Below are 72,089 nucleotides of genomic sequence, written 5' to 3'. Positions count from 1 at the left end.
TCAGCCGTTGAATCTTGGTAAAAAGTCATGATTTTGTAGATTTCGTGCTCTTCTTTGCAAATTCATGCCAGAAAACAACGAAAATCGCCGAGAAATCGTCGTTTTGCATCGAAATATGCGGTTTTCTGTAAGAATTTTGATGATTTCGTGCAGAATTCTGCTGTTATCTTGCAATTCAGCCGTTGAATCTTGGTAAAAAGTCATGATTTAGTAGATTTCGTGCTCTTCTTTGCGAATTCAAGCCAGAAAACAACGAAAATCGGCGAGAAATAATCGTTTTGCATCGAAATATGCGGTTTTCTGTAAGAATTTTCATGATTTCGTGCAGAATTCTGCTGTTTTCTTGCAATTCAGCCGTTGAATCTTGGTAAAAAGTGATGATTTTGTAGATTTCGTGCTCTTCTTTGCGAATTCTAGCCAGAAAACAACGAAAATCGGCGAGAAATCGTCGTTTTGCATCGAAATATGCGGTTTTCTCTAAGAATTTTGATGATTTCGTGCAGAATTCTGCTGTTTTCTTGCAATTCAGCAGTTGAATCTTGGTAAAAAGTCATGATTTTGTAGATTTCGTGCTCTTCTTTGCGAATTCAAGCCAGAAAACAACGAAAATCGCCGAGAAATCGTCGTTTTGCATCGAAATATGCGGTTTTCTGTAAGAATTTTGATGATTTCGTGCAGAATTCTGCTGTTTTCTTGCAATTCAGCCGTTGAATCTTGGTAAAAAGTCATGATTTTGTAGATTTCGTGCTCTTCTTGGCGAATTCAAGATAGAAAACAACGAAAATCGGCGAGAAATCGTTGTTTTGCATCGAAATATGCAGTTTTCTCTAAGAATTTTGATGATTTCGTGCAGAATCCTGCTGTTTTCTTGCAATTCAGCCGTTGAATCTTGGTAAAAAGTCATGATTTTGTAGATTTCGTGCTCTTCTTTGCGAATTCAAGCCAGAAAACAACGAAAATCGGCGAGAAATCGTCGTTTTGCATCGAAATATGCGGTTTTCTGTAAGAATTTTGATGATTTCGTGCAGAATTCTGCTGTTTTCTTGCAATTCAGCCGTAGAATCTTGGTAAAAAGTGATGATTTTGTAGATTTCGTGCTCTTCTTTGCGAATTCAAGCCAGAAAACAACGAAAATCAGCGAGAAATCGTTGTTTTGCATCGAAATATGCGGTTTTCTGTAAGAATTTTGATGATTTCGTGCAGAATTCAGCTGTTTTCTTGCAATTCAGCCGTAGAATCTTGGTAAAAAGTGATGATTTTGTAGATTTCGTGCTCTTCTTTGCGAATTCAAGCCAGAAAACAACGAAAATCGGCGAGAAATCGTCGATTTGCATCGAAATATGCGGTTTTCTGTAAGAATTTTGATGATTTCGTGCAGAATTCTGCTGTTTTCTTGCAATTCAGCCGTAGAATCTTGGTAAAAAGTGATGATTTTGTAGATTTCGTGCTCCTCTTTGCGAATTCAAGCCAGAAAACAACGAAAATCGGCAAGAAATCGTTGTTTCGCATCGAAATATGCGGTTTTCTGTAAGAATTTTGATGATTTCGTGCAGAATTTTGCTGTTTTCTTGCAATTCAGCCGTTGAATCTTGGTAAAAAGTCATGATTTTGTAGATTTCGTGCTCTTCTTTGCGAATTCAAGCCAGAAAACAACGAAAATCGGCGAGAAATCGTCGTTTTGCATCGAAAAATGCGGTTTTCTGTAAGAATTTTGATGATTTCGTGCAGAATTCTGCTGTTTTCTTGCAATTCAGCCGTTGAATCTTGGTAAAAAGTCATGATTTTGTAGATTTCGTGCTCTTCTTTGCGAATTCAAGCCAGAAAACAACGAAAATGGGCGAGAAATCGTCGTTTTGCATCGAAATATGCGGTTTTCTGTAAGAATTTTGATGATTTCGTGCAGAATTCTGCTGTTTTCTTGCAATTCAGCCGTTGAATCTTGGTAAAAATCATGATTTTGTAGATTCCGTGCTCTTCTTTGCGAATTCAAGATAGAAAACAACGAAAATCAGCGAGAAATCGTCGTTTTGCATCGAAATATGCGGTTTTCTCTAAGAATTTTGATGATTTCGTGCAGAATTCTGCTGTTTTCTTGCAATTCAGCCGTTAAATCTTGGTAAAAAGTGATGATTTTGTAGATTTCGTGCTCTTCTTTGCGAATTCAAGCCAGAAAACAACGAAAATCGGCGAGAAATCGTCGTTTTGCATCGAAATATGCGGTTTTCTTTAAGAATTTTGATGATTTCGTGCAGAATTCTGCTGTTTTCTTGCAATTCAGCCGTTGAATCTTGGTAAAAAGTGATGATTTTGTAGATTTCGTGCTCTTCTTTGCGAATTCAAGCCAGAAAACAACGAAAATCGGCGAGAAATCGTCGTTTTGCATCGAAATATGCGGTTTTCTCTAAGAATTTTGACGATTTCGTCCAGAATTCTGCTGTTTACTTGCAATTCAGCCGTTGAATCTTGGTAAAAAGTCATGATTTTGTAGATTTCGTGCGCTTCTTTGCGAATTCAAGACAGAAAACAACGAAAATCAGCGCGAAATCGTCGTTTTTCATCGAAATATGCGGTTTTCTCTAAGAATTTTGATGATTTCGTGCAGAATTCTGCGGTTTTCTTGCAATTCAGCCGTTGAATCTAGGTAAAAAGTCATGATTTTATAGATTTCGTGCTCTTCTTGGCAAATTCAAGATAGAAAACAACGAAAATCGGCGAGAAATCGATGTTTTGCATCGAAATATGCGGTTTTCTCTAAGAATTTTGACGATTTCGTGCAGAATTCTGCTGTTTACTTGCAATTCAGCCGTTGAATCTTGGTAAAAAGTCATGATTTTGTAGATTTCGTGCTCTTCTTTGCGAATTCAAGACAGAAAACAACGAAAATCAGCGAGAAATCGTCGTTTTGCATCGAAATATGCGGTTTTCTCTAAGAATTTTGATGATTTCGTGCAGAATTCTGCTGTTTTCTTGCAATTCAGCAGTCGAATCTTGGTAAAAAGTCATGATGTTGTAGATTTCGTGCTCTTTTTTGCAAATTCATGCCAGAAAACAACGAAAATCGGCGAGAAATCGTCGTTTTGCATCGAAAAATGCGGTTTTCTGTAAGAATTTTGATGATTTCGTGCAGAATTCTGCTGTTTTCTTGCAATTCAGCCGTTGAATCTTGGTAAAAAGTCATGATTTTGTAGATTTCGTGCTCTTCTTTGCGAATTCAAGCCAGAAAACAACGAAAATGGGCGAGAAATCGTCGTTTTGCATCGAAATATGCGGTTTTCTGTAAGAATTTTGATGATTTCGTGCAGAATTCTGCTGTTTTCTTGCAATTCAGCCGTTGAATCTTGGTAAAAATCATGATTTTGTAGATTCCGTGCTCTTCTTTGCGAATTCAAGATAGAAAACAACGAAAATCAGCGAGAAATCGTCGTTTTGCATCGAAATATGCGGTTTTCTCTAAGAATTTTGATAATTTCGTGCAGAATTCTGCTGTTTTCTTGCAATTCAGCCGTTAAATCTTGGTAAAAAGTGATGATTTTGTAGATTTCGTGCTCTTCTTTGCGAATTCAAGCCAGAAAACAACGAAAATCGGCGAGAAATCGTCGTTTTGCATCGAAATATGCGGTTTTCTTTAAGAATTTTGATGATTTCGTGCAGAATTCTGCTGTTTTCTTGCAATTCAGCCGTTGAATCTTGGTAAAAAGTGATGATTTTGTAGATTTCGTGCTCTTCTTTGCGAATTCAAGCCAGAAAACAACGAAAATCGGCGAGAAATCGTCGTTTTGCATCGAAATATGCGGTTTTCTCTAAGAATTTTGACGATTTCGTCCAGAATTCTGCTGTTTACTTGCAATTCAGCCGTTGAATCTTGGTAAAAAGTCATGATTTTGTAGATCTCGTGCGCTTCTTTGCGAATTCAAGACAGAAAACAACGAAAATCAGCGAGAAATCGTCGTTTTTCATCGAAATATGCGGTTTTCTCTAAGAATTTTGATGATTTCGTGCAGAATTCTGCGGTTTTCTTGCAATTCAGCCGTTGAATCTAGGTAAAAAGTCATGATTTTATAGATTTCGTGCTCTTCTTGGCAAATTCAAGATAGAAAACAACGAAAATCGGCGAAAAATTGATGTTTTGCATCGAAATATGCGGTTTTCTGTAAGAATTTTGATGATTTCGTGCAGAATTCTGCTGTTTACCGCATATTTCGATGCAAAACGACGATTTCTCGGCGATTTTCGTTGTTTTCTGGCATGAATTTGCAAAGAAGAGCACGAAATCTACAAAATCATGACTTTTTACCAAGATTCAACTGCTGAATTGCAAGAAAACAGCAGAATTCTGCACGAAATCATCAAAATTCTTAGAGAAAACCGCATATTTCGATGCAAAACGACGATTTCTCGCCGACTTTCGTTGTTTTCTGGCTTGAATTCGCAAAGAAGAGCACGAAATCTACAAAATCATCACTTTTTACCAAGATTCAACGGCTGAATTGCAAGAAAACAGCAGAATTCTGCACGAAATCATCAAAATTCTTACAGAAAACCGCATATTTTGATGCAAAACGACGATTTCTCGGCGATTTTCGTTGTTTTCTGGCTTGAATTCGCAAAGAAGAGCACGAAATCTACAAAATCATGACTTTTTACCAAGATTCAACTGCTGAATTGCAAGAAAACAGCAGAATTCTGCACGAAATCATCAAAATTCTTACAGAAACCGCATTTTTCGATGCAAAACGACGATTTCTCGCCGATTTTCGTTGTTTTCTGGCTTGAATTCGCAAAGAAGAGCACGAAATCTACAAAATCATGACTTTTTACCAAGATTCAACGGCTGAATTGCAAGAAAACAGCAGAATTCTGCACGAAATCATCAAAATTCTTACAGAAAACCGCATATTTCGATGCAAAACAACGATTTCTCGCCGATTTTCGTTGTTTTCTGGCTTGAATTCGCAAAGAAGAGCACGAAATCTACAAAATCATCACTTTTTACCAAGATTCAACGGCTGAATTGCAAGAAAACAGCAGAATTCTGCACGAAATCATCAAAATTCTTAGAGAAAACTGCATATTTCGATGCAAAACAACGATTTCTCGCCGATTTTCGTTGTTTTCTATCTTGAATTCGCCAAGAAGAGCACGAAATCTACAAAATCATGACTTTTTACCAAGATTCAACGGCTGAATTGCAAGAAAACAGCAGAATTCTCCACGAAATCATCAAAATTCTTACAGAAAACCGCATATTTCGATGCAAAACGACGATTTCGGCCGATTTTCGTTGTTTTCTGGCTTGAATTCGCAAAGAAGAGCACGAAATCTACAAAATCATCACTTTTTACCAAGATTCAACGGCTGAATTGCAAGAAAACAGCAGAATTCTGCACGAAATCATCAAAATTCTTAGAGAAAACCGCATATTTCGATGCAAAACGACGATTTCTCGCTGATTTTCGTTGTTTTCTCTCTTGAATTTGCAAAGAAGAGCACGAAATCTACAAAATCATGACTTTTTACCAAGATTCAACGGCTCAATTGCAAGTAAGCAGCAGAATTCTGCACGAAATCGTCAAAATTCTTACAGAAAACCGCATATATCGATGCAAAACGACGATTTCTCGCCGATTTTCGTTGTTTTCTGGCTTGAATTCGCAAAGAAGAGCACGAAATCTACAAAATCATGACTTTTTACCAAGATTCAACGGCTGAATTGCAAGAAAACCGCAGAATTCTGCACGAAATCATCAAAATTCTTACAGAAAACCGCATTTTTCGATGCAAATCGACGATTTCTCGCCGATTTTCGTTGTTTTCTGGCTTGAATTCGCAAAGAAGAGCACGAAATCTACAAAATCATGACTTTTTACCAAGATTCAACGGCTGAATTGCAAGAAAACAGCAGAATTCTGCACGAAATCATCAAAATTCTTACAGAAAACCGCATATTTTGATGCAAAACAACGATTTCTCGCCGATTTTCGTTGTTTTCTGACTTGAATTCGCAAAGAAGAGCACGAAATCTACAAAATCATCACTTTTTACCAAGATTCTACGGCTGAATTGCAAGAAAACAGCAGAATTCTGCACGAAATCATCAAAATTCTTACAGAAAACCGCATATTTCGATGCAAAACAACGATTTCTCGCCGATTTTCGTTGTTTTCTATCTTGAATTCGCCAAGAAGAGCACGAAATCTACAAAATCATGACTTTTTACCAAGATTCAACGGCTGAATTGCAAGAAAACAGCAGAATTCTGCACGAAATCGTCAAAATTCTGAGAAAAAACCGCATATTTCGATGCAAAACGACGATTTCTCGCCGATTTTCGTTGTTTTCTGGCTTGAATTCGAAAAGAAGAGCACGAAATCTACAAAATCATCACTTTTTACCAAGATTCAACGGCTGAATTGCAAGAAAACAGCAGAATTCTGCACGAAATCATCAAAATTCTTAGAAAAAAACCGCATATTTCGATGCAAAACGACTATTTCTCGCCGATTTTTGTGGTTTTCTGGCTTGAATTCGCAAAAAAGAGCACGAAATCTACAAAATCATAACTTTTTACCAAGATTCAACGGCTGAATTGCAAGAAAACAGCAGAATTCTGCACGAAATCATCAAAATTCTTACAGAAAACCGCATATTTCGATGCAAAACGATTATTTCTCGCCGATTTTCGTTGTTTTCTGGCTTGAATTCGCAAAGAAGAGCACGAAATCTACTAAATCATGACTTTTTACCAAGATTCAACGGCTGAATTGCAAGATAACAGCAGAGTTCTGCACGAAATCATCAAAATTCTTACAGAAAACCGCATATTTCGATGCAAAACGACGATTTCTCGGCGATTTTCGTTGTTTTCTGGCATGAATTTGCAAAGAAGAGCACGAAATCTACAAAATCATAACTTTTTACCAAGATTCAACGGCTGAATTGCAAGAAAACAGCAGAATTCTGCACGAAATCATCAAAATTCTTACAGAAAACCGCATATTTCGATGCAAAACGACGATTTCTCGGCGATTTTCGTTGTTTTCTGGCATGAATTTGCAAAGAAGAGCACGAAATCTACAAAATCATGACTTTTTACCAAGATTCAACTGCTGAATTGCAAGAAAACAGCAGAATTCTGCACGAAATCATCAAAATTCTTAGAGAAAACCGCATATTTCGATGCAAAACGACGATTTCTCGCCGATTTTCGTTGTTTTCTGGCTTGAATTCGCAAAGAAGAGCACGAAATCTACAAAATCATCACTTTTTACCAAGATTCAACGGCTGAATTGCAAGAAAACAGCAGAATTCTGCACGAAATCATCAAAATTCTTACAGAAAACCGCATATTTCGATGCAAAACGACGATTTCTCGGCGATTTTCGTTGTTTTCTGGCTTGAATTCGCAAAGAAGAGCACGAAATCTACAAAATCATGACTTTTTACCAAGATTCAACTGCTGAATTGCAAGAAAACAGCAGAATTCTGCACGAAATCATCAAAATTCTTACAGAAACCGCATTTTTCGATGCAAAACGACGATTTCTCGCCGATTTTCGTTGTTTTCTGGCTTGATTTCGTGCAGAATTCTGCTGTTTTCTTGCAATTCAGCCGTAGAATCTTGGTAAAAAGTGATGATTTTGTAGATTTCGTGCTCTTCTTTGCGAATTCATGCCAGAAAACAACGAAAATCGGCGAGAAATCGTCGTTTTGCATCGAAATATGCGGTTTTCTGTAAGAATTTTGATGATTTCGTGCAGAATTCTGCTGTTTTCTTGCAATTCAGCCGTTGAATCTTGGTAAAAAGTCATGATTTTGTAGATTTCGTGCTCTTCTTTGCGAATTCAAGCCAGAAAACAACGAAAATCGGCGAGAAATCGTCGTTTTGCATCGAAATATGCGGTTTTCTGTAAGAATTTTGATGATTTCGTGCAGAATTCTGCTGTTTTCTTGCAATTCAGCCGTTGAATCTTGGTAAAAAGTTATGATTTTGTAGATTTCGTGCTCTTCTTTGCGAATTCATGCCAGAAAACAACGAAAATCGGCGAAAAATCGTCGTTTTGCATCGAAATATGCGGTTTTCTGTAAGAATTTTGATGATTTCGTGCAGAATTCTGCTGTTTTCTTGCAATTCAGCCGTTGAATCTTGGTAAAAAGTCATGATTTTGTAAATTTCGTGCTCTTCTTGGCGAAATCAAGATAGAAAACAACGAAAATCGGCGAGAAATCGTTGTTTTGCATCGAAATATGCAGTTTTCTCTAAGAATTTTGATGATTTCGTGCAGAATTCTGCTGTTTTCTTGCAATTCAGCCGTTGAATCTTGGTAAAGAGTCATGATTTTGTAGATTTCGTGCTCTTCTTTGCGAATTCAAGCCAGAAAACAACGAAAATCGGCGAGAAATCGTCGTTTTGCATCGAAATATGCGGTTTTCTGTAAGAATTTTGATGATTTCGTGCAGAATTCTGCTGTTTTCTTGCAATTCAGCCGTAGAATCTTGGTAAAAAGTGATGATTTTGTGGATTTCGTGCTCTTCTTTGCGAATTCAAGCCAGAAAACAACGAAAATCGGCGAGAAATCGTTGTTTTGCATCGAAATATGCGGTTTTCTGTAAGAATTTTGATGATTTCGTGCAGCATTTTGCTGTTTTCTTGCAATTCTGCCGTAGAATCTTGGTAAAAAGTGATGATTTTGTAGATTTCGTGCTCTTCTTTGCGAATTCAAGCCAGAAAACAACGAAAATCGGCGAAAAATCGTTGTTTTGCATCGAAATATGCGGTTTTCTGTAAGAATTTTGATAATTTCGTGCAGAATTCTGCGGTTTTCTTGCAATTCAGCCGTTGAATCTTGGTAAAAAGTCATGATTTTGTAGATTTCGTGCTCTTCTTTGCGAATTCAAGCCAGAAAACAACGAAAATCGGCGAGAAATCGTCGTTTTGCATCGAAATATGCGGTTTTCTGTAAGAATTTTGATGATTTCGTGCAGAATTCTGCTGTTTTCTTGCAATTCAGCCGTAGAATCTTGGTAAAAAGTGATGATTTTGTAGATTTCGTTCTCTTCTTTGCGAATTCAAGCCAGAAAACAACGAAAATCGGCGAGAAATCGTCGTTTTGCATCGAAATATGCGGTTTTCTCTAAGAATTTTGACGATTTCGTGCAGAATTCTGCTGTTTTCTTGCAATTCAGCCGTTGAATCTTGGTAAAAAGTCATGATTTTGTAGATTTCGTGCTCTTCTTTGCGAATTCTTGCCAGAAAACAACGAAAATCGGCGAGAAATCGTCGTTTTGCATCGAAATATGCGGTTTTCTGTAAGAATTTTGATGATTTCGTGCAGAATTCTGCTGTTTTCTTGCAATTCAGCCGTTGAATCTTGGTAAAAAGTCATGATTTTGTAGATTTCGTGCTCTTCTTTGCGAATTCAAGCCAGAAAACAACGAAAATCGGCGAGATATCGTCGTTTTGCATCGAAATATGCGGTTTTCTGTAAGAATTTTGATGATTTCGTGCAGAATTCTGCTGTTTTCTTGCAATTCAGCTGTTGAATCTTGGTAAAAAGTCATGATTTTGTAGATTTCGTGCTCTTCTTTGCGAATTCATGCCAGAAAACAACGAAAATCGGCGAGAAATCGTCGTTTTGCATCGAAATATGCGGTTTTCTGTAAGAATTTTGATGATTTCGTGCAGAATTCTGCTGTTTTCTTGCAATTCAGCCGTTGAATCTTGGTAAAAAGTCATGATTTTGTAGATTTCGTGCTCTTCTTTGCGAATTCAAGCCAGAAAACAACGAAAATCGGCGAGAAATCGTCGTTTTGCATCGAAATATGCGGTTTTCTGTAAGAATTTTGATGATTTCGTGCAGAATTCTGCTGTTTTCTTGCAATTCAGCCGTTGAATCTTAGTAAAAAGTCATGATTTTATAGATTTCGTGCTCTTCTTTGCGAATTCAACCCAGAAAACAACGAAAATCGGCGAGATATCGTCGTTTTGCATCGAAATATGCGGTTTTCTGTTAGAATTTTGATGATTTCGTGCAGAATTCTGCTGTTTTCTTGCAATTCAGCCGTTGAATCTTGGTAAAAAGTCATGATTTTGTAGATTTCGTGCTCTTCTTTGCGAATTCATGCCAGAAAACAACGAAAATCGGCGAGAAATCGTCGTTTTGCATCGAAATATGCGGTTTTCTGTAAGAATTTTGATGATTTTGTGCAGAATTCTGCTGTTTTCTTGCAATTCAGCCGTTGAATCTTGGTAAAAAGTCATGATTTTGTAGATTTCGTGCTCCTCTTTGCGAATTCAAGCCAGAAAACAACGAAAATCGGCGAGAAATCGTCGTTTTGCATCGAAATATGCGGTTTTCTGTGAGAATTTTGATGATTTCGTGCAGAATTTTGCTGTTTTCTTGCAATTCAGCCGTTGAATCTAGGTAAAAAGTCATGATTTTGTAGATTTCGTGCTCTTCTTGGCGAATTCAAGATAGAAAACAACGAAAATCGGCGAGAAATCGTTGTTTTGCATCGAAATATGCAGTTTTCTCTAAGAATTTTGATGATTTCGTGCAGAATTCTGCTGTTTTCTTGCAATTCAGCCGTAGAATCTTGGTAAAAAGTGATGATTTTGTAGATTTCGTGCTCTTCTTTGCGAATTCAAGCCAGAAAACAACGAAAATCGGCGAGAAATCGTTGTTTTGCATCGAAATATGCGGTTTTCTGTAAGAGTTTTGATGATTTCGTGCAGAATTCTGCTGTTTTCTTGCAATTCAGCCGTTGAATCTTGGTAAAAAGTCATGATTTTGTAGATTTCGTGCTCTTCTTTGCGAATTCAAGCCAGAAAACAACGAAAATCGGCGAGAAATCGTTGTTTTGCATCGAAATATGCGGTTTTCTGTAAGAATTTTGATGATTTCGTGCAGAATTCTGCTGTTTTCTTGCAATTCAGCCGTTGAATCTTGGTAAAGAGTCATGATTTTGTAGATTTCGTGCTCTTCTTTGCGAATTCAAGCCAGAAAACAACGAAAATCGGCGAGACCTCGTCGTTTTGCATCGAAATATGCGGTTTTCTGTAAGAATTTTGATGATTTCGTGCAGAATTCTGCTGTTTTCTTGCAATTCAGCCGTAGAATCTTGGTAAAAAGTGATGATTTTGTGGATTTCGTGCTCTTCTTTGCGAATTCAAGCCAGAAAACAACGAAAATCGGCGAGAAATCGTTGTTTTGCATCGAAATATGCGGTTTTCTGTAAGAATTTTGATGATTTCGTGCAGCATTTTGCTGTTTTCTTGCAATTCTGCCGTAGAATCTTGGTAAAAAGTGATGATTTTGTAGATTTCGTGCTCTTCTTTGCGAATTCAAGCCAGAACACAACGAAAATCGGCGAAAAATCGTTGTTTTGCATCGAAATATGCGGTTTTCTGTAAGAATTTTGATAATTTCGTGCAGAATTCTGCGGTTTTCTTGCAATTCAGCCGTTGAATCTTGGTAAAAAGTCATGATTTTGTAGATTTCGTGCTCTTCTTTGCGAATTCAAGCCAGAAAACAACGAAAATCGGCGAGAAATCGTCGTTTTGCATCGAAATATGCGGTTTTCTGTAAGAATTTTGATGATTTCGTGCAGAATTCTGCTGTTTTCTTGCAATTCAGCCGTAGAATCTTGGTAAAAAGTGATGATTTTGTAGATTTCGTTCTCTTCTTTGCGAATTCAAGCCAGAAAACAACGAAAATCGGCGAGAAATCGTCGTTTTGCATCGAAATATGCGGTTTTCTCTAAGAATTTTGACGATTTCGTGCAGAATTCTGCTGTTTTCTTGCAATTCAGCCGTTGAATCTTGGTAAAAAGTCATGATTTTGTAGATTTCGTGCTCTTCTTTGCGAATTCTTGCCAGAAAACAACGAAAATCGGCGAGAAATCGTCGTTTTGCATCGAAATATGCGGTTTTCTGTAAGAATTTTGATGATTTCGTGCAGAATTCTGCTGTTTTCTTGCAATTCAGCTGTAGAATCTTGGTAAAAAGTGATGATTTTGTGGATTTCGTGCTCTTCTTTGCGAATTCAAGCCAGAAAACAACGAAAATCGGCGAGAAATCGTTGTTTTGCATCGAAATATGCGGTTTTCTGTAAGAATTTTGATGATTTCGTGCAGCATTTTGCTGTTTTCTTGCAATTCTGCCGTAGAATCTTGGTAAAAAGTGATGATTTTGTAGATTTCGTGCTCTTCTTTGCGAATTCAAGCCAGAAAACAACGAAAATCGGCGAAAAATCGTTGTTTTGCATCGAAATATGCGGTTTTCTGTAAGAATTTTGATAATTTCGTGCAGAATTCTGCGGTTTTCTTGCAATTCAGCCGTTGAATCTTGGTAAAAAGTCATGATTTTGTAGATTTCGTGCTCTTCTTTGCGAATTCAAGCCAGAAAACAACGAAAATCGGCGAGAAATCGTCGTTTTGCATCGAAATATGCGGTTTTCTGTAAGAATTTTGATGATTTCGTGCAGAATTCTGCTGTTTTCTTGCAATTCAGCCGTAGAATCTTGGTAAAAAGTGATGATTTTGTAGATTTCGTTCTCTTCTTTGCGAATTCAAGCCAGAAAACAACGAAAATCGGCGAGAAATCGTCGTTTTGCATCGAAATATGCGGTTTTCTCTAAGAATTTTGACGATTTCGTGCAGAATTCTGCTGTTTTCTTGCAATTCAGCCGTTGAATCTTGGTAAAAAGTCATGATTTTGTAGATTTCGTGCTCTTCTTTGCGAATTCTTGCCAGAAAACAACGAAAATCGGCGAGAAATCGTCGTTTTGCATCGAAATATGCGGTTTTCTGTAAGAATTTTGATGATTTCGTGCAGAATTCTGCTGTTTTCTTGCAATTCAGCCGTTGAATCTTGGTAAAAAGTCATGATTTTGTAGATTTCGTGCTCTTCTTTGCGAATTCAAGCCAGAAAACAACGAAAATCGGCGAGATATCGTCGTTTTGCATCGAAATATGCGGTTTTCTGTAAGAATTTTGATGATTTCGTGCAGAATTCTGCTGTTTTCTTGCAATTCAGCCGTTGAATCTTGGTAAAAAGTCATGATTTTGTAGATTTCGTGCTCTTCTTTGCGAATTCAAGCCAGAAAACAACGAAAATCGGCGAGATATCGTCGTTTTGCATCGAAATATGCGGTTTTCTGTAAGAATTTTGATGATTTCGTGCAGAATTCTGCTGTTTTCTTGCAATTCAGCCGTTGAATCTTGGTAAAAAGTCATGATTTTATAGATTTCGTGCTCTTCTTTGCGAATTCATGCCAGAAAACAACGAAAATCGGCGAGAAATCGTCGTTTTGCATCGAAATATGCGGTTTTCTGTAAGAATTTTGATGATTTCGTGCAGAATTCTGCTGTTTTCTTGCAATTCAGCCGTTGAATCTTGGTAAAAAGTCATGATTTTGTAGATTTCGTGCTCTTCTTTGCGAATTCAAGCCAGAAAACAACGAAAATCGGCGAGAAATCGTCGTTTTGCATCGAAATATGCGGTTTTCTGTAAGAATTTTGATGATTTCGTGCAGAATTCTGCTGTTTTCTTGCAATTCAGCCGTTAAATCTTGGTAAAAAGTTATGATTTTCTAGATTTCGTGCTCTTCTTTGCGAATTCATGCCAGAAAACAACGAAAATCGGCGAAAAATCGTCGTTTTGCATCGAAATATGCGGTTTTCTGTAAGAATTTTGATGATTTCGTGCAGAATTCTGCTGTTTTCTTGCAATTCAGCCGTTGAATCTTGGTAAAAAGTCATGATTTTGTAGATTTCGTGCTCTTCTTGGCGAAATCAAGATAGAAAACAACGAAAATCGGCGAGAAATCGTTGTTTTGCATCGAAATATGCAGTTTTCTCTAAGAATTTTGATGATTTCGTGCAGAATTCTGCTGTTTTCTTGCAATTCAGCCGTTGAATCTTGGTAAAGAGTCATGATTTTGTAGATTTCGTGCTCTTCTTTGCGAATTCAAGCCAGAAAACAACGAAAATCGGCGAGAAATCGTCGTTTTGCATCGAAATATGCGGTTTTCTGTAAGAATTTTGATGATTTCGTGCAGAATTCTGCTGTTTTCTTGCAATTCAGCCGTAGAATCTTGGTAAAAAGTGATGATTTTGTGGATTTCGTGCTCTTCTTTGCGAATTCAAGCCAGAAAACAACGAAAATCGGCGAGAAATCGTCGTTTTGCATCGAAATATGCGGTTTTCTGTAAGAATTTTGATGATTTCGTGCAGAATTCTGCTGTTTTCTTGCAATTCTGCCGTAGAATCTTGGTAAAAAGTCATGATTTTGTAGATTTCGTGCTCTTCTTTGCGAATTCAAGCCAGAAAACAACAAAAATCGGCGAAAAATCGTTGTTTTGCATCGAAATATGCGGTTTTCTGTAAGAATTTTGATAATTTCGAATTCTGCTGTTTTCTTGCAATTCAGCCGTTGAATCTTGGTAAAAAGTCATGATTTTGTAGATTTCGTGCTCTTCTTTGCGAATTCAAGCCAGAAAACAACGAAAATCGGCGAGATATCGTCGTTTTGCATCGAAATATGCGGTTTTCTGTAAGAATTTTGATGATTTCGTGCAGAATTCTGCTGTTTTCTTGCAATTCAGCCGTTGAATCTTGGTAAAAAGTCATGATTTTGTAGATTTCGTGCTCTTCTTTGCGAATTCATGCCAGAAAACAACGAAAATCGGCGAGAAATCGTCGTTTTGCATCGAAATATGCGGTTTTCTGTAAGAATTTTGATGATTTTGTGCAGAATTCTGCTGTTTTCTTGCAATTCAGCCGTTGAAACTTGGTAAAAAGTCATGATTTTGTAGATTTCGTGCTCTTCTTTGCGAATTCAAGCCAGAAAACAACGAAAATCGGCGAGAAATCGTCGTTTTGCATCGAAATATGCGGTTTTCTGTGAGAATTTTGATGATTTCGTGCAGAATTTTGCTGTTTTCTTGCAATTCAGCCGTTGAATCTAGGTAAAAAGTCATGATTTTGTAGATTTCGTGCTCTTCTTGGCGAATTCAAGATAGAAAACAACGAAAATCGGCGAGAAATCGTTGTTTTGCATCGAAATATGCAGTTTTCTCTAAGAATTTTGATGATTTCGTGCAGAATTCTGCTGTTTTCTTGCAATTCAGCCGTAGAATCTTGGTAAAAAGTGATAATTTTGTAGATTTCGTGCTCTTCTTTGCGAATTCAAGCCAGAAAACAACGAAAATCGGCGAGAAATCGTTGTTTTGCATCGAAATATGCGGTTTTCTGTAAGAGTTTTGATAATTTCGTGCAGAATTCTGCTGTTTTCTTGCAATTCAGCCGTTGAATCTTGGTAAAAAGTCATGATTTTGTAGATTTCGTGCTCTTCTTTGCGAATTCAAGCCAGAAAACAACGAAAATCGGCGAGAAATCGTTGTTTTGCATCGAAATATGCGGTTTTCTGTAAGAATTTTGATGATTTCGTGCAGAATTCTGCTGTTTTCTTGCAATTCAGCCGTTGAATCTTGGTAAAGAGTCATGATTTTGTAGATTTCGTGCTCTTCTTTGCGAATTCAAGCCAGAAAACAACGAAAATCGGCGAGAAATCGTCGTTTTGCATCGAAATATGCGGTTTTCTGTAAGAATTTTGATGATTTCGTGCAGAATTCTGCTGTTTTCTTGCAATTCAGCTGTAGAATCTTGGTAAAAAGTGATGATTTTGTGGATTTCGTGCTCTTCTTTGCGAATTCAAGCCAGAAAACAACGAAAATCGGCGAGAAATCGTTGTTTTGCATCGAAATATGCGGTTTTCTGTAAGAATTTTGATGATTTCGTGCAGCATTTTGCTGTTTTCTTGCAATTCTGCCGTAGAATCTTGGTAAAAAGTGATGATTTTGTAGATTTCGTGCTCTTCTTTGCGAATTCAAGCCAGAAAACAACGAAAATCGGCGAAAAATCGTTGTTTTGCATCGAAATATGCGGTTTTCTGTAAGAATTTTGATAATTTCGTGCAGAATTCTGCGGTTTTCTTGCAATTCAGCCGTTGAATCTTGGTAAAAAGTCATGATTTTGTAGATTTCGTGCTCTTCTTTGCGAATTCAAGCCAGAAAACAACGAAAATCGGCGAGAAATCGTCGTTTTGCATCGAAATATGCGGTTTTCTGTAAGAATTTTGATGATTTCGTGCAGAATTCTGCTGTTTTCTTGCAATTCAGCCGTAGAATCTTGGTAAAAAGTGATGATTTTGTAGATTTCGTTCTCTTCTTTGCGAATTCAAGCCAGAAAACAACGAAAATCGGCGAGAAATCGTCGTTTTGCATCGAAATATGCGGTTTTCTCTAAGAATTTTGACGATTTCGTGCAGAATTCTGCTGTTTTCTTGCAATTCAGCCGTTGAATCTTGGTAAAAAGTCATGATTTTGTAGATTTCGTGCTCTTCTTTGCGAATTCTTGCCAGAAAACAACGAAAATCGGCGAGAAATCGTCGTTTTGCATCGAAATATGCGGTTTTCTGTAAGAATTTTGATGATTTCGTGCAGAATTCTGCTGTTTTCTTGCAATTCAGCCGTTGAATCTTGGTAAAAAGTCATGATTTTGTAGATTTCGTGCTCTTCTTTGCGAATTCAAGCCAGAAAACAACGAAAATCGGCGAGATATCGTCGTTTTGCATCGAAATATGCGGTTTTCTGTAAGAATTTTGATGATTTCGTGCAGAATTCTGCTGTTTTCTTGCAATTCAGTTCTTGAATCTTGGTAAAAAGTCATGATTTTGTAGATTTTGTGCTCTTCTTTGCGAATTCATGCCAGAAAACAACGAAAATCGGCGAGAAATCGTCGTTTTGCATCGAAATATGCGGTTTTCTGTAAGAATTTTGATGATTTTGTGCAGAATTCTGCTGTTTTCTTGCAATTCAGCCGTTGAATCTTGGTAAAAAGTCATGATTTTGTAGATTTCGTGCTCTTCTTTGCGAATTCAAGCCAGAAAACAACGAAAATCGGCGAGAAATCGTCGTTTTGCATCGAAATATGCGGTTTTCTGTGAGAATTTTGATGATTTCGTGCAGAATTTTGCTGTTTTCTTGCAATTCAGCCGTTGAATCTAGGTAAAAAGTCATGATTTTGTAGATTTCGTGCTCTTCTTGGCGAACTCAAGATAGAAAACAACGAAAATCGGCGAGAAATCGTTGTTTTGCATCGAAATATGCAGTTTTCTCTAAGAATTTTGATGATTTCGTGCAGAATTCTGCTGTTTTCTTGCAATTCAGCCGTAGAATCTTGGTAAAAAGTGATGATTTTGTAGATTTCGTGCTCTTCTTTGCGAATTCAAGCCAGAAAACAACGAAAATCGGCGAGAAATCGTTGTTTTGCATCGAAATATGCGGTTTTCTGTAAGAGTTTTGATGATTTCGTGCAGAATTCTGCTGTTTTCTTGCAATTCAGCCGTTGAATCTTGGTAAAAAGTCATGATTTTGTAGATTTCGTGCTCTTCTTTGCGAATTCAAGCCAGAAAACAACGAAAATCGGCGAGAAATCGTTGTTTTGCATCGAAATATGCGGTTTTCTGTAAGAATTTTGATGATTTCGTGCAGAATTCTGCTGTTTTCTTGCAATTCAGCCGTTGAATCTTGGTAAAAAGTCATGATTTTGTAGATTTCGTGCTCTTCTTTGAAATTCAAGCCAGAAAACAACGAAAATCGGCGAGAAATCGTCGTTTTGCATCGAAAAATGCGGTTTTCTGTAAGAATTTTGATGATTTCGTGCAGAATTCTGCTGTTTTCTTGCAATTCAGCCGTTGAATCTTGGTAAAAAGTCATGATTTTGTAGATTTCGTGCTCTTCTTTGCGAATTCAAGCCAGAAAACAACGAAAATCGGCGAGAAATCGTCGTTTTGCATCGAAATATGCGGTTTTCTGTAAGAATTTTGATGATTTCGTGCAGAATTCTGCTGTTTTCTTGCAATTAAGCCGTTGAATCTTGGTAAAAAGTCATGATTTTGTAGATTTCGTGCTCTTATTTGCGAATTCAAGCCAGAAAACAACGAAAATCGGCGAGAAAGAATCATTTTGCATCGAAAAATGCGGTTTTCTCTAAGAATTTTGATGATTTCGTGCAGAATTCTGCTGTTTTCTTGCAATTCAGCCGTTGAATCTTGGTAAAAAGTCATGATTTTGTAGATTTCGTGCTCTTCTTTGCGAATTCAAGCCAGAAAACAACAAAATCGGCGAGAAATCGTCGTTTTGCATCGAAATATGCGGTTTTCTGTAAGAATTTTGATGATTTCGTGCAGAATTCTGCTGTTTTCTTGCAATTCAGCCGTAGAATCTTGGTAAAAAGTGATGATTTTGTAGATTTCGTGCTCTTCTTTGCGAATTCAAGCCAGAAAACAACGAAAATCGGCGAGAAATCGTTGTTTTGCATCGAAATATGCGGTTTTCTGTAAGAATTTTGATGATTTCGTGCAGAATTCTGCTGTTTTCTTGCAATTCAGCCGTTGAATCTTGGTAAAAAGTCATGATTTTGTAGATTTCGTGCTCTTCTTTGCGAATTCAAGCCAGAAAACAACGAAAATCGGCGAGAAATCGTTGTTTTGCTTCGAAATATGCGGTTTTCTGTAAGAATTTTTATGATTTCGTGCAGAATTCTGCTGTTTTCTTGCAATTCAGCCGTTGAATCTTGGTAAAAAGTCATGATTTTGTAGATTTCGTGCTCTTCTTTGCGAATTCAAGCCAGAAAACAACGAAAATCGGCGAGAAATCGTCGTTTTGCATCGAAAAATGCGGTTTTCTGTAAGAATTTTGATGATTTCGTGCAGAATTCTGCTGTTTTCTTGCAATTCAGCCGTTGAATCTTGGTAAAAAGTCATGATTTTGTAGATTTCGTGCTCTTCTTTGCGAATTCAAGCCAGAAAACAACGAAAATCGGCGAGAAATCGTCGTTTTGCATCGAAATATGCGGTTTTCTGTAAGAATATTGATAATTTCGTGCAGAATTCTGCTGTTTTCTTGCAATTCAGCCGTTGAATCTTGGTAAAAAGTCATGATTTTGTAGATTTCGTGCTCTTCTATGCGAATTGAAGCCAGAAAACAACGAAAATCGGCGAGAAATAATCATTTTGCATCGAAAAATGCGGTTTTCTCTAAGAATTTTGATGATTTCGTGCAGAATTCTGCTGTTTTCTTGCAATTCAGCCGTTGAATCTTGGTAAAAAGTGATGATTTTGTAGATTTCGTGCTCTTCTTTGCGAATTCAAGCCAGAAAACAACGAAAATCGGCGAGAAATCGTCATTTTACATCGAAATATGCGGTTTTCTCTAAGAATTTTGACGATTTCGTGCAGAATTCTGCTGTTTTCTTGCAATTCAGCCGTTGAATCTTGGTAAAAAGTCATGATTTTGTAGATTTCGTGCTCTTCTTTGCGAATTCAAGATAGAAAACAACGAAAATCAGCGAGAAATCGTCGTTTTGCATCGAAATATGCGGTTTTCTCTAAGAATTTTGATGATTTCGTGCAGAATTCTGCTGTTTTCTTACAATTCAGCCGTTGAATCTAGGTAAAAAGTCATGATCTTGTAGATTTCGTGCTCTTCTTGGCGAATTCAAGATAGAAAACAACGAAAATCGGCGAGAAATCGTTGTTTTGCATCGAAATATGCAGTTTTCTCTAAGAATTTTGATGATTTCGTGCAGAATTCTGCTGTTTTCTTGCAATTCAGCCGTTGAATCTTGGTAAAAAGTCATGATTTTGTAGATTTCGTGCTCGTCTTTGCGAATTCAAGCCAGAAAACAACGAAAATCGGCGAAAAATAATCGTTTTGCATCGAAATATGCGGTTTTCTGTAAGAATTTTGATGATTTCGTGCAGAATTCTGCTGTGTTCTTGCAATTCAGCCGTTGAATCTTGGTAAAAAGTCATGATTTTGTAGATTTCGTGCTCTTCTTTGCGAATTCAAGCCAGAAAACCACGAAAATCGGCGAGAAATCGTCGTTTTGCATCGAAATATGCGGTTTTCTCTAAGAATTTTGATGATTTCGTGCAGAATTCTGCTGTTTTCTTGCAATTCAGCCGTTGAATCTTGGTAAAAAGTGATGATTTTGTAGATTTCGTGCTCTTCTTTGCAAATTCAAGCCAGAAAACAACGAAAATCGGCGAGAAATCGTCGTTTTGCATCGAAATATGCGGTTTTCTCTAAGAATTTTGACGATTTCGTGCAGAATTCTGCTGTTTTCTTGCAATTCAGCCGTTGAATCTTGGTAAAAAGTCATGATTTTGTAGATTTCGTGCTCTTCTTGGCGAATTCAAGATAGAAAACAACGAAAATCGGCGAGAAATCGTTGTTTTGCATCGAAATATGCAGTTTTCTCTAAGAATTTTGATGATTTCGTGCAGAATTCTGCTGTTTTCTTGCAATTCAGCCGTTGAATCTAGGTAAAAAGTCATGATCTTGTAGATTTCGTGATCTTCTTGGCGAATTCAAGCCAGAAAACAACGAAAATCGGCGAGAAATCGTTGTTTTGCATCGAAATATGCGGTTTTCTGTAAGAATTTTGATGATTTCGTGCAGAATTCTGCTGTTTTCTTGCAATTCAGCCGTTGAATCTTGGTAAAAAGTCATGATTTTGTAGATTTCGTGCTCTTCTTTGCGAATTCAAGCCAGAAAACAACGAAAATCGGCGAGAAATCGTCGTTTTGCATCGAAATATGCGGTTTTCTGTAAGAATTTTGATGATTTCGTGCAGAATTCTGCTGTTTTCTTGCAATTAAGCCGTTGAATCTTGGTAAAAAGTCATGATTTTGTAGATTTCGTGCTCTTATTTGCGAATTCAAGCCAGAAAACAACGAAAATCGGCGAGAAAGAATCATTTTGCATCGAAAAATGCGGTTTTCTTTAAGAATTTTGATGATTTCGTGCAGAATTCTGCTGTTTTCTTGCAATTCAGCCGTTGAATCTTGGTAAAAAGTCATGATTTTGTAGATTTCGTGCTCTTCTTTGCGAATTCAAGCCAGAAAACAACGAAAATCGGCGAGAAATCGTCGTTTTGCATCGAAATATGCGGTTTTCTGTAAGAATTTTGATGATTTCGTGCAGAATTCTGCTGTTTTCTTGCAATTCAGCCGTAGAATCTTGGTAAAAAGTGATAATTTTGTAGATTTCGTGCTCTTCTTTGCGAATTCAAGCCAGAAAACAACGAAAATCGGCGAGAAATCGTTGTTTTGCATCGAAATATGCGGTTTTCTGTAAGAATTTTGATGATTTCGTGCAGAATTCTGCTGTTTTCTTGCAATTCAGCCGTTGAATCTTGGTAAAAAGTCATGATTTTGTAGATTTCGTGCTCTTCTTTGCGAATTCAAGCCAGAAAACAACGAAAATCGGCGAGAAATCGTCGTTTTGCATCGAAATATGCGGTTTTCTGTAAGAATTTTGATGATTTCGTGCAGAATTCTGCTGTTTTCTTGCAATTAAGCCGTTGAATCTTGGTAAAAAGTCATGATTTTGTAGATTTCGTGCTTTTATTTGCGAATTCAAGCCAGAAAACAACGAAAATCGGCGAGAAAGAATCATTTTGCATCGAAAAATGCGGTTTTCTCTAAGAATTTTGATGATTTCGTGCAGAATTCTGCTGTTTTCTTGCAATTCAGCCGTTGAATCTTGGTAAAAAGTCATGATTTTGTAGATTTCGTGCTCTTCTTGGCGAATTCAAGCCAGAAAACAACGAAAATCGGCGAGAAATCGTTGTTTTGCATCGAAATATGCGGTTTTCTGTAAGAATTTTGATGATTTCGTGCAGAATTCTGCTGTTTTCTTGCAATTCAGCCGTTGAATCTTGGTAAAAAGTCATGATTTTGTAGATTTCGTGCTCTTCTTTGCGAATTCAAGCCAGAAAACAACGAAAATCGGCGAGAAATCGTCGTTTTGCATCGAAATATGCGGTTTTCTGTAAGAATTTTGATGATTTCGTGCAGAATTCTGCTGTTTTCTTGCAATTCAGCCGTTGAATCTTGGTAAAAAGTCATGATTTTGTAGATTTCGTGCTCTTCTTTGCGAATTCAAGCCAGAAAACAACAAAATCGGCGAGAAATCGTCGTTTTGCATCGAAATATGCGGTTTTCTGTAAGAATTTTGATGATTTCGTGCAGAATTCTGCTGTTTTCTTGCAATTCAGCCGTAGAATCTTGGTAAAAAGTGATGATTTTGTAGATTTCGTGCTCTTCTTTGCGAATTCAAGCCAGAAAACAACGAAAATCGGCGAGAAATCGTTGTTTTGCATCGAAATATGCGGTTTTCTGTAAGAATTTTGATGATTTCGTGCAGAATTCTGCTGTTTTCTTGCAATTCAGCCGTTGAATCTTGGTAAAAAGTCATGATTTTGTAGATTTCGTGCTCTTCTTTGCGAATTCAAGCCAGAAAACAACGAAAATCGGCGAGAAATCGTTGTTTTGCTTCGAAATATGCGGTTTTCTGTAAGAATTTTTATGATTTCGTGCAGAATTCTGCTGTTTTCTTGCAATTCAGCCGTTGAATCTTGGTAAAAAGTCATGATTTTGTAGATTTCGTGCTCTTCTTTGCGAATTCAAGCCAGAAAACAACGAAAATCGGCGAGAAATCGTCGTTTTGCATCGAAAAATGCGGTTTTCTGTAAGAATTTTGATGATTTCGTGCAGAATTCTGCTGTTTTCTTGCAATTCAGCCGTTGAATCTTGGTAAAAAGTCATGATTTTGTAGATTTCGTGCTCTTCTTTGCGAATTCAAGCCAGAAAACAACGAAAATCGGCGAGAAATCGTCGTTTTGCATCGAAATATGCGGTTTTCTGTAAGAATATTGATAATTTCGTGCAGAATTCTGCTGTTTTCTTGCAATTCAGCCGTTGAATCTTGGTAAAAAGTCATGATTTTGTAGATTTCGTGCTCTTCTATGCGAATTGAAGCCAGAAAACAACGAAAATCGGCGAGAAATAATCATTTTGCATCGAAAAATGCGGTTTTCTCTAAGAATTTTGATGATTTCGTGCAGAATTCTGCTGTTTTCTTGCAATTCAGCCGTTGAATCTTGGTAAAAAGTGATGATTTTGTAGATTTCGTGCTCTTCTTTGCGAATTCAAGCCAGAAAACAACGAAAATCGGCGAGAAATCGTCATTTTACATCGAAATATGCGGTTTTCTCTAAGAATTTTGACGATTTCGTGCAGAATTCTGCTGTTTTCTTGCAATTCAGCCGTTGAATCTTGGTAAAAAGTCATGATTTTGTAGATTTCGTGCTCTTCTTTGCGAATTCAAGATAGAAAACAACGAAAATCAGCGAGAAATCGTCGTTTTGCATCGAAATATGCGGTTTTCTCTAAGAATTTTGATGATTTCGTGCAGAATTCTGCTGTTTTCTTACAATTCAGCCGTTGAATCTAGGTAAAAAGTCATGATCTTGTAGATTTCGTGCTCTTCTTGGCGAATTCAAGATAGAAAACAACGAAAATCGGCGAGAAATCGTTGTTTTGCATCGAAATATGCAGTTTTCTCTAAGAATTTTGATGATTTCGTGCAGAATTCTGCTGTTTTCTTGCAATTCAGCCGTTGAATCTTGGTAAAAAGTCATGATTTTGTAGATTTCGTGCTCGTCTTTGCGAATTCAAGCCAGAAAACAACGAAAATCGGCGAAAAATAATCGTTTTGCATCGAAATATGCGGTTTTCTGTAAGAATTTTGATGATTTCGTGCAGAATTCTGCTGTGTTCTTGCAATTCAGCCGTTGAATCTTGGTAAAAAGTCATGATTTTGTAGATTTCGTGCTCTTCTTTGCGAATTCAAGCCAGAAAACCACGAAAATCGGCGAGAAATCGTCGTTTTGCATCGAAATATGCGGTTTTCTCTAAGAATTTTGATGATTTCGTGCAGAATTCTGCTGTTTTCTTGCAATTCAGCCGTTGAATCTTGGTAAAAAGTGATGATTTTGTAGATTTCGTGCTCTTCTTTGCAAATTCAAGCCAGAAAACAACGAAAATCGGCGAGAAATCGTCGTTTTGCATCGAAATATGCGGTTTTCTCTAAGAATTTTGACGATTTCGTGCAGAATTCTGCTGTTTTCTTGCAATTCAGCCGTTGAATCTTGGTAAAAAGTCATGATTTTGTAGATTTCGTGCTCTTCTTGGCGAATTCAAGATAGAAAACAACGAAAATCGGCGAGAAATCGTTGTTTTGCATCGAAATATGCAGTTTTCTCTAAGAATTTTGATGATTTCGTGCAGAATTCTGCTGTTTTCTTGCAATTCAGCCGTTGAATCTAGGTAAAAAGTCATGATCTTGTAGATTTCGTGATCTTCTTGGCGAATTCAAGCCAGAAAACAACGAAAATCGGCGAGAAATCGTTGTTTTGCATCGAAATATGCGGTTTTCTGTAAGAATTTTGATGATTTCGTGCAGAATTCTGCTGTTTTCTTGCAATTCAGCCGTTGAATCTTGGTAAAAAGTCATGATTTTGTAGATTTCGTGCTCTTCTTTGCGAATTCAAGCCAGAAAACAACGAAAATCGGCGAGAAATCGTCGTTTTGCATCGAAATATGCGGTTTTCTGTAAGAATTTTGATGATTTCGTGCAGAATTCTGCTGTTTTCTTGCAATTAAGCCGTTGAATCTTGGTAAAAAGTCATGATTTTGTAGATTTCGTGCTCTTATTTGCGAATTCAAGCCAGAAAACAACGAAAATCGGCGAGAAAGAATCATTTTGCATCGAAAAATGCGGTTTTCTTTAAGAATTTTGATGATTTCGTGCAGAATTCTGCTGTTTTCTTGCAATTCAGCCGTTGAATCTTGGTAAAAAGTCATGATTTTGTAGATTTCGTGCTCTTCTTTGCGAATTCAAGCCAGAAAACAACGAAAATCGGCGAGAAATCGTCGTTTTGCATCGAAATATGCGGTTTTCTGTAAGAATTTTGATGATTTCGTGCAGAATTCTGCTGTTTTCTTGCAATTCAGCCGTAGAATCTTGGTAAAAAGTGATAATTTTGTAGATTTCGTGCTCTTCTTTGCGAATTCAAGCCAGAAAACAACGAAAATCGGCGAGAAATCGTTGTTTTGCATCGAAATATGCGGTTTTCTGTAAGAATTTTGATGATTTCGTGCAGAATTCTGCTGTTTTCTTGCAATTCAGCCGTTGAATCTTGGTAAAAAGTCATGATTTTGTAGATTTCGTGCTCTTCTTTGCGAATTCAAGCCAGAAAACAACGAAAATCGGCGAGAAATCGTCGTTTTGCATCGAAATATGCGGTTTTCTGTAAGAATTTTGATGATTTCGTGCAGAATTCTGCTGTTTTCTTGCAATTAAGCCGTTGAATCTTGGTAAAAAGTCATGATTTTGTAGATTTCGTGCTTTTATTTGCGAATTCAAGCCAGAAAACAACGAAAATCGGCGAGAAAGAATCATTTTGCATCGAAAAATGCGGTTTTCTCTAAGAATTTTGATGATTTCGTGCAGAATTCTGCTGTTTTCTTGCAATTCAGCCGTTGAATCTTGGTAAAAAGTCATGATTTTGTAGATTTCGTGCTCTTCTTGGCGAATTCAAGCCAGAAAACAACGAAAATCGGCGAGAAATCGTTGTTTTGCATCGAAATATGCGGTTTTCTGTAAGAATTTTGATGATTTCGTGCAGAATTCTGCTGTTTTCTTGCAATTCAGCCGTTGAATCTTGGTAAAAAGTCATGATTTTGTAGATTTCGTGCTCTTCTTTGCGAATTCAAGCCAGAAAACAACGAAAATCGGCGAGAAATCGTCGTTTTGCATCGAAATATGCGGTTTTCTGTAAGAATTTTGATGATTTCGTGCAGAATTCTGCTGTTTCCTTGCAATTCAGCCGTAGAATCTTGGTAAAAAGTAATAATTTTGTAGATTTCGTGCTCTTCTTTGCGAATTCATGCCAGAAAACAACGAAAATCGGCGAGAAATCGTTGTTTTGCATCGAAATATGCGGTTTTCTGTAAGAATTTTGATGATTTCGTGCAGAATTCTGCTGTTTTCTTGCAATTCAGCCGTTGAATCTTGGTAAAAAGTCATGATTTTGTAGATTTCGTGCTCTTCTTTGCGAATTCAAGCCAGAAAACAACGAAAATCGGCGAGAAATCGTCGTTTTGCATCGAAATATGCGGTTTTCTGTAAGAATTTTGATGATTTCGTGCAGAATTCTGCTGTTTTCTTGCAATTCAGCCGTTGAATCTTGGTAAAAAGTGATGATTTTGTAGATTTCGTGCTCTTCTTTGCAAATTCAAGCCAGAAAACAACGAAAATCGGCGAGAAATCGTCGTTTTGCATCAAAATATGCGGTTTTCTCTAAGAATTTTGACGATTTCGTGCAGAATTCTGCTGTTTTCTTGCAATTCAGCCGTTGAATCTTGGTAAAAAGTCATGATTTTGTAGATTTCGTGCTCTTCTTGGCGAATTCAAGATAGAAAACAACGAAAATCGGTGAGAAATCGTTGTTTTGCATCGAAACATGCAGTTTTCTCTAAGAATTTTGATGATTTCGTGCAGAATTCTGCTGTTTTCTTGCAATTCAGCCGTTGAATCTAGGTAAAAAGTCATGATCTTGTAGATTTCGTGCTCTTCTTGGCGAATTCAAGCCAGAAAACAACGAAAATCGGCGAGAAATCGTTGTTTTGCATCGAAATATGCGGTTTTCTGTAAGAATTTTGATGATTTCGTGCAGAATTCTGCTGTTTTCTTCCAATTCAGCCGTTGAATCTTGGTAAAAAGTCATGATTTTGTAGATTTCGTGCTCTTCTTTGCGAATTCAAGCCAGAAAACAACGAAAATCGGCGAGAAATCGTCGTTTTGCATCGAAAAATGCGGTTTTCTGTAAGAATTTTGATGATTTCGTGCAGAATTCTGCTGTTTTCTTGCAATTCAGCCGTTGAATCTTGGTAAAAAGTCATGATTTTGTAGATTTCGTGCTCTTCTTTGCGAATTCAAGCCAGAAAACAACGAAAATCGGCGAGAAAGAATCATTTTGCATCGAAAAATGCGGTTTTCTCTAAGAATTTTGATGATTTCGTGCAGAATTCTGCTGTTTTCTTGCAATTCAGCCGTTGAATCTTGGTAAAAAGTCATGATTTTGTAGATTTCGTGCTCTTCTTTGCGAATTCAAGCCAGAAAACAACGAAAATCGGCGGGAAATCGTCGTTTTGCATCGAAATATGCGGTTTTCTGTAAGAATTTTGATGATTTCGTGCAGAATTCTGCTGTTTTTTTGCAATTCAGCCGTAGAATCTTGATAAAAAGTGATGATTTTGTAGATTTCGTGCTCTTCTTTGCGAATTCAAGCCAGAAAACAACGAAAATCGGCGAGAAATCGTTGTTTTGCATCGAAATATGCGGTTTTCTGTAAGAATTTTGATGATTTCGTGCAGAATTCTGCTGTTTTCTTGCAATTCAGCCGTTGAATCTTGGTAAAAAGTCATGATTTTGTAGATTTCGTGCTCTTCTTTGCGAATTCAAGCCAGAAAACAACGAAAATCGGCGAGAAATCGTCGTTTTGCATCGAAATATGCGGTTTTCTGTAAGAATTTTGATGATTTCGTGCAGAATTCTGCTGATTTCTTGCAATTAAGCCGTTGAATCTTGGTAAAAAGTCATGATTTTGTAGATTTCGTGCTCTTATTTGCGAATTCAAGCCAGAAAACAACGAAAATCGGCGAGAAAGAATCATTTTGCATCGAAAAATGCGGTTTTCTCTAAGAATTTTGATGATTTCGTGCAGAATTCTGCTGTTTTCTTGCAATTCAGCCGTTGAATCTTGGTAAAAAGTCATGATTTTGTAGATTTCGTGCTCTTCTTTGCGAATTCAAGCCAGAAAACAACGAAAATCGGCGAGAAATCGTCGTTTTGCATCGAAATATGCGGTTTTCTGTAAGAATTTTGATGATTTCGTGCAGAATTCTGCTGTTTTCTTGCAATTCAGCCGTTGAATCTTGGTAAAAAGTCATGATTTTGTAGATTTCGTGCTCTTCTTTGCGAATTAAAGCCAGAAAACAACGAAAATCGGCGAGAAATCGTCGTTTTGCATCGAAATATGCGGTTTTCTGTAAGAATTTTGATGATTTCGTGCAGAATTCTGCTGTTTTCTTGCAATTCAGCCGTTGAATCTAGGTAAAAAGTCATGATTTTGTAGATTTCGTGCTCTTCTTGGCGAATTCAAGATAGAAAACAACGAAAATCGGCGAGAAATCGTTGTTTTGCATCGAAATATGCAGTTTTCTCTAAGAATTTTGATGATTTCGTGCAGAATTCTGCTGTTTTCTTGCAATTCAGCCGTTGAATCTTGGTCAAAAGTGATGATTTTGTAGATTTCGTGCTCTTCTTTGCGAATTCAAGCCAGAAAACAACGAAAATCGGCGAGAAATCGTTGTTTTGCATCGAAATATGCGGTTTTCTGTAAGAATTTTGATGATTTCGTGCAGAATTCTGTTTTCTTGCAATTCAGCAGTTGAATCTTGGTAAAAAGTCATGATTTTGTAGATTTCGTGCTCTTCTTTGCGAATTCAAGCCAGAAAACAACAAAAATCGGCGAGAAATCGTCGTTTTGCATTGAAATATGCGGTTTTCTGTAAGAATTTTGATGATTTCGTGCAGAATTCTGCTGTTTTCTTGCAATTCAGCCGTTGAATCTAGGTAAAAAGTCATGATTTTGTAGATTTCGTGCTCTTCTTGGCGAATTCAAGATAGAAAACAACGAAAATCGGCGAGAAATCGTCGATTTGCATCGAAATATGCGGTTTTCTCTAAGAATTTTGATGATTTCGTGCAGAATTCTGCTGTTTTCTTGCAATTCAGCCGTTGAATCTTGGTAAAAAGTGATGATTTTGTAGATTTTGTGCTCTTCTTTGCAAATTCAAGCCAGAAAACAACGAAAATCGGCGAGAAATCGTCGTTTTGCATCGAAATATGCGGTTTTCTGTAAGAATTTTGATGATTTCGTGCAGAATTCTGCTGTTTTCTTGCAATTCAGCCGTTGAATCTTGGTAAAAAGTCATGATTTTGTAGATTTCGTGCGCTTCTTTGCGAATTCAAGATAGAAAACAACAAAAATCAGCGAGAAAACGTCGTTTTGCATCGAAATATGCGGTTTTCTCTAAGAATTTTGATGATTTCGTGCAGAATTCTGCTGTTTTCTTGCAATTCAGCCGTTGAATCTTGGTAAAAAGTCATGATTTTGTAGATTTCGTGCTCTTCTTTGCAAATTCAAGCCAGAAAACAACGAAAATCGGCGAGAAATCGTCGTTTTGCATCGAAATATGCGGATTTCTGTAAGAATTTTGATGATTTCGTGCAGAATTCTGCTGTTTTCTTGCAATTCAGCCGTTGAATCTTGGTAAAAAGTGATGATTTTGTAGATTTCGTGCTCTTCTTTGCAAATTCAAGCCAGAAAACAACGAAAATCGGCGAGAAATCGTCGTTTTGCATCGAAATATGCGGTTTTCTGTAAAAACTTTGATGATTTCGTGCAGAATTCTGCTGTTTTCTTGCAATTCAGCCGTTGAATCTTGGTAAAAAGTCATGATTTTGTAGATTTCGTGCTCTTCTTTGCGAATTCAAGATAGAAAACAACAAAAATCAGCGAGAAAACGTCGTTTTGCATCGAAATATGCGGTTTTCTCTAAGAATTTTGATGATTTCGTGCAGAATTCTGCTGTTTTCTTGCAATTCAGCCGTTGAATCTTGGTAAAAAGTCATGATTTTGTAGATTTCGTGCTCTTCTTTGCAAATTCAAGCCAGAAAACAACGAAAATCGGCGAGAAATCGTCGTTTTGCATCGAAATATGCGGATTTCTGTAAGAATTTTGATGATTTCGTGCAGAATTCTGCTGTTTTCTTGCAATTCAGCCGTTGAATCTTGGTAAAAAGTGATGATTTTGTAGATTTCGTGCTCTTCTTTGCAAATTCAAGCCAGAAAACAACGAAAATCGGCGAGAAATCGTCGTTTTGCATCGAAATATGCGGTTTTCTGTAAAAACTTTGATGATTTCGTGCAGAATTCTGCTGTTTTCTTGCAATTCAGCCGTTGAATCTTGGTAAAAAGTCATGATTTTGTAGATTTCGTGCTCTTCTTTGCGAATTCAAGATAGAAAGCAACGAAAATCAGCGAGAAAACGTCGTTTTGCATCGAAATATGCGGTTTTCTCTAAAAATTTTGATGATTTCGTGCAGAATTCTGATGTTTTCTTGCAATTCAACCGTTGAATCTTGGTAAAAAGTCATGATTTTGTAGATTTCGTGCTCTTCTTTGCGAATTCAAGATAGAAAACAACGAAAATCAGCGAGAAAACGTCGTTTTGCATCGAAATATGCGGTTTTCTCTAAGAATTTTGATGATTTCGTGCAGAATTCTGCTGTTTTCTTGCAATTCAGCCGTTGGAACTTGGTAAAAAGTCATGATTTTGTAGATTTCGTGCTCTTCTTTGCAAATTCATGCCAGAAAACAACGAAAATCGGCGAGAAATCGTCGTTTTGCATCGAAATATGCGGTTTTCTGTAAGAATTTTGATGATTTCGTGCAGAATTCTGCTGTTTTCTTGCAATTCAGCCGTTGAATCTTGGTAAAAAGTCATGATTTTGTAGATTTCGTGCTCTTCTTTGCGAATTAAAGCCAGAAAACAACGAAAATCGGCGAGAAATCGTCGTTTTGCATCGAAATTTGCGGTTTTCTGTAAGAATTTTGATGATTTCGTGCAAAATTCTGCTGTTTTCTTGCAATTCAGCCGTAGAATCTTGGTAAAAAGTGATGATTTTGTAGATTTCGTGCTCTTCTTTGCGAATTCAAGCCAGAAAACAACGAAAATCAGCGAGAAATCGTCGTTTTGCATCGAAATATGCGGTTTTCTCTAAGAATTTTGATGATTTCGTGCAGAATTCTGCTGTTTTCTTGCAATTCAGCCGTTGAATCTTGGTAAAAAGTGATGATTTTGTAGATTTCGTGCTCTTCTTTGCGAATTCAAGCCAGAAAACAACGTAAATCGGCGAAAAATCGTCGTTTTGCATCGAAATATGCGGTTTTCTCTAAGAATTTTGATGATTTCGTGCAGAATTCTGCTGTTTTCTTGCAATTCAGCCGTTGAATCTTGGTAAAAAGTCATGATTTTGTAGATTTCGTGCTCTTCTTTGCGAATTCAAGCCAGAAAACCACGGAAATCGGCGAGAAATCGTCGTTTTGCATCGAAATATGCGGTTTTCTCTAAGAATTTTGATGATTTCGTGCAGAATTCTGCTGTTTTCTTGCAATCCAGCCGTTGAATCTTGGTAAAAAGTGATGATTTTGTAGATTTCGTGCTCTTCTTTGCGAATTCAAGCCAGAAAACAACGAAAATCGGCGAGAAATCGTCGTTTTGCATCGAAATATGCGGTTTTCTCTAAGAATTTTGATGATTTCGTGCAGAATTCTGCTGTTTTCTTGCAATTCAGCAGTTGAATCTTGGTAAAAAGTGATGATTTTGTAGATTTCGTGCTCTTCTTTGCAAATTCAAGCCAGAAAACAACGAAAATCGGCGAGAAATCGTCGTTTTGCATCGAAATATGCGGTTTTCTCTAAGAATTTTGACGATTTCGTGCAGAATTCTGCTGTTTTCTTGCAATTCAGCCGTTGAATCTTGGTAAAAAGTCATGATTTTGTAGATTTCGTGCTCTTCTTTGCGAATTCAAGATAGAAAACAGCGAAAATCAGCGAGAAATCGTCGTTTTGCATCGAAATATGCGGTTTTCTCTAAGAATTTTGATGATTTCGTGCAGAATTCTGCTGTTTTCTTGCAATTCAGCCGTTGAATCTAGGTAAAAAGTCATGATTTTGTAGATTTCGTGCTCTTCTTTGCGAATTCAAGCCAGAAAACAACGAAAATCGGCGAGAAATCGTCGTTTTGCATCGAAATATGCGGTTTTCTGTAAGAATTTTGATGATTTCGTGCAGAATTCTGCTGTTTTCTTGCAATTCAGCCGTAGAATCTTGGTAAAAAGTGATGATTTTGTAGATTTCGTGCTCTTCTTTGCGAATTCAAGCCAGAAAACACGAAAATCGGCGAGAAATCGTTGTTTTGCATCGAAATATGCTGTTTTCTGTAAGAATTTTGATAATTTCGTGCAGAATTCTGCTGTTTTCTTGCAATTCAGGCGTTGAATCTTGGTAAAAAGTCATGATTTTGTAGATTTCGTGCTTTTCTTTGCGAATTCAAGCCAGAAAACAACGAAAATCGGCGAGAAATCGTCGTTTTGCATCGAATAATGCGGTTTTCTGTAAGAATTTTGATGATTTCGTGCAGAATTCTGCTGTTTTCCTGCAATTCAGCCTTTGAATCTTGGTAAAAAGTGATGATTTTGTAGATTTCGTGCTCTTCTTTGCGAATTCAAGCCAGAAAACAACAAAAATCGGCGAGAAATCGTCGTTTTGCATCGAAATATGCGGTTTTCTGTAAGAATATTGATGATTTCGTGCAGAATTTACAAAATCATGACTTTTTACCTAGATTCAACAGCTGAATTGCAAGAAAACAGCAGAATTCTGCACGAAATCATCAAAATTCTTAGAGAAAACCGCATATTTCGATGCAAAACAACGATTTCTCGCCGATTTTCGTTGTTTTCTGGCTTGAATTCGCAAAGAAGAGCACGAAATCTACAAAATCATGACTTTTTACCAAGATTCAACGGCTGAATTGCAAGAAAACAGCAGAATTCTGCACGAAATCATCAAAATTCTTACAGAAAACCGCATTTTTCGATGCAAAACGACGATTTCTCGCCGATTTTCGTTGTTTTCTGGCATGAATTCGCAAAGAAGAGCACGAAATCTACAAAATCATGACTTTTTACCAAGATTCAACGACTGAATTGCAAGAAAACAGCAGAATTCTGCACGAAATCGTCAAAATTCTTAGAGAAAACCGCATATTTCGATGCAAAACGACGATTTCTCGCCGATTTTCGTTGTTTTCTGGCTTGAATTCGCAAAGAAGAGCACGAAATCTACAAAATCATGACTTTTTACCAAGATTCAACGGCTGAATTGCAAGAAAACAGCAGAATTCTGCACGAAATCATCAAAATTCTTACAGAAAACCGCATATTTCGATGCAAAACAACGATTTCTCGCCGATTTTCGTTGTTTTCTGGCTTGAATTCGCAAAGAAGATTACGAAATCTACAAAATCATCACTTTTTACCAAGATTCTACGGCTGAATTGCAAGAAAACAGCAGAATTCTGCACGAAATCATCAAAATTCTTACAGAAAACCGCATATTTCGATGCAAAACGACGATTTCTCGCCGATTTTCGTTGTTTTCTGGCTTGAATTCGCAAAGAAGAGCACGAAATCTACAAAATCATGACTTTTTACCAAGATTCAACGGCTGAATTGCAAGAAAACAGCAGAATTCTGCACAAAATCATCAAAATTTTTACAGAAAACCGCATATTTCGATGCAAAACAACGATTTCTCGCCGATTTTCGTTGTTTTCTGGCTTGAATTCGCAAAGAAGATTACGAAATCTACAAAATCATCACTTTTTACCAAGATTCTACGGCTGAATTGCAAGAAAACAGCAGAATTCTGCACGAAATCATCAAAATTCTTACAGAAAACCGCATATTTCGATGCAAAACGACGATTTCTCGCCGATTTTCGTTGTTTTCTGGCTTGAATTCGCAAAGAAGAGCACGAAATCTACAAAATCATGACTTTTTACCAAGATTCAACGGCTGAATTGCAAGAAAACAGCAGAATTCTGCACAAAATCATCAAAATTCTTACAGAAAACCGCATATTTCGATGCAAAACAACGATTTCTCGCCGATTTTCGTTGTTTTCTGGCTTGAATTCGCAAAGAAGAGCACGAAATCTACAAAATCATCACTTTTTACCAAGATTCTACGGCTGAATTGCAAGAAAACAGCAGAATTCTGCACGAAATCATCAAAATTCTTACAGAAAACCGCTTATTTCGATGCAAAACGACGATTTCTCGCCGATTTTCGTTGTTTTCTGGCTTGGATTCGCAAAGAAGAGCACGAAATCTACAAAATCTTGACTTTTTACCAAGATTCAACGGCTGAATTGCAAGAAAACAGCAGAATTCTGCACGAAATCATCAAAATTCTTAGAGAAAACCGCATATTTCGATGCAAAACGACGATTTCTCGCTGATTTTCGTTGTTTTCTATCTTGAATTCGCAAAGAAGAGCACGAAATCTACAAAATCATGACTTTTTACCAAGATTCAACGGCTGAATTGCAAGAAAACAGCAGAATTCTGCACGAAATCATCAAATTCTTACAGAAAACCGCATATTTCGATGCAAGACGACGATTTCTCGCCGATTTTCGTTGTTTTCTGGCTTGAATTCGCAAAGAAGAGCACGAAATCTACAAAGTCATGACTTTTTACCAAGATTCAACGGCTGAATTGCAAGAAAACAGCAGAATTTTGCACGAAATCATCAAAATTCTTAGAGAAAACCGCATATTACGATGCGAAACAACGATTTCTCGCCGATTTTCGTTGTTTTCTGGCTTGAATTCGCAAAGAAGAGCACGAAATCTCCTAAATAATCACTTTTTACCAAGATTCAACAGCTGAATTGCTAGAAAACAGCAGAATTCTGCACGAAATCGTCAAAATTCTTAGAGATAACCGCATATTTCGATGCAAAACGACGATTTCTCGCCGATTTTCGTTGTTTTCTGGCTTGAATTCGCAAAAAAAAAGCACGAAATCTACAAAATCATGACTTTTTACCAAGATTCAACGGCTGAAATGCAAGAAAACAGCAGAATTCTGCACGAAATCATCAAAAATCTTACAGAAAACCGCATATTTCGATGCAAGACGACGATTTCTCGCCGATTTTCGTTGTTTTCTGGCTTGAATTCGCAAAGAAGAGCACGAAATCTACAAAATCATGACTTTTTACCAAGATTCAACGGCTGAATTGCAAGAAAACAGCAGAATTCTGCACGAAATCATCAAAATTCTTAGAGAAAACTGCATTTTCGATGCAAAACAACGATTTCTCGCCGATTTTCGTTGTTTTCTATTTTGAATTCGCCAAGAAGAGCACGAAATCTACAAAATCATGACTTTTTACCTAGATTCAACGGCTGAATTGCAAGAAAACAGCAGAATTCTGCACGAAATCATCAAAATTCTTACAGAAAACCGCATATTTCGATGCCAAACAACGATTTCTCGCCGTTTTTCGTTGTTTTCTATTATGAATTCGCCAAGAGCACGAAATCTACAAAATCATGACTTTTTACCTAGATTCAACGGCTGAATTGCAAGAAAACAGCAGAATTCTGCACGAAATCATCAAAATTCTTACAGAAAACCGCATATTTCGATGCAAAACGACGATTTCTCGCCGATTTTCGTGGTTTTCTGGCTTGAATTCGCAAAGAGGAGCACGAAATCTACAAAATCGTGACTTTTTACCAAGATTCAACGGCTGAATTGCAGAGAAAACAGCAGAATTCTGCACGAAATCATCAAAATTCTTAGAGAAAACCGCATATTTCGATGCAAAACGACGATTTCTCGCTGATTTTCGTTGTTTTCTATGTTGAATTCGCAAAGAAGAGCACGAAATCTACAAAATCATGACTTTTTACCAAGATTCAACGGCTGAATTGCAAGAAAACAGCAGAATTCTGCACGAAATCGTCAAAATTCTTAGAGAAAACCGCATATTTCGATGCAAAACGACGATTTCTCGCCGATTTTCGTTGTTTTCTGGCTTGAATTCGCAAAGAAGAGCACGAAATCTACAAAATCATGACTTTTTACCAAGATTCAACAGCTGAATTGCAAGAAAACAGCAGAATTCTGCACGAAATCATCAAAATTCTTACAAAAAACCGCATTTTTCGATGCAAAACGACGATTTCTCGCCGATTTTCGTTGTTTTCTGGCTTGAATTCGCAAAGAAGAGCACGAAATCAACTAAATAATCACTTTTTACCAAGATTCAACAGCTGAATTGCAAGAAAACAGCAGAATTCTGCACGAAATCATCAAAATTCTTAGAGAAAACCGCATATTACGATGCAAAACAACGATTTCTCGCCGATTTTCGTTGTTTTCTGGCTTGAATTCGCAAAGAAGAGCACGAAATCTACTAAATAATCACGTTTTACCAAGATTCAACGGCTGAATTGCAAGAAAACAGCAGAATTCTGCACGAAATCATCAAAATTCTTAGAGAAAACCGCATATTACGATGCAAAACAACGATTTCTTGCCGATTTTCGTTGTTTTCTGGCTTGAATTCACAAAGAAGAGCACGAAATCTACTAAATAATCACTTTTTACCAAGATTCAACAGCTGAATTGCAAGAAAACAGCAGAATTCTGCACGAAATCATCAAAATTCTTAGAGAAAACTGCATATTTCGATGCAAAACAACGATTTCTCGCCGATTTTCGTTGTTTTCTATTTTGAATTCGCCAAGAAGAGCACGAAATCTACAAAATCATGACTTTTTACCTAGATTCAACGGCTGAATTGCAAGAAAACAGCAGAATTCTGCACGAAATCATCAAAATTCTTACAGAAAACCGCATATTTCGATGCAAGACGACGATTTCTCGCCGATTTTCGTTGTTTTCTGGCTTGAATTCGCAAAGAAGAGCACGAAATCAACTAAATAATCACTTTTTACCAAGATTCAACAGCTGAATTGCAAGAAAACAGCAGAATTCTGCACGAAATCGTCAAAATTCTTAGAGATAACCGCATATTTCGATGCAAAATGACGATTTCTCGCCGATTTTCGTTGTTTTCTGGCTTGAATTCGCAAAGAAGAGCACGAAATCTACAAAATCATGACTTTTTACCAAGATTCAACGACTGAATTGCAAGAAAACAGCAGAATTCTGCACGAAATCATCAAAATTCTTAGAGACAACTGCATATTACGATGCAAAACAACGATTTCTCGCCGATTTTCGTTGTTTTCTGGCTTGAATTCGCAAAGAAGAGCACGAAATCTACAAAATCATGACTTTTTACCAAGATTCAACAGCTGAATTGCAAGAAAACAGCAGAATTCTGCACGAAATCATCAAAATTCTTAGAGAAAACCGCATATTACGATGCAAACAACGATTTCTCGCCGATTTTCGTTGTTTTCTGGCTTGAATTCGCAAAGAAGAGCACGAAATCTACTAAATAATCACGTTTTACCAAGATTCAACGGCTGAATTGCAAGAAAACAGCAGAATTCTGCACGAAATCATCAAAATTCTTAGAGAAAACCGCATATTACGATGCAAAACAACGATTTCTTGCCGATTTTCGTTGTTTTCTGGCTTGAATTCACAAAGAAGAGCACGAAATCTACTAAATAATCACTTTTTACCAAGATTCAACAGCTGAATTGCAAGAAAACAGCAGAATTCTGCACGAAATCATCAAAATTCTTAGAGAAAACTGCATATTTCGATGCAAAACAACGATTTCTCGCCGATTTTCGTTGTTTTCTATTTTGAATTCGCCAAGAAGAGCACGAAATCTACAAAATCATGACTTTTTACCTAGATTCAACGGCTGAATTGCAAGAAAACAGCAGAATTCTGCACGAAATCATCAAAATTCTTACAGAAAACCGCATATTTCGATGCCAAACAACAATTTCTCGCCGATTTTCGTTGTTTTCTATTATGAATTCGCCAAGAAGAGCACGAAATCTACCAAATCATGACTTTTTACCTAGATTCAACGGCTGAATTGCAAGAAAACAGCAGAATTCTGCACGAAATCATCAAAATTCTTACAGAAAACCGCATATTTCGATGCAAAACGACGATTTCTCGCCGATTTTCGTTGTTTTCTGGCATGAATTTGCAAAGAAGAGCACGAAATCTACAAAATCATGACCTTTTACCAAGATTCAACGGCTGAATTGCAAGAAAACAGCAGAATTCTGCACGAAATCATCAAAATTCTTACAGAAAACCGCATATTTCGATGCAAGACGATGATTTCTCGCCGATTTTCGTTGTTTTCTGGCTTGAATTCGCAAAGAAGAGCACGAAATCTACAAAGTCATGACTTTTTACCAAGATTCAATGGCTGAATTGCAAGAAAACAGCAGAATTTTGCTCGAAATCATCAAAATTCTTAGAGAAAACCGCATATTACGATGCGAAACAACGATTTCTCGCCGATTTTCGTTGTTTTCTGGCTTGAATTCGCAAAGAAGAGCACGAAATCTACAAAATCATGACTTTTTACCAAGATTCAACGGCTGAATTGCAAGAAAACAGCAGAATTCTGCACGAAATCATCAAAATTCTTAGAGAAAACCGTATATTTCGATGCAAAAAGACGATTTCTCGCTGATTTTCGTTGTTATCTATCTTGAATTCGCAAAGAAGAGCACGAAATCTACAAAATCATGACTTTTTATCAAGATTCAACGGCTGAAGTGCAAGAAAACAGCAGAATTCTGCACAAAATCGTCAAAATTCTTAGAGAAAACCGCATATTTCGATGCAAAACGACGATTTCTCGCCGATTTTCGTTGTTTTCTGGCTTGAATTCGCAAAGAAGAGCACGAAATCTACAAAATCATGACTTTTTACCAAGATTCAACGGCTGAATTGCAAGAAAACAGCAGAATTCTGCACGAAATCATCTAAATTCTTAGAGAAAACCGCATATTTCGATGCAAAACGACGATTTCTCGCCGATTTTCGTTGTTTTCTGGCTTGAATTCGCAAAGAAGAGCACGAAATCTACAAAATCATCACTTTTTACCAAGATTCAACGGCTGAATTGCAAGAAAACAGCAGAATTCTGCACGAAATCATCAAAATTCTTAGAGAAAACCGCATATTTCGATGCAAAACGACGATTTCTCGCTGATTTTCGTTGTTTTCTATCTTGAATTCGTAAAGAAGAGCACGAAATCTACAAAATCATGACTTTTTACCAAGATTCAACGGCTGAATTGCAAGAAAACAGCTGAATTCTGCACGAAATCATCAAAATTCTTACAGAAAACCGCATATTTCGATGCAAAACGACGATTTCTCGCCGATTTTCGTTGTTTTCTGGCTTGAATTCGCAAAGAAGAGCACGAAATCTACAAAATCATCACTTTTTACCAAGATTCAACGGCTGAATTGCAAGAAAACAGCAGAATTCTGCACGAAATCATCAAAATTCTTAGAGAAAACCGCATATTTCGATGCAAAACGACGATTTCTCGCTGATTTTCGTTGTTTTCTATCTTGAATTCGTAAAGAAGAGCACGAAATCTACAAAATCATGACTTTTTACCAAGATTCAACGGCTGAATTGCAAGAAAACAGCTGAATTCTGCACGAAATCATCAAAATTCTTACAGAAAACCGCATATTTCGATGCAAAACGACGATTTCTCGCCGATTTTCGTTGTTTTCTGGCTTGAATTCGCAAAGAAGAGCACGAAATCTACAAAATCATGACTTTTTACCAAGATTCAACGGCTGAATTGCAAGAAAACAGCAGAATTCTGCACGAAATCATCAAAATTCTTACAGAAAACCGCATTTTTCGATGCAAAACGACGATTTCTCGCCGATTTTCGTTGTTTTCTGGCTTGAATTCGCAAAGAAGAGCACGAAATCTACAAAATCATGACTTTTTACCAAGATTCAACGGCTGAATTGCAAGAAAACAGCAGAATTCTGCACGAAATCATCAAAATTCTTACAGAAAACCGCATATTTCGATGCAAAACAACGATTTCTCGCCGATTTTCGTTGTTTTCTGGCTTGAATTTGCAAAGAAGGGCACGAAATCTACAAGATCATGACTTTTTACCAAGATTCAACTGCTGAATTGCAAGTAAACAGCAGAATTCTGCACGAAATCATCAAAATTCTTACAGAAAACCGCATATTTCGATGCAAAACAAGGATTTCTCGCCGATTTTCGTTGTTTTCTGGCTTGAATTCGCAAAAAAGAGCACGAAATCTACAAAATCATCACTTTTTACCAAGATTCTACGGCTGAATTGCAAGAAAACAGCAGAAATCTGCACGAAATCATCAAAATTCTTACAGAAAACCGCATATTTCGATGCAAAACGACGATTTCTCGCCGATTTTCGTTGTTTTCTGGCTTGAATTCGCAAAGAAGAGCACGAAATCTACAAAATCATGACTTTTTACCAAGATTCAACGGCTGAATTGCAAGAAAACAGCAGAATTCTGCACGAAATCATCAAAATTCTTAGAGAAAACCGCATATTTCGATGCAAAACGACGATTTCTCGCTGATTTTCGTTGTTTTCTATCTTGAATTCGCAAAGAAGAGCACGAAATAGTAGTGATACAAAGCCGGTTCTGCAGCGGAAGTCGTAATCTCGAGCGCCCGTCCGGTGATGTATTGCTGGTCATCTACCAATCAGGCGCACAGATGGTGTCGGCGGCTCTTCCGGCGTATTGCTGGTCATCTGCCAATCAGGTGGCGGGTGATTTAAAAATTTGACAGATGGTGGTGGGAATTTGACAGCTGGTGGCGGGAAATTGAAATGTGTAGCCGGTTGGAGGCGCCGCGAGCCGATAAACAGTTCAATTTGCGCGTGCGCGGCTAAACGGCGGGAAATTTAAAAATTTGACAGATGGCGGTGGAAATTTGACAGCTGGCGGCGAGAATTTTGACAGATGTCATTATGGAATGGCGGAAATTTTGAATTTGACAGTTGTGTCAGATCAAGATGGCGGTGACGGTTTGGGTGACTATCATAGAGGGCGCTAGAGTGAGCAAAAATTTCAAAAAGTTTTGAGTGCGGTCCTCGGAAAAAATTTTTGGAATTTCTCGGAAAAAAATATTGCAATTTCTCGGAAAAAACATGTAAAATAGTTCGTTATTTGGGTGTGGTCATTTGGTCTGATTTCCGCGTTTCTCGGAATAACCGCAAACATTGATAAGACCGGACGTTTTTCGCTGTCTATATAAAGAAAAAATCAATCAATTTCATTCAAATCAAGTGTTGTGCAGTCCAAGAATCGATAAGTATGGGTTAATTTTCATTTAATTATTTTATACTAAGTAATACATCTTTTAGAATGGATTTGAAACAAATCAACATTGTCACTAACAGTTCCAACTCCATAAAGGAATTTAAGGGTCTTACAACTCTGCCCATTGGTGTAAAGTACCTTATTAAAAATGTGTCTTTGTACAAAGGGCTTTACGGTGAGTGTCCTATAGTGGAATTGGAAGATTTTAAAGTATTTCTACCCAAAAGAAGTATTGAGGTTATACGCAGCAACTTGGAAAACTTTACTTCAGACACATATTGTTTAGTGTACAGAGGAATAAGAAAATTGAAGAATTGTGAGTACGGTACTACAGCATTGTTTGAAATTGTCTTAAAAAATGAAGACCATTACCACAAAAGTGTTTGAAAAATGATTATTGCATAAAATTATACAATTATAAATTAGTAGTGCTAAATCATGAAATTACACTTGTAAGACAGAAATAAAGCAATCTAATCAATATGAGTTTTACAACCTTTCCTGTTGCGGTAGACGCACACATCTGTTGATAAAATAAAACACTTGTTAAAATCGTTCTTTATATTTATTAAAATCACACAACACTCGTTCGCTTAAGAAATGTATACATTCCATCATACAGTAATTTTTAATAGAGGCATTAGAGTCACAAATAATTCTAATAATATCTAGTATTGACAAGTTAACAGAAGCATTTGCTATTTTGGGTACGTTATTTAACAATTTATAATAATAATTAAAAAAATTTAATTTATGTAATATTTCAAGTCTTTTCGACAAAATAGTGTCTAATTGGAGAATTTGTTGAATATCATTATCCATCAAAACAAAACTAGTTGAATTTTTAGATAGCTGAATGAGTTTTGGTTTGCGATTGATGACAAAATTTTCCCAAAATTTGATAGTGTTGACCTTTAAACTGCCATCGATGAATCGTGTGAGCACCTTAACAAATTCAGACCATTCGATTGTATTGAAGGACAGATTATTGAATTCATTGTTAAGTCGAATTGCAGGTTGAAAATTTCTCGCAGGACTTAGACCACATTCAATAAAGAACGGTGATAAATATTCAAAGTCATATCTGATATTGAGAATTAAATGTTTTTCTTTTTTGATTTCCTCTTCAAATCGGTTAGCTTCAATCATCAATTCGCAATCATACTGAATTTCTTCAACATCACACTGCTCATCGGCAGACATCTTGATGTAAACTAATCAAAACGATCATTGTTTACATGTCATAACACATTTTTCTTATCAATCCAACTGTTATGGTTATTATCAAACCCTAACCATTTAACCAATACTTTATTTCCACGTCGTTTCAAAACTTTTTCCACTAGATATATGTCCGAATTTTTTGTTTTCTGCAACTCTTTTTCGTAGAAAGCACCCATTATAGGTTTTTCTTCCATATCTTCTAAAAGGTACGTGGTAGGATTGGTAATATTTATTTTAACAACCTTGAACAATTCTGTGGTCCAATTAGGTGTATAACCTTTATCAAAAATATGTTTGGCTTTACTTATCCTAACAATGTCTCCAACTTTAAATTTTCTTGTGGCTGTTGCAACTTTAATCTCATTAAATGATGATTTTAAAACACGATCTTCATTTGTTTTGTTTACATTAACGGGCTTCACATGTATTGTACTATGGATGGTATTATTATATGTGGATACAAGTTCTGGTAGAACATTAATCCACTTGTATGAACCGTTTAAACTGAAGTATTTAAAAATACGGTCTTTTAATGTTCGTATGACTCGTTCGGCAATTGCTGCTTTTTTAGAACTGAACGTATGGTAATGATTTATTTTATATTTCTTCATTAGTGCATTGAATTTCGAATTAAAAAATTCTTTACCTTGATCTGTCTGTAAATTTTTGGGGTGCCTCTTCTCTTTTAATATTGATTCAAATGCTTTTGTAACTTCATCGGCATGTTTAGACTTTAAGGGCTTAGCCCAAACATATTTCGAAAAACAATCGATAACAATCAATATAAAGTTAAAATTTTTATTAGACGAGGCATACATATTCATTTGTCCTAGATCAGCTTGCCATAAATCATCTAAACCCTTAATAATTGTTCGACGTCTTGTAAACTTTCTTTGGATTGGTTTGTGAAGCTCATTAACAAGCTCTAGTTTTTCTTTGGAATGCTGTTTCACCATTGTTTACCACTAATCTGATAAATAATTTGAAAACAACTAATTTTATATAAATCTTTTATTAATAATAAGTAGAATCTACAGACTGTTTTGTATTACTAGATATCTAGAATTTTTTCACTAATTATTACAGATTCACATTTGCTGATTTTCAAATTTTTTAATTATTTGAATTGTGCAATAATTTTTTATCATCAATACTAACCAATTTGTTTTTGCTTAAGAACTCTAGATTAGCAGTCGAGATGGAATCAATTTTCTCTTTAAGTAAGTTAATGGTCGTAAGATTGTTTTCCATATGCTGATTAATTTTCAAATTGTTGTCCGTAATTTGTTCTTCTATTTTATTTAATCTTTTATCAATTTGAGCTACAACATTTAACAATTCTGTTTTTAACTTGGCATATATTTCTTGCTGTAATGTTATACGGTTTTGACAGAGCTCTACAGATTTAAGAACTCTAGAAGATATAGCTTTAATAGTTGTTAGAACATCCTGGGATAGTTGAGCAATTTTAGTGTCTATATATTTTTTATTCGCAGCATCATTATCCAAAGACGGTTCTTTAATATTGCAAATTTTCAAATTTTCTGCATCAATATCCCCATCAACAGTAAATTTCAATCCATTAGTAGTTTGAAATTTTGCCAACAATAAAGTGTTTTTATGATCGTCTAAAGCTTGACCAAACTTGTCGAGAGGCATTTTACAACTAAATGATTTGGACGGATTACAAGTTAATAAATAATACCCGCTTCTTTTAATTCATTAACTATAGCTACAATTTCATTGTTATGTGACGAATTACCAGCGTCTTTTGATGCCCAAAGTAATTTTAATCTATCAACAAGTTCGTTAACATCATCCCAATATACATATTCGATTGATTTGGAATTGTATTGCAATATATTATCTGTAAGCCCACTTCCAGAAAACGAATAACTACGTTGTGGTGAATCACTAATAAGTGGTTTTATAACACTTCGATATTTCGGATGACTACTGCCTCTTAAGTATCCTGTTGGATCAAATTGTCTTTTGTGTACGCTTGTTGCTTTAAGTATTGAGTGATAGCTATCTTCATCATCTTTTGTATACTTCATAGGACGTTTTTTAAACAATAATTCATACAAGCCCCTTGTACCCACATAAGTTTTACCTCCAATAGTAAAATCATCACTGTTTTTCCCAAAATGAATTAATTTATTGCCCAACATCCATTTATTTGTTTCTGCATCATGATTTACTCCATATGTTGTATCATACTCTTTTGCTGAATGATCTCTTAAAAATCCATCTATGTATTCACGAGCTAATTCCGAATAATCAGATAAGTAGTCTTCATAAGCTTCTTCAGTGATATTTTCAAACACATTATCATCACCATCACCAACAACATCATCATCAGGATTAACTGTAGCTGTAGCATAATCATCAGTTGGTTCAAAACTAGGGTTGTATTCACCAATAATTTCAGTAGGAAGCTCCTTAACTGAAATTTGATCCACTGATTCAATGACGGGCTTGGTATCTGTGAATTGATTTGTTTGTGTAGATGAGTCACGTTTTGGAGCGAAGTAACGTGTTTGTGTCGTACTATCAATGACCTTTGCGGTTTTTGTGGTTTTTGCAGATATGTTATCAACCTTCTTGGACAGAGGATCAATAATAGGTTGAAATATTTTCTTTATTGTTTCATCTTGCTCAAATCGACCCAATTTAAGAGCTAAATATTTTCTCCTAATACCTTTAGCGAGTCGATCAATGGCTTTTGTAACGTGCGGATCTGAAGATGTCATTTTAATGAGTGATGATAAATTATAGAAAATTAGATTTTTATATATTTATCGAACCCTTTGCGATATCGACCATTATCCACCGGAAAATCTTTAACAATTACTAAACATCCATAACGTTTTCTCCAGCACTCTGAACAAATTTTTTTGAATTGATCATAGGACATATCGGGTGAAACGTGCTCGTCATACACATGTTTCAAATTGATTTCGTCTTGTCTAAATAACACAATAACATTACTATTATCACGTATTAATTGTTTAGGTATTTTAGAATAAGTTTGGCACAAGTAGGCTGCATCGATATTTTTATGTCTACACATTGAATAATACTGACGAATTTTATTTTGATTATCACAGGCCACATCGTCAAATATAAATAAGGAATGATCAAGAGCATGAGAGGGATCAATTACGTCATCATTATTGTCGTACGGAAAGTATTTTATTCCATTCACACGTGCCAACACCGATTTTAGTACTTGATATTTAGTTTGAAATAAAGATTTTGAATAAAGATAAACATTTTTAAATTTAAGTCCTCTTTCATTATAAATTAAAGAAAGCAATGCGTTCGTTTTTCCACATCCACTGGGCCCACAAAAAATTGCTCGAAATGAAGTTGGTAGTAGTTTTCCATGAATATGAGTTTTCGGTTTTTCAAAAAAATCTAAATTAACTATGGGTAGGGTTTCTTCTTGTTGCGTGCACTGCATTCTGACATAAACTGATGGTGAAAATAAAAAGAATTGTTTATAAACTTTTATAACCATCATCACTGTTAGAAAACATCAAACATACTTTACAACGTAAACTGCATGATTCTAGTGATGATGATGATGATGATGATGATGATGATGATGATGTTGATGTTGATGATGAATCATTTTTGATTAATTTTTCGAGTATACATCTACAAGTATCAGGTCCACACGTGGCGTTTGGATTCTACCAAGGACATGTCACATAATGAAGTCCGAATTTATCATTGTATACTTTTTCTGGTTTGTTGGTATGTGCTTCATGCATTTTGAACCAATAACTAAAGAAAATCTACTACAACATCACCTTAAATAGATCTGATGGAGAGAGGGTGATTAATAAAAAATTAAAAACTTTAGCATTTATTTATTTTTTCCACCCACTGGTGCAAAATTACACAGTTTACATTGCTACACATGTAATTTTTTTGATTAAAGTGATTAAAGCATTTTGGACGTTGTTTTTCAAACTTGGGTACTCCAACTTCATTTTCAACGTTTTTTATGATCAAGTCCGGTAATTCACTTGCACACACATATGTTAAATAAGTATGTTTTTGGCTCCCCTTCACATAAACCATTTTATAGTTTTTTAATACTTTAATTAAAATATCAGCAATGTCATCATAATTCACATATCCATATGAATAGCGTAGACCATGGAAATTTCGTTCTTCATACCTCACTTGACTTTTATTGGTTTGCGACAATGTGTCAAATTTTTTAGGCGGCTTTAGAAGGTAATGATTGGTTTGATGTCCGTTGAATATGGTAACTTCTTTGGGGTAAAAGGACCATTTTTGATTTTCATTTCTCAAGTTAAACCCTTGAATATCAACACAAACAATCGTCATCATGATTGTCGTCACATTAACATTACATCTTTAGTCTGTTAAATTATATACCACCCCCTCTACTTTTTAAGATAGACTTCGTACTATCTCACTAATAGGAAGATGTTCAAAGATGGTATCATGAATGATAATGCAATATGCTTTTGTATCTGCAGGAAAACCACTTGCGGCTTCAATATCAACCTTAAGATCAACAGTATTTGATTTCAACGATTGGTGCCTTTGGGAACAGTCAATGACGAACAAAGCTCGATTCTTAAAAGCTACATAATCTAACAAAGGTTGTTTGGGATGTGTAATATCATTTTTAAATCTACTCAAAAATTGTGAATAATTATAATGTGCATCAACAAATTTATTTTTTTCAAAGTTGAGCCTCATGCGTTCTGTAGGGTAATATTCTCCATTTAGCATAATACGTATATCTGATACATTTATATTCCCAAAATATTGCGGATCTTTTTTGATAGTATTTCTGATCCCCGTTTGAAATGCAATAATTACAAATCGAGGTGTTTCTACACTTGTACTTGTTTTCACACCCCAAATTTCTTTTGTAGCACCAACAGTCAGCTGGGGCAATTCATGATAATCCCATTTTCTGAACGATATAAACATTGGCTCATCTGTTTATCACCACGATAAAAATCATAAAAGGACAGACTATCATCATAGTTACATTTTAGAAATAGTCCAACACTGCACGCTTTATGTTGTTGATACTTGAAGGTTTTGGATGTATTTTCACAAGTTTTTTCGATAGGTTGAAGCACAGACTCGAAATCGCAGTATAAAATAAATGGTAATGTCTGTTGATTGATATAATTTTGAAATTCTACATAATCATATTTTGGAAATGAAATTTTACTAAAATTTAATTTTTCACATTGCTCCGAATGCTCTTTAAAAGTATCCTCCTTCTTGAAATAATTAAGGCAACGATCACATAAATAGACTTTATGATTATTTTTGTTTAATTGATTTGAAACAAGTCGAGACAAGTTTTTAATCCAACAATAATGATACTTTATTTCGGTGTTATCCACATCGGCATTATCTGGAGCCTCATAATCATTTAATTTTGGAAAATAAACGTTTTGGACTTGGAGCAAATTTACATGTTTTTCTAATTTTTTTTCTGTCAGTCTTACTGGAGCTACAGTATAATACGATGCTTTTGATTTAGTTTGATTTAATTCCAAAACGTACACGTTAATTGAAACATTATTTAATTTTTCAAATTTAGAAATTTGATTAATACTGACAGGAAATTCGATTCCCTTCATATTTAATTTTGATGACCAATGCGGATACGAATTAATCTTATCAGCATTAATGTTTGTGGGGAATAAGGCTGAGATGACGCTCCAAGAAAAGCACTCGTTATCATTATAATTTTTGACATTAACACAAGCGTGTTTATTAGCAATTTGTTGTGGAAGTCTGATGAAAGATGAACCATTCCCAATTTCACATTTATTTATATTGATTTCCAACGAAATAATTTTATGTAATGCCCAACCCGAATCACGAAGTTGAAAGTTTTCCAGTTTACTTAAAATTTTATCACTTATGTAATTTTGAAACCAATCTTTAATATTTCGCCCTTGATCCAACAGTCCATTCCTGGTGTTAAACGATTTTTCTTCAATAATTTCACTACCATCGTTTGGATTGTTTTTAATAAATTCACCATGAAAACATGCGTTAATTTTAAGCAAAGTAAATTTTTTAAGCAATTTTTTAATGCGAGAATTAAAAACCGAAAATGCATCATTTAAAAACTGAACAATATCAATGTGACTTAAATTAAAAATTATTCCAGTTTGAACGCGTGACTTAAAAGCAGTTTTCAATTCTTCCCACTGAACCCTCTTTTGATGATTTATCTTCAATCCTCGACCACTGATACCATTATTTGCACACAAACGTTTAAGTATGACGTGAAAATGTTTTAATTTAATTAAATTGGAATTAAGCTTGAGTCGAGCACCAACACTCAATTTCAAGCTTTTAATAGTTTTCGAATAAAATTTAAAATAACTTTTAATTTGGTGGACCAAATATAAAGCACTTTGATGATCAAATTTTGTTGTCAAATTATCCAAATGCGTTTTAGTAGCCTGAACGATGTCGTTACTTACCACGATCACTTCATCAGCTTTGGAAGTCATGATAGGCCTAAGATAAAGTACAAATTCAGTACCAGATTTAGAAGCAAAAATTTATTCTTACCTTTTATTATCACTCTCACTACAACAAAATTATTTGTCTTATCGACTTAAGTTGATCACTCGTATAAACGGCGGAAAATGTTGAGCTGATTACTGTTCTATTAGCACCTTGACAGCAGCACTATCAATGGTCTGAGCTGATCACTTTGTTCATTATATAGACGGCGAAGAACGTCCGGTCTTATCAATGTTTGCGGTTTTTCCGAGAAACGCGAAAATCAGACCGGATGATTACACCCAAATAACGAATTATTTTGCATTTTTTTTCCGAGAAATTGCAATATTTTTTTTCCGAGAAATTCCAAAAATTTTTTCCGAGGACCGCACTCAAAACTTTTTGAAATTTTTGCTCACTCCAGCGCCCTCTATGATTGTCACCCAAACCGTCACCGCCATCTTGATCTGACACAACTGTCAAATTCAAAATTTCCGCCATTCCATAATGACATCTGTCAAAATTCTCGCCGCCAGCTGTCAAATTTCCACCGCCATCTGTCAAATTTTTAAATTTCCCGCCGTTTAGCCGCGCACGCGCAAATTGAACTGTTTATCGGCTCGCGGCGCCTCCAACCGGCTACACATTTCAATTTCCCGCCACCAGCTGTCAAATTCCCACCGCCATCTGTCAAATTTTTAAATCACCCGCCACCTGATTGGCAGATGACCAGCAATACGCCGGAAGAGCCGCCGACACCATCTGTGCGCCTGATTGGTAGATGACCAGCAATACATCACCGGACGGGCGCTCGAGATTACGACTTCCGCTGCAGAACCGGCTTTGTATCACTACTCGAAATCTACAAAATCATGACTTTTTACCAAGATTCAACGGCTGAATTGCAAGAAAACAGCTGAATTCTGCACGAAATCATCAAAATTCTTACAGAAAACCGCATATTTCGATGCAAAACGACGATTTCTCGCCGATTTTCGTTGTTTTCTGGCTTGAATTCGCAAAGAAGAGCACGAAATCTACAAAATCATGACTTTTTACCAAGATTCAACGGCTGAATTGCAAGAAAACAGCAGAATTCTGCACGAAATCATCAAAATTCTTACAGAAAACCGCATTTTTCGATGCAAAACGACGATTTCTCGCCGATTTTCGTTGTTTTCTGGCTTGAATTCGCAAAGAAGAGCACGAAATCTACAAAATCATGACTTTTTACCAAAATTCAACGGCTGAATTGCAAGAAAACAGCAGAATTCTGCACGAAATCATCAAAATTCTTACAGAAAACCGCATATTTCGATGCAAAACAACGATTTCTCGCCGATTTTCGTTGTTTTCTGGCTTGAATTCGCAAAGAAGAGCACGAAATCTACAAAATCATCACTTTTTACCAAGATTCTACGGCTGAATTGCAAGAAAACAGCAGAAATCTGCACGAAATCATCAAAATTCTTACAGAAAACCGCATATTTCGATGCAAAACGACGATTTCTCGCCGATTTTCGTTGTTTTCTGGCTTGAATTCGCAAAGAAGAGCACGAAATCTACAAAATCATGACTTTTTACCAAGATTCAACGGCTGAATTGCAAGAAAACAGCAGAATTCTGCACGAAATCATCAAAATGATTTTGTAGATTTCGTGCTCTTCTTGGCGAATTCAAGCCAGAAAACAACGAAAATCGGCGAGAAATCGTTGTTTTGCATCGAAATATGCGGTTTTCTGTAAGAATTTTGATGATTTCGTGCAGAATTCTGCTGTTTTCTTGCAATTCAGCCGTTGAATCTTGGTAAAAAGTCATGATTTTGTAGATTTCGTGCTCTTCTTTGCGAATTCAAGCCAGAAAACAACGAAAATCGGCGAGAAATCGTCGTTTTGCATCGAAATATGCGGTTTTCTGTAAGAATTTTGATGATTTCGTGCAGAATTCTGCTGTTTCCTTGCAATTCAGCCGTAGAATCTTGGTAAAAAGTAATAATTTTGTAGATTTCGTGCTCTTCTTTGCGAATTCATGCCAGAAAACAACGAAAATCGGCGAGAAATCGTTGTTTTGCATCGAAATATGCGGTTTTCTGTAAGAATTTTGATGATTTCGTGCAGAATTCTGCTGTTTTCTTGCAATTCAGCCGTTGAATCTTGGTAAAAAGTCATGATTTTGTAGATTTCGTGCTCTTCTTTGCGAATTCAAGCCAGAAAACAACGAAAATCGGCGAGAAATCGTCGTTTTGCATCGAAATATGCGGTTTTCTGTAAGAATTTTGATGATTTCGTGCAGAATTCTGCTGTTTTCTTGCAATTCAGCCGTTGAATCTTGGTAAAAAGTGATGATTTTGTAGATTTCGTGCTCTTCTTTGCAAATTCAAGCCAGAAAACAACGAAAATCGGCGAGAAATCGTCGTTTTGCATCAAAATATGCGGTTTTCTCTAAGAATTTTGACGATTTCGTGCAGAATTCTGCTGTTTTCTTGCAATTCAGCCGTTGAATCTTGGTAAAAAGTCATGATTTTGTAGATTTCGTGCTCTTCTTGGCGAATTCAAGATAGAAAACAACGAAAATCGGTGAGAAATCGTTGTTTTGCATCGAAACATGCAGTTTTCTCTAAGAATTTTGATGATTTCGTGCAGAATTCTGCTGTTTTCTTGCAATTCAGCCGTTGAATCTAGGTAAAAAGTCATGATCTTGTAGATTTCGTGCTCTTCTTGGCGAATTCAAGCCAGAAAACAACGAAAATCGGCGAGAAATCGTTGTTTTGCATCGAAATATGCGGTTTTCTGTAAGAATTTTGATGATTTCGTGCAGAATTCTGCTGTTTTCTTCCAATTCAGCCGTTGAATCTTGGTAAAAAGTCATGATTTTGTAGATTTCGTGCTCTTCTTTGCGAATTCAAGCCAGAAAACAACGAAAATCGGCGAGAAATCGTCGTTTTGCATCGAAAAATGCGGTTTTCTGTAAGAATTTTGATGATTTCGTGCAGAATTCTGCTGTTTTCTTGCAATTCAGCCGTTGAATCTTGGTAAAAAGTCATGATTTTGTAGATTTCGTGCTCTTCTTTGCGAATTCAAGCCAGAAAACAACGAAAATCGGCGAGAAAGAATCATTTTGCATCGAAAAATGCGGTTTTCTCTAAGAATTTTGATGATTTCGTGCAGAATTCTGCTGTTTTCTTGCAATTCAGCCGTTGAATCTTGGTAAAAAGTCATGATTTTGTAGATTTCGTGCTCTTCTTTGCGAATTCAAGCCAGAAAACAACGAAAATCGGCGGGAAATCGTCGTTTTGCATCGAAATATGCGGTTTTCTGTAAGAATTTTGATGATTTCGTGCAGAATTCTGCTGTTTTTTTGCAATTCAGCCGTAGAATCTTGATAAAAAGTGATGATTTTGTAGATTTCGTGCTCTTCTTTGCGAATTCAAGCCAGAAAACAACGAAAATCGGCGAGAAATCGTTGTTTTGCATCGAAATATGCGGTTTTCTGTAAGAATTTTGATGATTTCGTGCAGAATTCTGCTGTTTTCTTGCAATTCAGCCGTTGAATCTTGGTAAAAAGTCATGATTTTGTAGATTTCGTGCTCTTCTTTGCGAATTCAAGCCAGAAAACAACGAAAATCGGCGAGAAATCGTCGTTTTGCATCGAAATATGCGGTTTTCTGTAAGAATTTTGATGATTTCGTGCAGAATTCTGCTGATTTCTTGCAATTAAGCCGTTGAATCTTGGTAAAAAGTCATGATTTTGTAGATTTCGTGCTCTTATTTGCGAATTCAAGCCAGAAAACAACGAAAATCGGCGAGAAAGAATCATTTTGCATCGAAAAATGCGGTTTTCTCTAAGAATTTTGATGATTTCGTGCAGAATTCTGCTGTTTTCTTGCAATTCAGCCGTTGAATCTTGGTAAAAAGTCATGATTTTGTAGATTTCGTGCTCTTCTTTGCGAATTCAAGCCAGAAAACAACGAAAATCGGCGAGAAATCGTCGTTTTGCATCGAAATATGCGGTTTTCTGTAAGAATTTTGATGATTTCGTGCAGAATTCTGCTGTTTTCTTGCAATTCAGCCGTTGAATCTTGGTAAAAAGTCATGATTTTGTAGATTTCGTGCTCTTCTTTGCGAATTAAAGCCAGAAAACAACGAAAATCGGCGAGAAATCGTCGTTTTGCATCGAAATATGCGGTTTTCTGTAAGAATTTTGATGATTTCGTGCAGAATTCTGCTGTTTTCTTGCAATTCAGCCGTTGAATCTAGGTAAAAAGTCATGATTTTGTAGATTTCGTGCTCTTCTTGGCGAATTCAAGATAGAAAACAACGAAAATCGGCGAGAAATCGTTGTTTTGCATCGAAATATGCAGTTTTCTCTAAGAATTTTGATGATTTCGTGCAGAATTCTGCTGTTTTCTTGCAATTCAGCCGTTGAATCTTGGTCAAAAGTGATGATTTTGTAGATTTCGTGCTCTTCTTTGCGAATTCAAGCCAGAAAACAACGAAAATCGGCGAGAAATCGTTGTTTTGCATCGAAATATGCGGTTTTCTGTAAGAATTTTGATGATTTCGTGCAGAATTCTGTTTTCTTGCAATTCAGCAGTTGAATCTTGGTAAAAAGTCATGATTTTGTAGATTTCGTGCTCTTCTTTGCGAATTCAAGCCAGAAAACAACAAAAATCGGCGAGAAATCGTCGTTTTGCATTGAAATATGCGGTTTTCTGTAAGAATTTTGATGATTTCGTGCAGAATTCTGCTGTTTTCTTGCAATTCAGCCGTTGAATCTAGGTAAAAAGTCATGATTTTGTAGATTTCGTACTCTTCTTGGCGAATTCAAGATAGAAAACAACGAAAATCGGCGAGAAATCGTCGATTTGCATCGAAATATGCGGTTTTCTCTAAGAATTTTGATGATTTCGTGCAGAATTCTGCTGTTTTCTTGCAATTCAGCCGTTGAATCTTGGTAAAAAGTGATGATTTTGTAGATTTTGTGCTCTTCTTTGCAAATTCAAGCCAGAAAACAACGAAAATCGGCGAGAAATCGTCGTTTTGCATCGAAATATGCGGTTTTCTGTAAGAATTTTGATGATTTCGTGCAGAATTCTGCTGTTTTCTTGCAATTCAGCCGTTGAATCTTGGTAAAAAGTCATGATTTTGTAGATTTCGTGCGCTTCTTTGCGAATTCAAGATAGAAAACAACAAAAATCAGCGAGAAAACGTCGTTTTGCATCGAAATATGCGGTTTTCTCTAAGAATTTTGATGATTTCGTGCAGAATTCTGCTGTTTTCTTGCAATTCAGCCGTTGAATCTTGGTAAAAAGTCATGATTTTGTAGATTTCGTGCTCTTCTTTGCAAATTCAAGCCAGAAAACAACGAAAATCGGCGAGAAATCGTCGTTTTGCATCGAAATATGCGGATTTCTGTAAGAATTTTGATGATTTCGTGCAGAATTCTGCTGTTTTCTTGCAATTCAGCCGTTGAATCTTGGTAAAAAGTGATGATTTTGTAGATTTCGTGCTCTTCTTTGCAAATTCAAGCCAGAAAACAACGAAAATCGGCGAGAAATCGTCGTTTTGCATCGAAATATGCGGTTTTCTGTAAAAACTTTGATGATTTCGTGCAGAATTCTGCTGTTTTCTTGCAATTCAGCCGTTGAATCTTGGTAAAAAGTCATGATTTTGTAGATTTCGTGCTCTTCTTTGCGAATTCAAGATAGAAAACAACAAAAATCAGCGAGAAAACGTCGTTTTGCATCGAAATATGCGGTTTTCTCTAAGAATTTTGATGATTTCGTGCAGAATTCTGCTGTTTTCTTGCAATTCAGCCGTTGAATCTTGGTAAAAAGTCATGATTTTGTAGATTTCGTGCGCTTCTTTGCAAATTCAAGCCAGAAAACAACGAAAATCGGCGAGAAATCGTCGTTTTGCATCGAAATATGCGGATTTCTGTAAGAATTTTGATGATTTCGTGCAGAATTCTGCTGTTTTCTTGCAATTCAGCCGTTGAATCTTGGTAAAAAGTGATGATTTTGTAGATTTCGTGCTCTTCTTTGCAAATTCAAGCCAGAAAACAACGAAAATCGGCGAGAAATCGTCGTTTTGCATCGAAATATGCGGTTTTCTGTAAAAACTTTGATGATTTCGTGCAGAATTCTGCTGTTTTCTTGCAATTCAGCCGTTGAATCTTGGTAAAAAGTCATGATTTTGTAGATTTCGTGCTCTTCTTTGCGAATTCAAGATAGAAAGCAACGAAAATCAGCGAGAAAACGTCGTTTTGCATCGAAATATGCGGTTTTCTCTAAAAATTTTGATGATTTCGTGCAGAATTCTGATGTTTTCTTGCAATTCAACCGTTGAATCTTGGTAAAAAGTCATGATTTTGTAGATTTCGTGCTCTTCTTTGCGAATTCAAGATAGAAAACAACGAAAATCAGCGAGAAAACGTCGTTTTGCATCGAAATATGCGGTTTTCTCTAAGAATTTTGATGATTTCGTGCAGAATTCTGCTGTTTACTTGCAATTCAGCCGTTGGAACTTGGTAAAAAGTCATGATTTTGTAGATTTCGTGCTCTTCTTTGCAAATTCATGCCAGAAAACAACGAAAATCGGCGAGAAATCGTCGTTTTGCATCGAAATATGCGGTTTTCTGTAAGAATTTTGATGATTTCGTGCAGAATTCTGCTGTTTTCTTGCAATTCAGCCGTTGAATCTTGGTAAAAAGTCATGATTTTGTAGATTTCGTGCTCTTCTTTGCGAATTAAAGCCAGAAAACAACGAAAATCGGCGAGAAATCGTCGTTTTGCATCGAAATTTGCGGTTTTCTGTAAGAATTTTGATGATTTCGTGCAAAATTCTGCTGTTTTCTTGCAATTCAGCCGTAGAATCTTGGTAAAAAGTGATGATTTTGTAGATTTCGTGCTCTTCTTTGCGAATTCAAGCCAGAAAACAACGAAAATCAGCGAGAAATCGTCGTTTTGCATCGAAATATGCGGTTTTCTCTAAGAATTTTGATGATTTCGTGCAGAATTCTGCTGTTTTCTTGCAATTCAGCCGTTGAATCTTGGTAAAAAGTGATGATTTTGTAGATTTCGTGCTCTTCTTTGCGAATTCAAGCCAGAAAACAACGTAAATCGGCGAAAAATCGTCGTTTTGCATCGAAATATGCGGTTTTCTCTAAGAATTTTGATGATTTCGTGCAGAATTCTGCTGTTTTCTTGCAATTCAGCCGTTGAATCTTGGTAAAAAGTCATGATTTTGTAGATTTCGTGCTCTTCTTTGCGAATTCAAGCCAGAAAACCACGGAAATCGGCGAGAAATCGTCGTTTTGCATCGAAATATGCGGTTTTCTCTAAGAATTTTGATGATTTCGTGCAGAATTCTGCTGTTTTCTTGCAATCCAGCCGTTGAATCTTGGTAAAAAGTGATGATTTTGTAGATTTCGTGCTCTTCTTTGCGAATTCAAGCCAGAAAACAACGAAAATCGGCGAGAAATCGTCGTTTTGCATCGAAATATGCGGTTTTCTCTAAGAATTTTGATGATTTCGTGCAGAATTCTGCTGTTTTCTTGCAATTCAGCAGTTGAATCTTGGTAAAAAGTGATGATTTTGTAGATTTCGTGCTCTTCTTTGCAAATTCAAGCCAGAAAACAACGAAAATCGGCGAGAAATCGTCGTTTTGCATCGAAATATGCGGTTTTCTCTAAGAATTTTGACGATTTCGTGCAGAATTCTGCTGTTTTCTTGCAATTCAGCCGTTGAATCTTGGTAAAAAGTCATGATTTTGTAGATTTCGTGCTCTTCTTTGCGAATTCAAGATAGAAAACAGCGAAAATCAGCGAGAAATCGTCGTTTTGCATCGAAATATGCGGTTTTCTCTAAGAATTTTGATGATTTCGTGCAGAATTCTGCTGTTTTCTTGCAATTCAGCCGTTGAATCTAGGTAAAAAGTCATGATTTTGTAGATTTCGTGCTCTTCTTTGCGAATTCAAGCCAGAAAACAACGAAAATCGGCGAGAAATCGTCGTTTTGCATCGAAATATGCGGTTTTCTGTAAGAATTTTGATGATTTCGTGCAGAATTCTGCTGTTTTCTTGCAATTCAGCCGTAGAATCTTGGTAAAAAGTGATGATTTTGTAGATTTCGTGCTCTTCTTTGCGAATTCAAGCCAGAAAACACGAAAATCGGCGAGAAATCGTTGTTTTGCATCGAAATATGCTGTTTTCTGTAAGAATTTTGATAATTTCGTGCAGAATTCTGCTGTTTTCTTGCAATTCAGGCGTTGAATCTTGGTAAAAAGTCATGATTTTGTAGATTTCGTGCTTTTCTTTGCGAATTCAAGCCAGAAAACAACGAAAATCGGCGAGAAATCGTCGTTTTGCATCGAATAATGCGGTTTTCTGTAAGAATTTTGATGATTTCGTGCAGAATTCTGCTGTTTTCCTGCAATTCAGCCTTTGAATCTTGGTAAAAAGTGATGATTTTGTAGATTTCGTGCTCTTCTTTGCGAATTCAAGCCAGAAAACAACAAAAATCGGCGAGAAATCGTCGTTTTGCATCGAAATATGCGGTTTTCTGTAAGAATATTGATGATTTCGTGCAGAATTTACAAAATCATGACTTTTTACCTAGATTCAACAGCTGAATTGCAAGAAAACAGCAGAATTCTGCACGAAATCATCAAAATTCTTAGAGAAAACCGCATATTTCGATGCAAAACAACGATTTCTCGCCGATTTTCGTTGTTTTCTGGCTTGAATTCGCAAAGAAGAGCACGAAATCTACAAAATCATGACTTTTTACCAAGATTCAACGGCTGAATTGCAAGAAAACAGCAGAATTCTGCACGAAATCATCAAAATTCTTACAGAAAACCGCATTTTTCGATGCAAAACGACGATTTCTCGCCGATTTTCGTTGTTTTCTGGCATGAATTCGCAAAGAAGAGCACGAAATCTACAAAATCATGACTTTTTACCAAGATTCAACGACTGAATTGCAAGAAAACAGCAGAATTCTGCACGAAATCGTCAAAATTCTTAGAGAAAACCGCATATTTCGATGCAAAACGACGATTTCTCGCCGATTTTCGTTGTTTTCTGGCTTGAATTCGCAAAGAAGAGCACGAAATCTACAAAATCATGACTTTTTACCAAGATTCAACGGCTGAATTGCAAGAAAACAGCAGAATTCTGCACGAAATCATCAAAATTCTTACAGAAAACCGCATATTTCGATGCAAAACAACGATTTCTCGCCGATTTTCGTTGTTTTCTGGCTTGAATTCGCAAAGAAGATTACGAAATCTACAAAATCATCACTTTTTACCAAGATTCTACGGCTGAATTGCAAGAAAACAGCAGAATTCTGCACGAAATCATCAAAATTCTTACAGAAAACCGCATATTTCGATGCAAAACGACGATTTCTCGCCGATTTTCGTTGTTTTCTGGCTTGAATTCGCAAAGAAGAGCACGAAATCTACAAAATCATGACTTTTTACCAAGATTCAACGGCTGAATTGCAAGAAAACAGCAGAATTCTGCACAAAATCATCAAAATTTTTACAGAAAACCGCATATTTCGATGCAAAACAACGATTTCTCGCCGATTTTCGTTGTTTTCTGGCTTGAATTCGCAAAGAAGATTACGAAATCTACAAAATCATCACTTTTTACCAAGATTCTACGGCTGAATTGCAAGAAAACAGCAGAATTCTGCACGAAATCATCAAAATTCTTACAGAAAACCGCATATTTCGATGCAAAACGACGATTTCTCGCCGATTTTCGTTGTTTTCTGGCTTGAATTCGCAAAGAAGAGCACGAAATCTACAAAATCATGACTTTTTACCAAGATTCAACGGCTGAATTGCAAGAAAACAGCAGAATTCTGCACAAAATCATCAAAATTCTTACAGAAAACCGCATATTTCGATGCAAAACAACGATTTCTCGCCGATTTTCGTTGTTTTCTGGCTTGAATTCGCAAAGAAGAGCACGAAATCTACAAAATCATCACTTTTTACCAAGATTCTACGGCTGAATTGCAAGAAAACAGCAGAATTCTGCACGAAATCATCAAAATTCTTACAGAAAACCGCTTATTTCGATGCAAAACGACGATTTCTCGCCGATTTTCGTTGTTTTCTGGCTTGGATTCGCAAAGAAGAGCACGAAATCTACAAAATCTTGACTTTTTACCAAGATTCAACGGCTGAATTGCAAGAAAACAGCAGAATTCTGCACGAAATCATCAAAATTCTTAGAGAAAACCGCATATTTCGATGCAAAACGACGATTTCTCGCTGATTTTCGTTGTTTTCTATCTTGAATTCGCAAAGAAGAGCACGAAATCTACAAAATCATGACTTTTTACCAAGATTCAACGGCTGAATTGCAAGAAAACAGCAGAATTCTGCACGAAATCATCAAATTCTTACAGAAAACCGCATATTTCGATGCAAGACGACGATTTCTCGCCGATTTTCGTTGTTTTCTGGCTTGAATTCGCAAAGAAGAGCACGAAATCTACAAAGTCATGACTTTTTACCAAGATTCAACGGCTGAATTGCAAGAAAACAGCAGAATTTTGCACGAAATCATCAAAATTCTTAGAGAAAACCGCATATTACGATGCGAAACAACGATTTCTCGCCGATTTTCGTTGTTTTCTGGCTTGAATTCGCAAAGAAGAGCACGAAATCTCCTAAATAATCACTTTTTACCAAGATTCAACAGCTGAATTGCTAGAAAACAGCAGAATTCTGCACGAAATCGTCAAAATTCTTAGAGATAACCGCATATTTCGATGCAAAACGACGATTTCTCGCCGATTTTCGTTGTTTTCTGGCTTGAATTCGCAAAAAAAAAGCACGAAATCTACAAAATCATGACTTTTTACCAAGATTCAACGGCTGAATTGCAAGAAAACAGCAGAATTCTGCACGAAATCATCAAAAATCTTACAGAAAACCGCATATTTCGATGCAAGACGACGATTTCTCGCCGATTTTCGTTGTTTTCTGGCTTGAATTCGCAAAGAAGAGCACGAAATCTACAAAATCATGACTTTTTACCAAGATTCAACGGCTGAATTGCAAGAAAACAGCAGAATTCTGCACGAAATCATCAAAATTCTTAGAGAAAACTGCATTTTCGATGCAAAACAACGATTTCTCGCCGATTTTCGTTGTTTTCTATTTTGAATTCGCCAAGAAGAGCACGAAATCTACAAAATCATGACTTTTTACCTAGATTCAACGGCTGAATTGCAAGAAAACAGCAGAATTCTGCACGAAATCATCAAAATTCTTACAGAAAACCGCATATTTCGATGCCAAACAACGATTTCTCGCCGTTTTTCGTTGTTTTCTATTATGAATTCGCCAAGAGCACGAAATCTACAAAATCATGACTTTTTACCTAGATTCAACGGCTGAATTGCAAGAAAACAGCAGAATTCTGCACGAAATCATCAAAATTCTTACAGAAAACCGCATATTTCGATGCAAAACGACGATTTCTCGCCGATTTTCGTGGTTTTCTGGCTTGAATTCGCAAAGAGGAGCACGAAATCTACAAAATCGTGACTTTTTACCAAGATTCAACGGCTGAATTGCAGAGAAAACAGCAGAATTCTGCACGAAATCATCAAAATTCTTAGAGAAAACCGCATATTTCGATGCAAAACGACGATTTCTCGCTGATTTTCGTTGTTTTCTATGTTGAATTCGCAAAGAAGAGCACGAAATCTACAAAATCATGACTTTTTACCAAGATTCAACGGCTGAATTGCAAGAAAACAGCAGAATTCTGCACGAAATCGTCAAAATTCTTAGAGAAAACCGCATATTTCGATGCAAAACGACGATTTCTCGCCGATTTTCGTTGTTTTCTGGCTTGAATTCGCAAAGAAGAGCACGAAATCTACAAAATCATGACTTTTTACCAAGATTCAACAGCTGAATTGCAAGAAAACAGCAGAATTCTGCACGAAATCATCAAAATTCTTACAAAAAACCGCATTTTTCGATGCAAAACGACGATTTCTCGCCGATTTTCGTTGTTTTCTGGCTTGAATTCGCAAAGAAGAGCACGAAATCAACTAAATAATCACTTTTTACCAAGATTCAACAGCTGAATTGCAAGAAAACAGCAGAATTCTGCACGAAATCGTCAAAATTCTTAGAGATAACCGCATATTTCGATGCAAAATGACGATTTCTCGCCGATTTTCGTTGTTTTCTGGCTTGAATTCGCAAAGAAGAGCACGAAATCTACAAAATCATGACTTTTTACCAAGATTCAACGGCTGAATTGCAAGAAAACAGCAGAATTCTGCTCGAAATCATCAAAATTCTTAGAGACAACTGCATATTACGATGCAAAACAACGATTTCTCGCCGATTTTCGTTGTTTTCTGGCTTGAATTCGCAAAGAAGAGCACGAAATCTACAAAATCATGACTTTTTACCAAGATTTAACGGCTGAATTGCAAGAAAACAGCAGAATTCTGCACGAAATCATCAAAATTCTTAGAGAAAACCGCATATTACGATGCAAAACAACGATTTCTCGCCGATTTTCGTTGTTTTCTGGCTTGAATTCGCAAAGAAGAGCACGAAATCTACTAAATAATCACGTTTTACCAAGATTCAACGGCTGAATTGCAAGAAAACAGCAGAATTCTGCACGAAATCATCAAAATTCTTAGAGAAAACCGCATATTACGATGCAAAACAACGATTTCTTGCCGATTTTCGTTGTTTTCTGGCTTGAATTCACAAAGAAGAGCACGAAATCTACTAAATAATCACTTTTTACCAAGATTCAACAGCTGAATTGCAAGAAAACAGCAGAATTCTGCACGAAATCATCAAAATTCTTAGAGAAAACTGCATATTTCGATGCAAAACAACGATTTCTCGCCGATTTTCGTTGTTTTCTATTTTGAATTCGCCAAGAAGAGCACGAAATCTACAAAATCATGACTTTTTACCTAGATTCAACGGCTGAATTGCAAGAAAACAGCAGAATTCTGCACGAAATCATCAAAATTCTTACAGAAAACCGCATATTTCGATGCAAGACGACGATTTCTCGCCGATTTTCGTTGTTTTCTGGCTTGAATTCGCAAAGAAGAGCACGAAATCAACTAAATAATCACTTTTTACCAAGATTCAACAGCTGAATTGCAAGAAAACAGCAGAATTCTGCACGAAATCGTCAAAATTCTTAGAGATAACCGCATATTTCGATGCAAAATGACGATTTCTCGCCGATTTTCGTTGTTTTCTGGCTTGAATTCGCAAAGAAGAGCACGAAATCTACAAAATCATGACTTTTTACCAAGATTCAACGACTGAATTGCAAGAAAACAGCAGAATTCTGCACGAAATCATCAAAATTCTTAGAGACAACTGCATATTACGATGCAAAACAACGATTTCTCGCCGATTTTCGTTGTTTTCTGGCTTGAATTCGCAAAGAAGAGCACGAAATCTACAAAATCATGACTTTTTACCAAGATTCAACAGCTGAATTGCAAGAAAACAGCAGAATTCTGCACGAAATCATCAAAATTCTTAGAGAAAACCGCATATTACGATGCAAACAACGATTTCTCGCCGATTTTCGTTGTTTTCTGGCTTGAATTCGCAAAGAAGAGCACGAAATCTACTAAATAATCACGTTTTACCAAGATTCAACGGCTGAATTGCAAGAAAACAGCAGAATTCTGCACGAAATCATCAAAATTCTTAGAGAAAACCGCATATTACGATGCAAAACAACGATTTCTTGCCGATTTTCGTTGTTTTCTGGCTTGAATTCACAAAGAAGAGCACGAAATCTACTAAATAATCACTTTTTACCAAGATTCAACAGCTGAATTGCAAGAAAACAGCAGAATTCTGCACGAAATCATCAAAATTCTTAGAGAAAACTGCATATTTCGATGCAAAACAACGATTTCTCGCCGATTTTCGTTGTTTTCTATTTTGAATTCGCCAAGAAGAGCACGAAATCTACAAAATCATGACTTTTTACCTAGATTCAACGGCTGAATTGCAAGAAAACAGCAGAATTCTGCACGAAATCATCAAAATTCTTACAGAAAACCGCATATTTCGATGCCAAACAACAATTTCTCGCCGATTTTCGTTGTTTTCTATTATGAATTCGCCAAGAAGAGCACGAAATCTACCAAATCATGACTTTTTACCTAGATTCAACGGCTGAATTGCAAGAAAACAGCAGAATTCTGCACGAAATCATCAAAATTCTTACAGAAAACCGCATATTTCGATGCAAAACGACGATTTCTCGCCGATTTTCGTTGTTTTCTGGCATGAATTTGCAAAGAAGAGCACGAAATCTACAAAATCATGACCTTTTACCAAGATTCAACGGCTGAATTGCAAGAAAACAGCAGAATTCTGCACGAAATCATCAAAATTCTTACAGAAAACCGCATATTTCGATGCAAGACGATGATTTCTCGCCGATTTTCGTTGTTTTCTGGCTTGAATTCGCAAAGAAGAGCACGAAATCTACAAAGTCATGACTTTTTACCAAGATTCAATGGCTGAATTGCAAGAAAACAGCAGAATTTTGCTCGAAATCATCAAAATTCTTAGAGAAAACCGCATATTACGATGCGAAACAACGATTTCTCGCCGATTTTCGTTGTTTTCTGGCTTGAATTCGCAAAGAAGAGCACGAAATCTACAAAATCATGACTTTTTACCAAGATTCAACGGCTGAATTGCAAGAAAACAGCAGAATTCTGCACGAAATCATCAAAATTCTTAGAGAAAACCGTATATTTCGATGCAAAAAGACGATTTCTCGCTGATTTTCGTTGTTATCTATCTTGAATTCGCAAAGAAGAGCACGAAATCTACAAAATCATGACTTTTTATCAAGATTCAACGGCTGAAGTGCAAGAAAACAGCAGAATTCTGCACAAAATCGTCAAAATTCTTAGAGAAAACCGCATATTTCGATGCAAAACGACGATTTCTCGCCGATTTTCGTTGTTTTCTGGCTTGAATTCGCAAAGAAGAGCACGAAATCTACAAAATCATGACTTTTTACCAAGATTCAACGGCTGAATTGCAAGAAAACAGCAGAATTCTGCACGAAATCATCTAAATTCTTAGAGAAAACCGCATATTTCGATGCAAAACGACGATTTCTCGCCGATTTTCGTTGTTTTCTGGCTTGAATTCGCAAAGAAGAGCACGAAATCTACAAAATCATCACTTTTTACCAAGATTCAACGGCTGAATTGCAAGAAAACAGCAGAATTCTGCACGAAATCATCAAAATTCTTAGAGAAAACCGCATATTTCGATGCAAAACGACGATTTCTCGCTGATTTTCGTTGTTTTCTATCTTGAATTCGTAAAGAAGAGCACGAAATCTACAAAATCATGACTTTTTACCAAGATTCAACGGCTGAATTGCAAGAAAACAGCTGAATTCTGCACGAAATCATCAAAATTCTTACAGAAAACCGCATATTTCGATGCAAAACGACGATTTCTCGCCGATTTTCGTTGTTTTCTGGCTTGAATTCGCAAAGAAGAGCACGAAATCTACAAAATCATCACTTTTTACCAAGATTCAACGGCTGAATTGCAAGAAAACAGCAGAATTCTGCACGAAATCATCAAAATTCTTAGAGAAAACCGCATATTTCGATGCAAAACGACGATTTCTCGCTGATTTTCGTTGTTTTCTATCTTGAATTCGTAAAGAAGAGCACGAAATCTACAAAATCATGACTTTTTACCAAGATTCAACGGCTGAATTGCAAGAAAACAGCTGAATTCTGCACGAAATCATCAAAATTCTTACAGAAAACCGCATATTTCGATGCAAAACGACGATTTCTCGCCGATTTTCGTTGTTTTCTGGCTTGAATTCGCAAAGAAGAGCACGAAATCTACAAAATCATGACTTTTTACCAAGATTCAACGGCTGAATTGCAAGAAAACAGCAGAATTCTGCACGAAATCATCAAAATTCTTACAGAAAACCGCATTTTTCGATGCAAAACGACGATTTCTCGCCGATTTTCGTTGTTTTCTGGCTTGAATTCGCAAAGAAGAGCACGAAATCTACAAAATCATGACTTTTTACCAAGATTCAACGGCTGAATTGCAAGAAAACAGCAGAATTCTGCACGAAATCATCAAAATTCTTACAGAAAACCGCATATTTCGATGCAAAACAACGATTTCTCGCCGATTTTCGTTGTTTTCTGGCTTGAATTTGCAAAGAAGGGCACGAAATCTACAAGATCATGACTTTTTACCAAGATTCAACTGCTGAATTGCAAGTAAACAGCAGAATTCTGCACGAAATCATCAAAATTCTTACAGAAAACCGCATATTTCGATGCAAAACAAGGATTTCTCGCCGATTTTCGTTGTTTTCTGGCTTGAATTCGCAAAAAAGAGCACGAAATCTACAAAATCATCACTTTTTACCAAGATTCTACGGCTGAATTGCAAGAAAACAGCAGAAATCTGCACGAAATCATCAAAATTCTTACAGAAAACCGCATATTTCGATGCAAAACGACGATTTCTCGCCGATTTTCGTTGTTTTCTGGCTTGAATTCGCAAAGAAGAGCACGAAATCTACAAAATCATGACTTTTTACCAAGATTCAACGGCTGAATTGCAAGAAAACAGCAGAATTCTGCACGAAATCATCAAAATTCTTAGAGAAAACCGCATATTTCGATGCAAAACGACGATTTCTCGCTGATTTTCGTTGTTTTCTATCTTGAATTCGCAAAGAAGAGCACGAAATAGTAGTGATACAAAGCCGGTTCTGCAGCGGAAGTCGTAATCTCGAGCGCCCGTCCGGTGATGTATTGCTGGTCATCTACCAATCAGGCGCACAGATGGTGTCGGCGGCTCTTCCGGCGTATTGCTGGTCATCTGCCAATCAGGTGGCGGGTGATTTAAAAATTTGACAGATGGTGGTGGGAATTTGACAGCTGGTGGCGGGAAATTGAAATGTGTAGCCGGTTGGAGGCGCCGCGAGCCGATAAACAGTTCAATTTGCGCGTGCGCGGCTAAACGGCGGGAAATTTAAAAATTTGACAGATGGCGGTGGAAATTTGACAGCTGGCGGCGAGAATTTTGACAGATGTCATTATGGAATGGCGGAAATTTTGAATTTGACAGTTGTGTCAGATCAAGATGGCGGTGACGGTTTGGGTGACTATCATAGAGGGCGCTAGAGTGAGCAAAAATTTCAAAAAGTTTTGAGTGCGGTCCTCGGAAAAAATTTTTGGAATTTCTCGGAAAAAAATATTGCAATTTCTCGGAAAAAACATGTAAAATAGTTCGTTATTTGGGTGTGGTCATTTGGTCTGATTTCCGCGTTTCTCGGAATAACCGCAAACATTGATAAGACCGGACGTTTTTCGCTGTCTATATAAAGAAAAAATCAATCAATTTCATTCAAATCAAGTGTTGTGCAGTCCAAGAATCGATAAGTATGGGTTAATTTTCATTTAATTATTTTATACTAAGTAATACATCTTTTAGAATGGATTTGAAACAAATCAACATTGTCACTAACAGTTCCAACTCCATAAAGGAATTTAAGGGTCTTACAACTCTGCCCATTGGTGTAAAGTACCTTATTAAAAATGTGTCTTTGTACAAAGGGCTTTACGGTGAGTGTCCTATAGTGGAATTGGAAGATTTTAAAGTATTTCTACCCAAAAGAAGTATTGAGGTTATACGCAGCAACTTGGAAAACTTTACTTCAGACACATATTGTTTAGTGTACAGAGGAATAAGAAAATTGAAGAATTGTGAGTACGGTACTACAGCATTGTTTGAAATTGTCTTAAAAAATGAAGACCATTACCACAAAAGTGTTTGAAAAATGATTATTGCATAAAATTATACAATTATAAATTAGTAGTGCTAAATCATGAAATTACACTTGTAAGACAGAAATAAAGCAATCTAATCAATATGAGTTTTACAACCTTTCCTGTTGCGGTAGACGCACACATCTGTTGATAAAATAAAACACTTGTTAAAATCGTTCTTTATATTTATTAAAATCACACAACACTCGTTCGCTTAAGAAATGTATACATTCCATCATACAGTAATTTTTAATAGAGGCATTAGAGTCACAAATAATTCTAATAATATCTAGTATTGACAAGTTAACAGAAGCATTTGCTATTTTGGGTACGTTATTTAACAATTTATAATAATAATTAAAAAAATTTAATTTATGTAATATTTCAAGTCTTTTCGACAAAATAGTGTCTAATTGGAGAATTTGTTGAATATCATTATCCATCAAAACAAAACTAGTTGAATTTTTAGATAGCTGAATGAGTTTTGGTTTGCGATTGATGACAAAATTTTCCCAAAATTTGATAGTGTTGACCTTTAAACTGCCATCGATGAATCGTGTGAGCACCTTAACAAATTCAGACCATTCGATTGTATTGAAGGACAGATTATTGAATTCATTGTTAAGTCGAATTGCAGGTTGAAAATTTCTCGCAGGACTTAGACCACATTCAATAAAGAACGGTGATAAATATTCAAAGTCATATCTGATATTGAGAATTAAATGTTTTTCTTTTTTGATTTCCTCTTCAAATCGGTTAGCTTCAATCATCAATTCGCAATCATACTGAATTTCTTCAACATCACACTGCTCATCGGCAGACATCTTGATGTAAACTAATCAAAACGATCATTGTTTACATGTCATAACACATTTTTCTTATCAATCCAACTGTTATGGTTATTATCAAACCCTAACCATTTAACCAATACTTTATTTCCACGTCGTTTCAAAACTTTTTCCACTAGATATATGTCCGAATTTTTTGTTTTCTGCAACTCTTTTTCGTAGAAAGCACCCATTATAGGTTTTTCTTCCATATCTTCTAAAAGGTACGTGGTAGGATTGGTAATATTTATTTTAACAACCTTGAACAATTCTGTGGTCCAATTAGGTGTATAACCTTTATCAAAAATATGTTTGGCTTTACTTATCCTAACAATGTCTCCAACTTTAAATTTTCTTGTGGCTGTTGCAACTTTAATCTCATTAAATGATGATTTTAAAACACGATCTTCATTTGTTTTGTTTACATTAACGGGCTTCACATGTATTGTACTATGGATGGTATTATTATATGTGGATACAAGTTCTGGTAGAACATTAATCCACTTGTATGAACCGTTTAAACTGAAGTATTTAAAAATACGGTCTTTTAATGTTCGTATGACTCGTTCGGCAATTGCTGCTTTTTTAGAACTGAACGTATGGTAATGATTTATTTTATATTTCTTCATTAGTGCATTGAATTTCGAATTAAAAAATTCTTTACCTTGATCTGTCTGTAAATTTTTGGGGTGCCTCTTCTCTTTTAATATTGATTCAAATGCTTTTGTAACTTCATCGGCATGTTTAGACTTTAAGGGCTTAGCCCAAACATATTTCGAAAAACAATCGATAACAATCAATATAAAGTTAAAATTTTTATTAGACGAGGCATACATATTCATTTGTCCTAGATCAGCTTGCCATAAATCATCTAAACCCTTAATAATTGTTCGACGTCTTGTAAACTTTCTTTGGATTGGTTTGTGAAGCTCATTAACAAGCTCTAGTTTTTCTTTGGAATGCTGTTTCACCATTGTTTACCACTAATCTGATAAATAATTTGAAAACAACTAATTTTATATAAATCTTTTATTAATAATAAGTAGAATCTACAGACTGTTTTGTATTACTAGATATCTAGAATTTTTTCACTAATTATTACAGATTCACATTTGCTGATTTTCAAATTTTTTAATTATTTGAATTGTGCAATAATTTTTTATCATCAATACTAACCAATTTGTTTTTGCTTAAGAACTCTAGATTAGCAGTCGAGATGGAATCAATTTTCTCTTTAAGTAAGTTAATGGTCGTAAGATTGTTTTCCATATGCTGATTAATTTTCAAATTGTTGTCCGTAATTTGTTCTTCTATTTTATTTAATCTTTTATCAATTTGAGCTACAACATTTAACAATTCTGTTTTTAACTTGGCATATATTTCTTGCTGTAATGTTATACGGTTTTGACAGAGCTCTACAGATTTAAGAACTCTAGAAGATATAGCTTTAATAGTTGTTAGAACATCCTGGGATAGTTGAGCAATTTTAGTGTCTATATATTTTTTATTCGCAGCATCATTATCCAAAGACGGTTCTTTAATATTGCAAATTTTCAAATTTTCTGCATCAATATCCCCATCAACAGTAAATTTCAATCCATTAGTAGTTTGAAATTTTGCCAACAATAAAGTGTTTTTATGATCGTCTAAAGCTTGACCAAACTTGTCGAGAGGCATTTTACAACTAAATGATTTGGACGGATTACAAGTTAATAAATAATACCCGCTTCTTTTAATTCATTAACTATAGCTACAATTTCATTGTTATGTGACGAATTACCAGCGTCTTTTGATGCCCAAAGTAATTTTAATCTATCAACAAGTTCGTTAACATCATCCCAATATACATATTCGATTGATTTGGAATTGTATTGCAATATATTATCTGTAAGCCCACTTCCAGAAAACGAATAACTACGTTGTGGTGAATCACTAATAAGTGGTTTTATAACACTTCGATATTTCGGATGACTACTGCCTCTTAAGTATCCTGTTGGATCAAATTGTCTTTTGTGTACGCTTGTTGCTTTAAGTATTGAGTGATAGCTATCTTCATCATCTTTTGTATACTTCATAGGACGTTTTTTAAACAATAATTCATACAAGCCCCTTGTACCCACATAAGTTTTACCTCCAATAGTAAAATCATCACTGTTTTTCCCAAAATGAATTAATTTATTGCCCAACATCCATTTATTTGTTTCTGCATCATGATTTACTCCATATGTTGTATCATACTCTTTTGCTGAATGATCTCTTAAAAATCCATCTATGTATTCACGAGCTAATTCCGAATAATCAGATAAGTAGTCTTCATAAGCTTCTTCAGTGATATTTTCAAACACATTATCATCACCATCACCAACAACATCATCATCAGGATTAACTGTAGCTGTAGCATAATCATCAGTTGGTTCAAAACTAGGGTTGTATTCACCAATAATTTCAGTAGGAAGCTCCTTAACTGAAATTTGATCCACTGATTCAATGACGGGCTTGGTATCTGTGAATTGATTTGTTTGTGTAGATGAGTCACGTTTTGGAGCGAAGTAACGTGTTTGTGTCGTACTATCAATGACCTTTGCGGTTTTTGTGGTTTTTGCAGATATGTTATCAACCTTCTTGGACAGAGGATCAATAATAGGTTGAAATATTTTCTTTATTGTTTCATCTTGCTCAAATCGACCCAATTTAAGAGCTAAATATTTTCTCCTAATACCTTTAGCGAGTCGATCAATGGCTTTTGTAACGTGCGGATCTGAAGATGTCATTTTAATGAGTGATGATAAATTATAGAAAATTAGATTTTTATATATTTATCGAACCCTTTGCGATATCGACCATTATCCACCGGAAAATCTTTAACAATTACTAAACATCCATAACGTTTTCTCCAGCACTCTGAACAAATTTTTTTGAATTGATCATAGGACATATCGGGTGAAACGTGCTCGTCATACACATGTTTCAAATTGATTTCGTCTTGTCTAAATAACACAATAACATTACTATTATCACGTATTAATTGTTTAGGTATTTTAGAATAAGTTTGGCACAAGTAGGCTGCATCGATATTTTTATGTCTACACATTGAATAATACTGACGAATTTTATTTTGATTATCACAGGCCACATCGTCAAATATAAATAAGGAATGATCAAGAGCATGAGAGGGATCAATTACGTCATCATTATTGTCGTACGGAAAGTATTTTATTCCATTCACACGTGCCAACACCGATTTTAGTACTTGATATTTAGTTTGAAATAAAGATTTTGAATAAAGATAAACATTTTTAAATTTAAGTCCTCTTTCATTATAAATTAAAGAAAGCAATGCGTTCGTTTTTCCACATCCACTGGGCCCACAAAAAATTGCTCGAAATGAAGTTGGTAGTAGTTTTCCATGAATATGAGTTTTCGGTTTTTCAAAAAAATCTAAATTAACTATGGGTAGGGTTTCTTCTTGTTGCGTGCACTGCATTCTGACATAAACTGATGGTGAAAATAAAAAGAATTGTTTATAAACTTTTATAACCATCATCACTGTTAGAAAACATCAAACATACTTTACAACGTAAACTGCATGATTCTAGTGATGATGATGATGATGATGATGATGATGATGATGATGTTGATGTTGATGATGAATCATTTTTGATTAATTTTTCGAGTATACATCTACAAGTATCAGGTCCACACGTGGCGTTTGGATTCTACCAAGGACATGTCACATAATGAAGTCCGAATTTATCATTGTATACTTTTTCTGGTTTGTTGGTATGTGCTTCATGCATTTTGAACCAATAACTAAAGAAAATCTACTACAACATCACCTTAAATAGATCTGATGGAGAGAGGGTGATTAATAAAAAATTAAAAACTTTAGCATTTATTTATTTTTTCCACCCACTGGTGCAAAATTACACAGTTTACATTGCTACACATGTAATTTTTTTGATTAAAGTGATTAAAGCATTTTGGACGTTGTTTTTCAAACTTGGGTACTCCAACTTCATTTTCAACGTTTTTTATGATCAAGTCCGGTAATTCACTTGCACACACATATGTTAAATAAGTATGTTTTTGGCTCCCCTTCACATAAACCATTTTATAGTTTTTTAATACTTTAATTAAAATATCAGCAATGTCATCATAATTCACATATCCATATGAATAGCGTAGACCATGGAAATTTCGTTCTTCATACCTCACTTGACTTTTATTGGTTTGCGACAATGTGTCAAATTTTTTAGGCGGCTTTAGAAGGTAATGATTGGTTTGATGTCCGTTGAATATGGTAACTTCTTTGGGGTAAAAGGACCATTTTTGATTTTCATTTCTCAAGTTAAACCCTTGAATATCAACACAAACAATCGTCATCATGATTGTCGTCACATTAACATTACATCTTTAGTCTGTTAAATTATATACCACCCCCTCTACTTTTTAAGATAGACTTCGTACTATCTCACTAATAGGAAGATGTTCAAAGATGGTATCATGAATGATAATGCAATATGCTTTTGTATCTGCAGGAAAACCACTTGCGGCTTCAATATCAACCTTAAGATCAACAGTATTTGATTTCAACGATTGGTGCCTTTGGGAACAG

General features: G+C 36.1%; 3 protein-coding genes across 3 annotated transcripts; 2 read left to right on the top strand and 1 right to left on the bottom strand.

The window, feature by feature from the left end:
* The first annotated feature begins 40,932 nt into the window (after nt 1-40,932).
* Nucleotides 40,933-41,383, top strand: LOC148165953 (uncharacterized). The gene is made up of 2 exons (XM_088049569.1): nt 40,933-40,988; nt 41,041-41,383. Exon 2 carries the CDS (start codon nt 41,042-41,044, stop codon nt 41,381-41,383), a length of 342 nt encoding a protein of 113 aa, XP_087905695.1. The 5' UTR covers nt 40,933-40,988; nt 41,041.
* Nucleotides 41,384-46,012: 4,629 nt separating this feature from the next.
* Nucleotides 46,013-48,897, bottom strand: LOC148165952 (uncharacterized). Its single transcript, XM_088049568.1, has 7 exons — nt 48,821-48,897; nt 47,265-48,766; nt 47,153-47,211; nt 47,090-47,103; nt 46,754-46,898; nt 46,149-46,215; nt 46,013-46,026 (listed from the first exon to the last, which is right to left on the bottom strand). The coding sequence occupies exons 2-7, from the start codon at nt 48,757-48,759 to the stop codon at nt 46,013-46,015; spliced, it is 1,794 nt and encodes a 597-aa protein (XP_087905694.1). The 5' UTR covers nt 48,760-48,766; nt 48,821-48,897.
* LOC148165951 (uncharacterized) lies at nt 48,898-66,655 on the top strand. The gene is made up of 4 exons (XM_088049567.1): nt 48,898-48,904; nt 48,981-49,008; nt 66,177-66,260; nt 66,313-66,655. The coding sequence occupies exons 1-4, from the start codon at nt 48,898-48,900 to the stop codon at nt 66,653-66,655; spliced, it is 462 nt and encodes a 153-aa protein (XP_087905693.1).
* Nucleotides 66,656-72,089: the final 5,434 nt, after the last annotated feature.

Source organism: Gnatocerus cornutus, unplaced genomic scaffold, assembly GCF_029298725.1.
Source record: "Gnatocerus cornutus isolate USDA-ARS CGAHR unplaced genomic scaffold, icGnaCorn1.1 ctg00000086.1, whole genome shotgun sequence".
NCBI lineage: Eukaryota > Metazoa > Arthropoda > Insecta > Coleoptera > Tenebrionidae > Gnatocerus > Gnatocerus cornutus.
This window is presented reverse-complemented; position numbering and strand designations above follow the sequence as displayed.

What these genes read in the sequence shown, in the direction of transcription:
- LOC148165953 (XM_088049569.1), top strand. Translation starts at nt 41,042, where the DNA reads ATGGATTTGAAACAAATCAACATTGTCACTAACAGTTCCAACTCCATA.
- LOC148165952 (XM_088049568.1), bottom strand. Translation starts at nt 48,759, where the DNA reads ATGACTTCCAAAGCTGATGAAGTGATCGTGGTAAGTAACGACATCGTT. An exon ending in TGTTGGACTATTTCTAAAAT is followed by an intron (nt 47,212 to 47,264) that starts GTAACTATGATG and finishes GGTGATAAACAG; the next exon opens with ATGAGCCAATGTTTATATCG. An exon ending in TTAAGGTTGATATTGAAGCC is followed by an intron (nt 46,216 to 46,753) that starts GCAAGTGGTTTT and finishes TTGAAAATGAAG; the next exon opens with TTGGAGTACCCAAGTTTGAA.
- LOC148165951 (XM_088049567.1), top strand. An exon ending in GAACGTCCGGTCTTATCAAT is followed by an intron (nt 49,009 to 66,176) that starts GTTTGCGGTTTT and finishes AACATTGATAAG; the next exon opens with ACCGGACGTTTTTCGCTGTC. An exon ending in TGCAGTCCAAGAATCGATAA is followed by an intron (nt 66,261 to 66,312) that starts GTATGGGTTAAT and finishes TACATCTTTTAG; the next exon opens with AATGGATTTGAAACAAATCA.